This window comes from Phascolarctos cinereus, unplaced genomic scaffold, assembly GCF_003287225.1.
Source record: "Phascolarctos cinereus isolate Bilbo 61053 unplaced genomic scaffold, phaCin_HiC Scaffold_3;HRSCAF=262, whole genome shotgun sequence".
Lineage (NCBI taxonomy): Eukaryota > Metazoa > Chordata > Mammalia > Diprotodontia > Phascolarctidae > Phascolarctos > Phascolarctos cinereus.
Window position 1 is genome coordinate 245,466,906 of NW_027555736.1, and position 72,089 is coordinate 245,538,994.

At 40.3% G+C, this 72,089-nt stretch overlaps 1 long non-coding RNA gene across 1 annotated transcript; it reads left to right on the forward strand.

Moving 5' to 3' along the window:
• Positions 1-7,880: 7,880 nt before the first annotated feature.
• LOC144456361 (uncharacterized) lies at positions 7,881-28,418 on the forward strand. Its single transcript, XR_013485461.1, has 2 exons — positions 7,881-16,513; positions 27,622-28,418. It is a non-coding gene; the product is annotated as an uncharacterized LOC144456361 (long non-coding RNA).
• The last annotated feature ends 43,671 nt before the right edge of the window (positions 28,419-72,089 follow it).

The following is a 72,089-nucleotide window of genomic DNA, read 5'->3' on the forward strand; positions in this document are numbered from 1 at the left end:
CTTGAGCCCCTCTAGACTGGGCAATGGAAGCTGTTTCTTGTCAGATAGCAGGTGACTAAGTGGAATAAGAGTAATGATAATAGTTTATAATTATGTCTCATTTATGTTGCTTAATACAAACCTTAAAGTACTATGTAAATGTAATTTTTTAAAAATTTCAACTAGTGGGGATATCATACGGTGTTGAGAGTACTTAAAGAAAACCCTCATCATGCTGTGTGGATCCCCTCTGGCAGATCTTTGAGAGGATGCGAACATTAGTAGGCATGGATTGGTTGCAATCTACATGGTAAGAAGCACTCTGCATGTTGATAAGATCACAGATCCAATGGAGAATTGAAGGTTTACAAAAAGCTTTCCGTATGATAATGCTTGTACATAGGTTGGGAAGGTTAGGAAACTGAGGCTCATAAAGATAAAATTGAATTGTCTGTATTCAGACAACAAATAAGTGGCACAGCCTATAGATTACCTTGGCCTGAGTTATGAGGGGGGCTCCAGAGGTGTAGATATACAAAGGGAAAGGAAACAAGCATTTATTAAACACCTACCATGTGCCAGGCACTGTGCTAAGTGCTTTTCAAATATCTAGTTTGATTCTCACAACAACCCTGGGAGATACGTGCTATTATTATCCCCACTTTATAAATGAGGAAACTGAGGCAAACAGGGTTGAGTGATTTGCCCAAGGTCACACAGCTAGTAAGTGTCTGAGGCTGGAATTGAACTCAGGACTTCTTGACTCCAGGTCACCTAGCCACCTCAAAACATAAACAGTTTACATGGTCCAGAAACCTGTCCACCCAGAAAGACTCTTGGAGACTTGCTGTGCTGCCAATAAGGCAGCAGATGATTCAGCCTCTTCCTGGGATTAATCGTTTGTTTTCTGAAGGATGTTAAGAGCTTCTTAGAGCATATCCAGCTTTGCAGAGCTTTACTGAAGTTTTGGCACTGGGCCTTCAGACTGGGCCCTGACTAGGTCTCCACCTCCACAGCTGCTGGGGTGGCAGTGAAGGTAGATTTAAGTTGAGTTTCAAGGGATGGATTTCAAAGGAAGAGAGAGGGCACAGGCCTATCCTTCTGAGTTCCTCCAGGGCAGGACTATCTCCTGTTGGCTGTTGTTTTACACTCAAACTCTATTTCTGCCTAATTGGTTTGGAGAATAGTGTTACTGTTTTCTCAAATACTTTTGATGATGCTTAGGAAACTGTCAGATTTCACCTCGAATGCCTGGAAGAAAAGAATGGTATTATATGGGTCTACCAACATAAGGGTTGAGTTGAGTTTGGAGTCCCCTCCCGCCATGTTTGGGCTGGATAGCCACTGAGAACCCTTCCAGCTCTCTTAAATTCTGTGATTCTGTGATCATGCTGTCTCTACTGCAGTAGGACAGTACTATAAACACAATAGATCTCAGTAAATACTTGATGGAAAAATAAATGTGACTTATAAAAAATTAGTCCTTTGTCCCTGGTGAAAGGAAATATATTTTATTTACCACTAACTTACTTCTCCTCCTCTAACTCTACCACATATAGTGGTGTTTCTCAGAACCATAGTTTTCTAAAATTGGACTTTTAGTGGTACTTAGGAATCTGACAGGTTGTACTTTGCAAACTTTGCATGCCTGTAAGAAAATAATAGTATTTTACAGGTGGGTGAGATGGTGGGTGAAGGGAAGAATACATTGCTCTGGTAAACCTGAAGAGGGTTTTTCTACACAGTTGTGGCACAGTTCACATAGGGAAGAGAATATAGCTTGTTAATTGTTATTTTATAAAATTTTAAGATCACAGAAGGCCCTAGAAGAAAACTTAAAGGCTATCCAACTCAACCCCCACATTTTGTAAATGAAGAAACTGAGGCTCAGAAAAGTTAAATGTCTTGCCAAGGTAGATAGAATGATAGAAGATAGATAGATAGAGCATTTATTAAGCTTTTCTATGTGTGGGGCACTGTGCTAAGCACCAGAGCTACCAATAAAAGCATACCAGTCTCTCCCCTCATGGGACATACATACTAGTGGGGATAGATAAAACATAAAGGGGGCCTGAAAGGGAGAGGGTTATGGCTAGAGATGTCCAGGAAATACTGTCGAGGGCTGGAACTGAACATCAGTTTTATTTATATGCATATTTAAAAATATTCAAAGTAAAAATTTATTATGTCATAGATGAAAAAGGAAGGGGGATGACAATAACAAAATTCACCACTGAATATCATGATGGGATTGTAGCAGTCTTATATTTAAAACTCAAAGGGTATGTAATTGGAGTCCAAAACAGCTAATGCACAGATCAAAATAAGAATTTTTTAAACTACCATCTTCACTCTGAAAACAATTCATCTCCTTCAGCATCCCAAAGATTAATAAATACATGTTTTACTCAACGATACAATAAAGTGGTAAGCAATGCTGTACCAGTCAGTCAGTCAACTGGCAAATTATTAAGCACCAGAGATATAAAGAAAGCCAAAAACCAGGCCGTCACTACTCTCAATAAGCTCACAGTCCAATGCAGGGATGAAGAATCTGTGGCCTCAAGGCCACGTGTGGCCCTCTGGGTCCTCAAGGGCAGCCCTTTGACTGAATCCAAACTTCACAGAACACTGGCCTCCAGGCCACAGGCTCCCCACCCCTGATCCAGTAGGAGAGACAGCATGTAAACAACTATGTACAAGCATGATATAAAAAAGATAAGTTGGGGCTAATCTCAGAGGGAAGGCACACACGGATAAGGAAGACTGAGAAAGACTTCTTAGAGAAGGTTGGACTTAGGCCAACACCACTAACATCGTGAGACAGTTGCTGATTAAACAAGCAGTTCTGACATTGGGCTCTAGTTAGGTAATATTTGTAAAGTGCTTAGCACATGGTAGGCACTTCAAAATGCTTGCAAAAAGGAAACTCTCGGGGCAGCTAGGTGGTACAGTGGATAGAGCTCCGGCCTTGGAGTCAGCAGGACCTGAGTTCAAATTTGGTCTCAGACACTTGACACTTACTAGCTGTGTTACCCTGAGCAAGTCACTTAACCCTGATTGCCTCACCAAAAATAAAAAAAAAAAGAAAGAAAACACTTTATGCCACTCAGGTACATTTTTTTAATACTAGAACTTAAATATACAATAAGAAAAGGAAAAGAAACATAAAGTTAAATATTGAAACTTAAATAGAAAAAAAAAGAAAAGGCTGTCATGTGCACAGCAGAATGTAAGAGAGGCTTCAAAAGATACAGCCATGAATTTCCATTTCAAGAAAGCCTATCTAATAAATACTACATGTTGTGTTGGAGCTGTCCATCTTTTCTTTGCTTTGTTGTAAGTTTTCTTTATTCTGCTGTGCCGTTTTTCAAAAAATTATTTATTTATTTATTTTTAGTTTTCAACATTCACTTCCATAAGATCTTGAGTTCCAAATTTTCTCTCCATCCCTCCCCTCCCTGCACCCCAAGACAACGTGCAATTTGATATAGGCTCTACATACACATTCGTATTGAACCTATTTTCACATGAGTCAAGTTGTAAAGAAGAATTAGAACCAATAGGAGGAACCACAAGAAAGAAGAAACAAAACAAAACAGAAGGAAAAAAAAAGAGAGAGAGCAAATAATATGCTTCGATCTGCATTCAGACTCCATAGTTCTTTTTCTGGATGTGGACAGCATTTTCCATCATGAGTCCTTTGAAGTTGTCTTGGATCCTTGCATTGCTAAGAAGAGAGGGGTCTATCAAAATTAGTCATCGCAGATTGTGGCTGTCACTATATACAGTGTTCTGCTGGTTCTGCTCACTTCACTCAGCACCAGTTCGTTCAAGTCTTTCCAGGTTTTTCTGAAGTCTGCCTGCTCATCATTTCTTATAGCACAATAGTATTCCATTATATTCATATAGCACAACTTGTTCAGCTATTCCCCAATTTGTTGGCATCCTCTCAATTTCCAATTCTTTGCCACCACAAAAAGAGCTGCTATAAATACTTTTGTCCACGTGGGTCCTTTTACCATTTGTATGATCTCTTTGGGATACAGACCTAGAAGTGGTATTGCTGGGCCAAAGGGTGTACTTTTTACTTTGTTCCTTTTTCCCCTTCCTCCCCCCACAAAGCTACGATTAAGCACAGATGTGTGTGTACATACATACATACATATACATATATATATATACATATATATATGTACATACACATACATATATAGACATATATACATACTTTCCCTAACAAATTCTACTCCTGATCTTTATTTTATGTTTGTACATATCTCTTATTCCCTATCCCTCCTGACTCCTCTACTTTGCTTCTACCCACTACCTTGCCATCCTGTTACTTAGCCTACTCCGCCTACAAGGAGCCCTCCCTTATCCTCCCATTTCCATTAATATAAATACCCTTCTATACCCCCCTTTAATCTATTTCCTCACTTTCTCCTTTAAAGATCCCTCCCTTGTCTTCAACCCTCTCTGTATCTGCTTAGCATTTTATTTCTTTCTGAATTTAGAAGACTTTTGTACTCTTCTAGATATATATATGTATTGTTCCCTTTTGAACCTATTCCCAAAGAAAGTAGGTTTCCAGAACTACCAGCCATCCTCTCCCATCTAATTCCTCTGTGTTGGTTCTGTCTCTCACGTCTCATTTATATAAGATAATTACTCTTTTTAGCTGTTCCTAAATGGTTGTACTTTTAAAAACCATAGCATACTCAGGTCTACCTCAGTCTTTCTTACAAACTACCCAATTACTCATAACAATCTTAGACATATGTTTTCATTTTATATACATAAAAAGTAAACAGTCTGTCCTTATTGCATCCCTTGTAATTAGTCTTTGGTATATACCTTATATTTCTCTTGGCTCTTATATATCAAATCTTCTATTAAGTTCAAGTTTTTTTTTTTAAACAAAATTCTGAAAGTCTGACAATTCATTAAATGTCCATTTTTTTTTTCATATAAGATTATGCTTAACTTTGCTGGGTATGATATCTTCATCTGGAACTCCAGTTCTTTTGCTCCTCGGTATATAGTGTTCCAAGACCTGTGGTCTTTTAGTGTCACCGCTGCTAGGTCTTGTGTGATTCTAATTGTGGCACCACCATATTTAAATTGTTTTTTTCCCCCCTTGTTGCTTGTAATATTTTACCCTTGAGCTGGGAGTTTCAGAATTTGACTATGATATTCCTGTGGGTTTTCCTCATAGGATCTCTTTCAGGTGGTGATCAGTGAATTTCTTCTGCTTCTACTCTCCCTTATTGTTCTAAAGCTTCAGGACAATTTTCTTTAATAATTTCTTGTATTATTATATCAAGATTATTTTTTTTAATCATAGCTTTCAGGTAGTCTGATTATTCTTATGTTTTTTTATCCTTGATCTGTTCTCCAGATCAATTGTTTTTCTTACAAGATGCTTCATATTCTCTTCTATTTTTTTCATTCTTTATATTTTGTTTTATTGTTTCTTGATCTCTTCATTAGCTTCCCCTTGCCCAATTCTAATTTTCAAGGTGTCATTTTCTTCCTTAAGATTCTAGATCTCCTTTTCTAATTGGTTGACTTTCTTTTCATAATCTTCTTGTTTTTCTTGAATTTTATTTTTTCTTCTTTTCTTTTTTTTTAGTTTTTCCTCAATCTTTGTCATGCGCTTTTTAAAGTCTTTTTAAAGTTCCTCTATGAATTCTTTTTGGGCAGTAACCGAGGTTTTCTTTGCTTCAGTATCTTCCTCTGAAGATGAACCTTGGTCTTCTCTATTCCCGTAGTAACTTTGTATGGTTGGATTCTTTCTCCTTTGCCTGTGCATTTTTTTTTGTAGTAATAGGTTAACTTTTGTAATCACCTCTAGTCTACGGGGGGATGGTGCCTCTGGACCGAGATTTCAGTTCTCTCTAGCCTGGAACCAAAACCAAGACCTCAGCTTCCTGTAAGTGCCCACAGCCAGCTGCATACCACCTCACTGCTTCTGCACTCAGCTGGCATGTGCTGGTTCCTTCTTGCCCCCAGCTGTATCTCCACAGCTCAGCTGGGTCTGGTATACCTTGTCAGCAGAGCTTCCCTTGATCCTCCCCCGGGGCCCAGATGCCCAACTGCCCTCACTGTCCCTGGGGGTAAAAGTTCCTGTGCTGGGGTCTAGGCAGCCTTCCAACCCATCTAACAGCAGAAATTACCCTATTAGTTAAGTGGAACTGGCCTGAAAGTGTTTACTCTTCACTCCTGGGATTTTGCTTCATACCTTCCCAGGAGGACCACTATTCTGCCCCTACTCTTGTTTATTTTTACCACTGTATGTTTACTGGGACACTGTTTTATCTCATTTATGGGGAAAATGTGGAGAGCTTGGAATTTTCTGACCTATTCCGACATCTTCCCAGAATCCTCTCTCTACATTCTTGCAAGTACCTCTCGATGTTACGTCAAACATTATACTGGCACGCTGAGTTTGGGTGTAATAACCATCTCTCAGACCTCCAAATTTTTCCTGGCCAGCTATACCTCATACATTGAATTTGATAGAACCTCTGTTAGTCTAGAACTCAAGGAGATAAACCTCAGTGCCGAAAGTAGCTACACACTCCTCAGATTCACCAGTCAAATGATGTTTTGCAAGTAAGGTTTTTCTTCATCATCAACTGATATTAGTTTGGACTGAACTTGGGGTTCTCCTTGGACAGCCTTCATTATGGTCTTACAAAACGAGACATTTCCAACTCCACTTGACTTAATTGGAACCGAGCATTTAGAAAAAGGTAACGCTGGCCTAACCCAGCCCAGGATGATTCCATGGACAGAGTGCCATTTTCTGTGATGGCCCAAGGGAAGTCAGCATGGCTGAGGATGTCAAGGAGGGACTATGGAGGCCTAGAACTGAGCAAGATTAGGCCAAAGTTAGTCTATCACAGCTCAGGGTGTTTCCGTGGCTAAAGTCCAGTTTTCCAGTCACAATGAGTCAAGTGGCAGTGGAATGGCTGGAGATATCCTGGAAGTTAGTAACTAGAAGAACCATAACTTATACTCAAGTCCTCTGATGCTAAATCTGTTTTCTTCCCAAAATTGTGCCATTGCTATTACAAATTATCCCAGAACCCAAACTCTAAAAATAAAATAAAAAATGAAACCACCCAAATTCACTGACCCTGCTTCCAACTTGTCCTTACCTTCCATGGATATCATAGATGGAGCAATACCTGTGGAGAATGGACCCATTATACTTGCCATCACCTCTACCATCAATGGGCAGGTATGCCCAAGAACCCCAGGAATAGTGATTCCTAGACTACTGGCCCCAATTCCAGGCCGTCCCCCATAGCCATCACCAACTCCTGTAAATAGGGAGCCCATCATCCCCCCCAAGTGCCGCTTACTGGGTGGGCGAGCCAGCCTAGCTGAATCAGCGAGGCATCCTAAGGGAGAAACAGACAAGTCCAGGCACCATTACTGCCTTAACTACCTCCACCTGCCCTAAGATCCCTGTGAAGGTAGCCTAGTATTCCAAGCCCAGGAGCTCTGGGGACTAGCACCCCACCCCACTGCCCACTCTCCCTCACTCGTAGTCCCACTTCAGCCCAGCCTCAGCAGCCGCCATCCAGGAAATCAACGTGACCCACAATTTCAGGGGCTATATCCTCTCCTTCTTTAGCAGCTACAACTACTGAAGACCTAGAAAAGATAAAGTCCCTGGCATCATCAGAAGGTGTAGCGTCAGAAACAGATATAGTTTTATCAGTGGAAATAACATGAAAGAAGAGACGTTACCATCTGCTCTGCTGCTGTGCCCCAAGGACTACTGGGAGTCTTTCCATTTGACTTACAATTGAAACATCCTGTAGAGATCTCTTCTTATTAGAATATGTGAGTTCCCTGACAGCAAGGACCATCTTGCCTCTCAGTTTATATCCCCAGCACTTAGCATTAGTACTTTGCACGTAGTAGGTACTTAATAAGTGCTTTTTGCATACATTCAAAGACAGAAAATCATATTAGCAATGACTAGCACATTTTAAAAAATCAGCTACGAAGTGACTGCTGAAATCGATCTATCTCACCCTAAATGTCATCACGCTGGGGCTGTGTCAGTAGAAGGTAGGCTGGTATTGATTTTTTCTGCAGAGACTCCATACTGTTTTTCAAGGAATGAGGCTGCTCCATGAATCCTCCCTCAAATCTTCTCTTTCTGGGCCTTAGTGATTCAGCTCAGGTCTGGCATCAGTTAATATTTTTTTCTTATTACTAGAGTTTCCAAGAAGAAGTAAGAATATCAGATAGGGACCTGAATGTGAAACATGAGGGAAAAGGACACCTGGTCCAACCAGTCAGTCAACAAATATTTATTAAGTACCTACTAGGTGCCAGTATTGGGCTAAATGTCAGGGCTACAAAAAGAGGCAAAAGACAATCTCTTTTAAGGAGCTCACAATCTAATGGGAGAGAACAGTAAACAAATACGTACAAACAAGCTTTATGCAGCATAAATGGGAAATAATTAACAGAAGGAAGGCACTCGAATTAAGAGGCGTTGAGAAAGGCTTCCTGTAGAAGATGAGATTTTAGTTGGTACTTGGAGGAAGCCAGGGAGTCAGTAACCAACTTCACAGCCAGTGTCTCTTTGCCTATCACTGCCCAGGAGCTTAGGAGAGGTATTCGGCGTGTCCCTTACTCCTTTTATTCTTTTTTTTTCTTTGAGACTTAATCTGTCTATCTTACCCAGGCTGGAAGTGCAGTGGCTGCTTAGAGACCAGACCCCACTGCTGATCTGCTTGGAAGCCTTGACCAGTTCTAATGACGGCAGGATCACCCCTCCTTAGGCAGCCTCCTAGGCGGCCCAGCTGGGCTTAGTGTGGACACTCAACTTGGCTTTGGCTCTGCTGATGCTCAGAACTCCTGCACTCAACTGATGTACCAGCCTCAACCTCTGCACATAGTAAGGATTAAGGGTATGCCCCACCATGCCCAACTCATTCCTTTTATTCTTCAAGAGATTTGGATAAAGGGGTTCTAGCTCAATGTCAGAGTTCTGTCTTCTGTCAGAAGAGGCAAGGTATAAGCCAGAGTGGATATAACAGGATTAGAGGGACAACACAATCCATCTGAGAAAGGGATAAGGAACAATGGGTTAATATAACTATAGTTCAGCAGGAAACTCCCAAATAGCTACTATGAGGATGCTGATTGAATGTTCATATGCTAGGCCTCCCTTAGGCAAGCAGGACATTCTCTGCTGTCTCACTAGTACTGTGGTCTAGACAAAGACTGTCACCCAGCCAATTTCTCAAGGATAGAGAGAAGAAACCCTTCACATCTTTCATTTCAACTCATCCAAGATTTATTAATCATGTCTCTTGCAGTCATCCTTTCCTCCTAGGATGCTTCTATTCAATATCTTTTCCATTGGAGGCCTCAAGTAGCCAAGTTCCTGAATCTCTTGCTTCCTACCTCACCCAGTTGGCAGCCTCCCGCCTTTCCCTGGGCAGTAATGAGGTTTCATTTCTAGTCTCAAACGGTTGTGCTATCTTTCATCCTGCTCAGCGTCCCCTTGGCTGCATTCATTTTTCTTTTCACTCTTGGGTTTATTCAGCTGTGTTCTCCTCTGCTCTGCAGGCTGTCTGTCATAGAAGGCTGTCACAGGCCGATTGGAATTCACTCTCTCTCACTCCACCTTATTCGCTGAGCGAACATGTGGGCACTTGGCATTTTGGTCCTGAAAACTCCTCGGCACTTTCCTCTTTCCCCCAAAACAGAAACCTTCATGGTTTTGCTGAATGCTGAAGTCACCATTTCTCTTTCGAATTCAACCTGTATTTACTGAGGAATTATTATCAGTCGATCAACAAGAATTTGTGAAGACCAGCCACTGTGCTAGATGCTGTGGACACAAAGATAAAATAAATAAAGTCTTTGACCTCCAAGGATCTTACCTTCTGGGAGGGCAGGGATGCTGTGTAACACAGTGACTGGCACATCGTAGGCACTTAATAAATATTTATTGACTGATTGATAAGTTAATGAAAGTTAATCTGAGGTGGGGAAAAGCACTGACAGTTCTGGAAATCAAGAAAGGCTTTTCACAGGAGGTGGTACCCAAGTGGAATTTTGGAGAAAGCTAATGATTCTATGAAGAAGGACTGAATTTCCTGAATTCAAGATAGACTATGTGAAGACATGGAATGAACCTGCTGTTCAAGCAGGTTTGTAATCTAATGTAATGCTTCATTAGAAGGGTAGGGGGTAATATATAAAATGAGAATGGGAAGATGAGCTGAATCAATCTATGAAAGGCTCTAAATGCAAACTCTGAGGAGTATGTATTTTATCCTGGAGGAAGTTAGGAGCCCCTGATGATTCTTGAGTGAGGAGTGACATAATCAAACATGCTCTTTAGGAAGGTTATTTTGGAAGCTATGTGGAGAATGGATTGGAGAAGGGAGAAGTTGGAATCAGGAAAACCATTTAGGAGGCTATTATAGTAGTCCAGGTAAGAGGGGGTGAGGGCCTGAACTAGGGGAGTGGCTATAAGAGTGAACAAGAGGGGACATACAAGACAAATGGGAGGAGAAGAGACAGGACGTGGCAACTGGTTAGGTATCGGGGAGAGGGAGGGAGAGGGAAGAGTTCAGCATGACTCCAAGATTGCAAGCCTGGGTGACTGAAAGGATATTGGTACTTTCATCAGAGATGGGAAGTGTGGAGGAGGAAGGGTTTAGAGGGAAGATGAGTTCTATTTGAAACATGTTGAGTTTGAAATGCCTCAAGGACACACACCTGGACATTCCCATTAGGCAGTTGGCAACGTAGTGATGAAGGAGACACGAGAGAAACCTGTATCTTATACAGGTTCTGTTATTGGAAAAACAGTATGTGTCCATACACATGAACAATTGAAGAATGCTATAATTAAGCATCTGGCTAAGTGCAAAATTGTGTGGCACTAGGCGGCCAGTGCCTGAGGATTGAGGGGGATAGTCAGAGAAGGGAGAGATCTGTGTGTGCCAGCTGAACCTAATTTTCCAGGGTCAGAGTGGGGCAGCTCAGTTATTTCCAAAAAGGCTCAACTTCAGGCACAGGTGAAGTTCAAAAGTGAAACAGGAAGACTAAACTGTGTTATCAACCTTGTTCAGGATTTGTCAGAAAGGATTTCAGTGATCGTGCTCCATCCACGTCCCATCCAACTCTTAACCCAGCCGATTTCACTTGCCTACTGATGCTCTGTTTCTCTCTTACCTGGAATAGCTCTTTAGACAGAATTGCCAGGAAAATGGGGGAATTAATCTATCCAGTTTGGGAATTTCTATCCTGGACTAAGCTACTTTGATTGGTGAGAAAGTGATTGCAAACTTAACCAGCTTGCTGTTATTTAGACAGTCACAGACTGCCAGACCAGACCATGCTTCTCATCTTGTTTAGCCACCTACCTCTTCTCTATTCTGTTCTTCCCCTCCACTGTTTCATGTTTTATTGTGAGCGTAGTAATCAAATTGATCCTACCTCACTACCATTATTCCTATAAAAGGGTATGGTAATTAGAAGGAGCAGTCAGGTAGGTAGGAGGAGAACCAGGAGAGAGCATCGACACGGAAACTTAAAGAAAACGAGAGAGTGTTGAGGAGGAGAAGGTGATCAACGGTGTCAATTGCTACAGAGAGGTCAAGGGAGTGGGGATGGAGAAAAAGCCATTAGATTCAGCAGTCAAGAGACATTTGTAACTTTGGAGAGAACAGAATCTGTAGAATGATGGAGTCAGAAGCAGAATTTAGAAGAGAAGAAGAGCAGAAGTGAGATGCCAAATGTAGATGGCTTTTCTACAAGAAACCTTTCCTGATTACCCTGAATGCCTAAAGACTTCCCTCTATTGATTATCTCCCTTTATCTTATATGTATCTTATTTGTACATAGTTGTTTGCAGATTATCTTCCCCATTAGACTGTGGCCTCATTGAGATCAGGGATTGGTTCTTCTGCCTTTCTTTGCCTTTCTTTGTATTCCCAAGATTTAGCGCTGTACCTGGCACATAGAAGGTGGTTAATAAATGCTTAAAAAATGACTGACTTGCCCAAAGAATTTAGGCATAAAGTGGAGACATGGAGAAGGTACGGGATCAAGGGCACAGGTATAGGGGTTCACCTTGACAAAGAGAAGGGCTGTCTTTTCATCAGAGGCCAAAGTGAAGGAGGACATAGTGATCATATGAATCAGTCTGAGATGGACCTTTGAAGTCATTTAGTCCAACCCACTCATTTTGCAGATGGGGAAACTAAGGTCCAGAGAAGTGAACTGCTCAACATCAGAAAGGAGCGGAGGTGAGATTTAAACCATGGTACTCTAACTCCAGATCTAGTGCTCTTCCCACTATACCCCATTGCTTCCTAAGGAAGTGAATCTGCTCACTTTCTATCTCCTCTCTTACCAGCCTCTTCCCTCTCCCAAATTAATTATCCCAAATGTGATCCTGATGCCTAGGAGGAAAAAAAAGAAAAGAAATTATGTGAGCTTTTCCTAAGTCAGGAACTAGAATTGAGCCAAGCCAAGAAGCCGATTAAGTGCCTCCTAGTGCCAGACACTATGCTAAATGTTGAGTATACAAAGAAAGGCAAAAAATAGTATCTATTCTCAAGGAGTTAACAATCTAATTTTGGGGAGGAGGGAGAGAGAACAAAGCACTTAATCAATGACTGTTATGTGCCAAGCCCTTTGCTATACAGTTTACAAATGTTATCTCACTTGATCCTCACAACAACCCTGGAGGGTAGGTGTGTTATTTCCCCATTTCACAGCAGAGGAAACTGAGGGAAGCAGGGTCAAGTGATTTGCCCAGGGTCACACAGCTCGAACGTTTCTGAGGCCAGATTTAAATTCATGTCTATCCTGACTCCAGATAGAGAGGCCAGTGCTCTATCTACTGTGCTGCGTAGCTGTGGTAGACAACATGCAGATAAACTATGTGCGGACAAGATACATACAGGATAAATTGGAGATAATCTCAGAGGGATCAAGAAAGACTTCTTATAGAAGGCGAGACTTGAAGGAAGCCAAGTATGTCAGGAGGTGGCCAAGGATTTCAGAGAGTCTTCACAAGTTTAGTCGTAAAAGGGAGGAGAGATATAGGACAATAGTGCTTTCTGAGGATGGGGGAAATACGAATGTGTTTGTAGGCAGTGGGGAAGTAGCCACTAGACAAAGAGACTGAAGATAAATGAGAATGAGAAGAGAAAAGCCAGAGGGGGTGGGTAATCTGCTGGGGAACAGGGGACTGCGTATTCCTCATGCATGTAGAGAGACGAGCCTTGGCGACAAGAAGGGCCACTTCTTCATGTGAGGCAGGAGTGAAGGAGGAAGTAGTGGTGGGAGGCTCTGAATGGTGTGAGATGAGGAGGGGATAATAGAGAGCCCTCAGAAAATAGTCTTAACTTTTTCTTCAGTGAACTATGGAGCAAGATGTTCTGCTGAGAGGGTGGGAGAGGGGAGCTGTAGAAGGTTTTGTGACATTTGAAAGCTTTGAGACGTACTTCTGGGTAATTCAATCATTTTACTAATAAGGCTAACATGTTATTAATAAAAGAGGTCAGTGGCACTCTCAAATGCCAAAGACCCCCCATGGTCATGGGCTCACAGTGCTCTTGGAAGAAGAAGTGTTTCTGAGGGTGGCAATCCATTCTGATTGATTAACAATTAACGAGAGAATGAATATTATAATGAGAGGTGGTCTATATTACAATGAGGGTCTTGAGGTACGTGACATTGAGCACCTAAATCTTGGTCAAAGAGATTTATCAATTTCCATATTGAATGGGATGTCCCAGTGAAGACTTCTCAGTGTAATTAAGGTAATGAGTTCAGAAGGTAGTGTGAGAAATGAACTCTCAGAAGGGAAGGCTCCTCAAAGGGTCAAACAATTCTTGATATTATTACTTTAAAAATCCTCCCCACTTAGACCCTGTTTTTTAGGCACTCAACAGGTGGAGGTCTACTTAGAGGAAATGTGATTTATTTGGGGAAAAGCTGAGGGGACAATCTTAGCCTCAATCTAGGATGGAGCCTCCTGGCTCCGTTTCCCCATTGTGTTCCTTTGGAAAGGAATGTTTCCCACCTGACTATTTCTGAGTCTGGCTGTGAGATGGAACAGATACCACATGATTGGAGAACTGTGACTCCATCTGAATTTAAACAAAGCAAAGGATGTTTTATCCTGTCACACGTGATATGTCACATGTCACTGCTCTTTTTCCTTCTATAGTAAGTTTCTATGATCAGATTTAACAAATTTACTAAAATAATTGGTTATGGAACATCTTAAGTTATTATAGAACTGGGACTAGTGTTCCTGTACGAGTTAGGGTCTTTTAATTCTTGGTAATAGTATGGAGATAATCAGGGGCTTATGAGAATGTTATTTTGTTATGTGGATAATATCATACTCATCTAAAGTTTGGTCACCATTGATTAATAATATTAAAAGAAGAATGGCTTGTGGAAATGCCATCAAAGAAACAAGGCATGACTGAAATTTTAAGATTTTATATATGTTGTGTTAAAAATTGATATATATGTACTGGAGCCTGTGATTAATTCTATAGTAAAGTCTCATCCCCCTGGTGAGGAAACTAATAATGGATTAATGTAAAGTATAAGACACTGGGTTCTGATGTGAATTTCTTAAACATGACAATTGGCCATGGTTCCAATTTTGAGTCTGTAAAATGATTAGAAATGGTAATTTAAAATTGTGCCAAGGTCACTTTTATAGGAGAATGGACAGAAAGTTGGTTCCTACAAGAAGACAAGAAGAGGAAGATGCTGAGATGCTGCTGGAGATGGCTGGAGCAAATACCAAGGACAGAGGACTTCTTTGATGGTGTTCCCTGCCAGACAGCTGTATAAGAAAAGACTTTTGGATTCTTAAAGGGACAATTACACTATTGTTTTCTTTTGGGTCTCTGTATCTGCATTTGTGAAGGGACTGCTCCTTTGATATGTCAATGTTTACATTAATGCCTAAATTTACTTAAAGGGTGATGGTTAGAGAGAGAAGAAAAAGAGCGGAGAAGAATTTGAATTATTTAATGTGATTGTGCAAGGTGCCAAGAGTGCCAAGTGTTAAAGATATCGATATGTAAGAATGATGATTTCTGTATGTGATGATATGCTAAATTGTATTGTTTCTAAAATTCTTAGGTTGTAAAATTTGAGAAGAATTATTGTCCTACTCCTGGTATGTCTCCCCACAATGCAACTAATTCGACCTAAATTCTTCTTCCTTCTGGGACAAGGAGGCAAACATCTGGGGGTACAAGTATATGATGATTTAAAAGAGAGCAAGCGAGCTATTGATACCTCTATTGCTAGCATGGGAAATGCAAATGGATGGGGTGATGTTTGGCCTCCTAAAAGAATTATAAAAGATTATGGACCTGGTGCCTGGGCACAAGATGGGGCTGGGGGGTATAGAACCCTGATATATATATGCTTAATAGGATAATTAGACTCCAAGCGGTGGTAGAAATCATTGCCAATCAAACTGCTGAGGCTATTGACATCCTGTCCACCTTCGTGGACCAAAGCCGAGAAGCTATCCTGCAACACAGGTTAGTCTTGGGCTACCTTTTAGGTGAGGAAGGGGGTGTCTGTGGAAAATTAAACCTGTCCACCTGCTGCATGAGAATAGATGGTATGGAGCAAACCATTAGGGATATTACTAAAGAGATGAGGAAGATTGTCCATGTTCCAGTGCAAACCTGGTGCTCCCCATTTAATACTCCCTGGGGGTCCTGGTTCGGGGGATCTTGGTGGAAGCAGGTATTTTGGTTTTTGTTAATAGCAATAAGTGGAGTCATACTACTCCCATTGTGTGTCCCTTGCATGGTGCAATTAATTACTACTACAGTACAAAAGACCCTCTCTAGAATGATTACATTAAAAGAACCTGTCAGTGAGTCTATTAGACTAATGATGTTAAGGAGTCAAGGGTGGATGACAGTCAATCAGGAAGAAGGAGGGCCCAATTTTGATGAAATAGCAAATAGGGATGCTGAAGAAACTTTCAACTACGAAATGAGAGGGGGGAACTGTACGGGACAAGTGAAAGTTTCTCATGTAAGATGTAAGCTGTGCTCCATAAATGTAGTGAGGCTTCAGCATGAGCTGGGCCTAAGTTTCACTTTCGTTTCTGCACCAGCTGCCCACCCCCTCCCTTGTTTTGTAACCACCCCCTCTGTTGTTTTATGCCTTAACTTTACCGAATAAGGCAATCCTCTAGCTCCCCAGCTGTTTTGAGTAAAATGTATCTCTTGGGTTCTGAATATAGACTGTGAGGTCTCTTGCCTCAGCCAATGAGGATAAAGAGATTGAGACAGACAGGTGGGGAGGGGTTTTTTTGGAGTGGTTTGTCTAAGACTATATAACTGCTTGCTGTTGGTTGTGCCTGGCCTCTCTACACCAGTCTGTCCTGGGTAGGAGATGCCCAACTCTCAAGTGAGACTCGGTAGAATAAAACCTTCTGTTTTCTACCTGGAGAAACCTCTGAGTTTTTATTTGGGTAAGTGGTCTCTATTCCACTCAAGGGGAACATAGGATAAGGGACACAAAAGCAATTCTTTTGGTACAAGTTCAAGATAAGGGGAGAAGGACTTTAGGACGCCTTTCAGGTTGGAGAATAAGTTGGGGTTTCACAAAGTACTGGAAAAGCAACATTAATATTCTCTTAACCTTTAGGGCACTGTATGTCTCCGCATCAAAACTGAGAGGAGGGATTAGAGGTTATGGTGAGGATAAAGGGCAGGGTTAGGGGTTGCAAGGCAGAGGAATAGTTGGAATGACAACAGATTATGATCAGATAAGGGAATATCAGAGTTCATGAAGATGAGCATAGAACACTTATGGGTGGTGTCAAGATCAACATGGCAAAACCATCTCTGTGTGTAGGTGAGGTGGGGTAGAGGAGTAGGCCATGGGAAAATGAGTAAATTGAGAACTAGGTTAGGGTGTTGACAGGAGTATCAGTATGTGTTGAAGTCTCCTAGTATGTGGGCAAGAGTATGTGGGAGAAGAGAAAGACTGAGCAGGGCACTGAATTTGTTGAAGAACGAATGAGAGTGTCCTGGGAGTCAGTAGGGAACAATTACTTTGACTGAGCGTTAGGTATGGATTAAATGAACCTAGAGGAGGAGAGTTTACAGATACTAGTAGAGAGAGAGTCTAGAAGTAAAAAAGGCGTGCAAGAAATATTTCACCTCTCCCACCAAGACCACTGAGTTGGGCGTATGAGTGAAAATGCACCTGGTGCTGGAAAAGGTGCCAGGGAAGCTGTGACCTCAGGAAGAGCCATGTCTCAGTCAGTGCCAGATTATGGAAGGAAAAGGACAGGGTTTAAGATGAAAGCAAATTTGTTGCCTATTGAACAGGCATTCCAGAGTGCATGGTGGAAGGGGTGGGTACCTTTAGAGTGGGACATCGGATGTTAGCTTAGGGGTGAGGGGGATAGGAATAAGAGAATGGCTAGTGATGGGTGTAAAATAGACTTGACAAAGGATCCATGATGAAAAACGCTATCTATTACCAGAGAGAGAACTGATGAGTTCTCAGTGCAAATTGAAGCATATTTTTTCACCTTATTTTTCTTTCTTATTTTTTGTAACATGGATAATATTGAAATATGTTTTGCATGACTTCACATGTATAATGGGTATCATATTGCTTGCCTTCTCAATAGGTAGGGACTGGGCTGGAAAGAGGAATTTGGAATTGAAAATAAAAATGGAAAAAAAAACAGGCTTCACAGCTGGGAGTTCAGAAAGACGGGGATGGGGGAGAGTATGATGGGAAGGGCATATTAGTCATTGAGGAATGAATTCAAGTAGATTAATCATCTTCCCTAGGAGTTCCACCTTTGGGTAGTCATCCCAAGGCATCAGGCCGTGGTATGTAGCTGGAAATCAGGGAGAGAAGTAACCAATAGCATGGGTTGGGGGGGGGAATTGTGGCAAAGCAACTGGTGTGGAATTACAAGAGGCAGGAAAACTTGGCAGGAGCAGGATGGAATGGATGACTTGTGGAAGTTAGGATGCTTCTCTCCTTTCTAGGCAAGACAGCTAGAGGGCTAAGATCAGCTGTCAGAGACATCCAGAGAACTAGGGTGAATCGTTCCATTTATTGGTTTATTCAGTTGGGTCCTTTGCTCTGGGACAATCTTTTTTTAGCATGATAGGTAAAGTAGAAAATGAAGGACAGGTGAGCAATCAGCTGTGAAAAGCTTTAATGGGCTAGACTGCCCTTGGGGAATGAGACCTAGGCTCTTGTCAGAACTAATGACCAGTACCTCTTCCAGTTCAGTGGGCTTTGTTTTTGTAATGGGTATTTAACATCCTCTGGTGATCCCGGGGCAGAGAGATAATACGGTGTATTTCCCCAAGCATGGTGCCTTCCACACAATAGGCACTTAGTAAAAACTCTTATTGAATTGAATTGAACTCAACCAGTCTGATGGCTGAAATTTCTTTATATAGAATTGAAGTCTGTTTCCTTATAACTTGGTCCCAGTTCTGCCTTCCGAAGCTATAGGTTGAATCACCATAAATATATATCAGGTTAGTTGCCCTGTGTAACATTTGAATCAAAATCCTGCCGAATATAATAGTTTTTACTAAAAATGCTACTACTGCCACCACCACTACTACCACCACCACCACCACCACCACCACCAGCACCACCACCACCTCCACCTCTACTTCTCCAAGTAGATTCTAGACAATCCATTTTCCCTGGGCCAAATGGTCTTGTTATTCAAGTCCAGAGTTCTCCCTTATTCTAGATCTTGGGGGATATACTGCTTGGTTGCTTCAGTGATCACTTTCCCAAGTCTCCTTAATCAACAGCTTTATCTCCTCAGTGTGGTCTGGATTAATGACACATGACCTAAGGCAGCAGTGTCCTGTTTAGCCAAACTTGATTTGGATTTGATCTGACCAATAAAATTGGCAATAAACTAGCAACAAAATTTCAAATTAGATGGTAACAGTTTAACAGTTTTGGGGAAGCTATTTTTCCTTCCTGGGATACTTCCAAGTCCAATTCTTTTTTTCCCAATAAGGCATCTACTAGAATGAAATGAAAATTAAAAAAAAAAAAGATGTGGTTGTTCATTGGAATTATAACCATTTTAAAAGTGTGTTTGATTATTTATTGGGATTATATCTCTATATAATTTTTCCTCTATCATCTCCAAGGATATTCATTCAACAATGTTTGGGTTGGAGTTTTTTTTTTTTGCCGTAAGCCAGTTTTCTCTGGCTCATGGCAGATACTGGCACTACCTCCCTGAATAAAGGGCTCTAATAAGTTTCTGTTGCCTGGGATGAGTAGTGGGGCATTTAGGCATCTGCACATTTTAAGACATTAGAATCATAGGTAGTAGAGTTTTTTCCATCCCTGCATTCCCTTCATAGAGGACTCAGGGATAGCTATTGTTATTAACAATAAGATTAATTTTAAAAATTGTGCATCTCCTGTCTGTGGGCAGCTGGGTGGCACAGTGAATAGAGTACCAGGCCTGGAGACAGGAAGACTCCTTTTCCTGAGTTCAAATGTGGCCTCAGATACTTACTAGCTGTGTGACCCTGGGCAAGTCAGTTAGCTCTATTTACCTCAGTTTCCTAATCTGTAAAATGAGCTAGAGAATGACATGCAAGCCACTCCAGTGTCTTTTCCAAGAAAACCCCAAATGAAGCTACATGACTGAAATGACTGGACAACAGCACAATAATTTGACAATCCTGTTAAATCTCTTGTCAACCTCAGAGACATTAAATCACTCAGGCTAATCTTAACAAGTGACTTTTTGGTTCTGAGTGAACTACTGGGCCACATTTATATCAGAATGTGTTATTTGATTCCAAGTAAAAGCCATACTTTTTGGAACAGCTTGCTTATGATCAGAACATCATATATTCAAGGGGTATCATCAGTGCTTAGCAGGTAGGAAACTTTCCCATTCAGAAGAGAAATAGCACAATGAGAAAACTGAGTCAAGAGGATCTTGCCATTATGAGGCTTCAGCCTTCCTAGTAGTCTGTGCCCACTCGGCTGAATGTAACCTTTGGAGGTGGTTGGCAGTACTTCGTGTGGGCAGCTGTTGGCAGCTTCCTCTTCCTGATGGACTGCTGACTCAGCTTTTGCCTGGATTCAAATGGAGATCAGACTAAAATTACAGACCTAAGTAATCCCACTTCACACAGCAAGTTCTATTGCTTGCATCTTAAAACAGAGTAGAGTTGTTTCTCAAGTTCACATTAAATACCAAGTTGTTGAAAACATTCATCTTTTGTATCCACTAAAATATATCTTTTCTAAAAACACCCAGTTCTTTTCCTCTCTTACCAGTTTACCTCCTTCTGAGGCAAATGCAATGGAAAAATTAACAATCACAAAAAATAAAATAATCGCATCCTGTGATTTTGATCAGAAAGAGGATATACAGCAACTTACTTAAAACTAGAGAGTCATTTGTTAAGGTTAGCCTAAATGACAATATCTCTTAGGGACATACATATCAACTCCTAGAGGGAAAGGTCTTTTAAATTGTGCTCTTTTAATCCAAGATCAAAAGTTCTGATGGTTAGCAGAAGGACTGGTGGTCTGGGGTCTCTTATGAGATCTATTCTCAATATGCTTCACAACTTTCTCTGTCCTCAATGGCTCGGTGAAAAGATTCTAGATGTGGGAATGAAAAGTTTTTATATATTTTACAACAGTTGAAAAACTTATCTTACATGTAGATATAATCTTGTGCTTAATTATTTTTCCATGTTTCTCAGAATCATATAATTAGCAGATGGGACAAGTAAGAAAATATACTGATAAATTTCCAATGATTATCTAGTAATTCTCCCTAGATTACGTAATGATCAGGAAGAACTTTAATCAGTATTCATTCAATAAACATTTATTAAGCACCTGCTACACTGTGCTAAGCACAAAAAGAGATCAGAAAGGTACAAAAAGAGTCAAAAGACAGTCCTTGCCCTCCAGAAACTTACAATCTGAAAGGGGAGGCCACATTGAAACAAATATATACAAAGCAAGCTATGTACAGAATAAATAGGAAGTAATGAAAAGAAGGAAATTAGTAGAATTAAGAGGGATTAGGGAAGGCTTCCTGTAAAGATGGGATTTTAGTTGGGATTTAAAGGAAGCCAGTGACATCAGTAGTCAGGGCAGAGGAAAGAGAGTGTTCCAAGAATGGGAGATAGCCAGAGAAAATGCGTGGAGCTGAGAGATGGAGTGTCTTTTTTGTGGAACATCCAGAAGGCCAGTGTCACTGGGTTGAAGAGTACATGTTGGGGGAGTAAGTTGTAAGAAGATTGGAAAGGTAGGAGGGGGCCAGGTTCTAAAAAGCTTTAAATGCCAAAAAGAATATTTTGTATGTGTTCCTGGAAGCAATAGGAATCCATTGGAGTTTGAATAGGGAGGTGACATGGTTAGACCTGCACTTTAGGAAAATCACTTTGGTGTGTGATGGAGGATGGATTAGAGTGGGGAGAAACTTGAATCAGGCAGACCTACCATCAGGCTATTACTATAATCAAAATGTGAGGTGATGAAGGCCTGTACTAGAGTGGTGGCAGAGTCAGAGGAGAGAAAGGGGCATATAGGAAAGATGCTTCAAAGGCGAAATCGACAGGTCTTGGCAACAGATTGGCTATATGGGAATGAGAGATAGTGAGATGTCCAGGATGACTCCTAGGTTGGGATTCTGAGGGACTAGGAGAATGTTATTGCCTCTACAGTAATAGGGAAGATAGGAGGGAAGTTTAGGGGGAAAGATAAATGAATTGTTTTGAATGTATTGAATTTCAGATGTCAAATGGACATGCAGTGCGAGATATCTTGAAAAGCAGTTGGAGATTTGAGATTGGAGGTCAGCAAAGAGATTGAGGCAGGAAAAGTAGATTTGAGAATCGTGAGCATGGTGGTAATTTAATTCATGGAACTGTTGATCACCACGTGAAGTAGTGTAGAGCAGGACTTGTTAAACTTTTCCCACTCAAGACCCCTTTTCGCCCAAGAAATTTTTACGCAACGTCAGGTATATACGTATCTAAAATAAGTATACAAATCAAACATTTACTGATAATAAATCATAAATTTATTTTAAAACAATTCTTTGGTATACATATAATTTTACCATTTATTAAAGATGAAAGGTGTTTATATACTAATGAGATGGCTATGCTTGTTTATTTTTACATAAAGAATTAAATCTTGGTGAATATTTGATGCTGCAGAATGTAAAGTATCTTCAGCATTTTTCAGAGTTGATAGATTTTTTGGTAATTTATGTATATATTTTATTATATATTTTGTATGAGTATATGTTATGCTATATAATATATATTTATAATTATATATTTAAATTTTTATTTATATATATTTTATTCATAAATCACTTGTTCAAGTGATTTATGTATATAATATATATTTATAATTATATTCCATCCCACATTTAAAATGATATAATTATTAAAATATAATATAATAAAATATATAATATATTATAAATATATTAAAATATATTAAAATATATATCATAAATATATAAAAATATAATATAATCACATACATATATAATTTTTATAATCATCAATGCTGAGAATGCCACTTTGCATAAATACATAGTACAAAATGGCAGGTGTATGTTTAGGACCATTTCAGAAATTGTTGGAAATTTTGTCCTAATCCCAAGCCACAATTCACTTAACGATTTTGTATGTACAGTAAAAAACACTGTAATTCATAACATATAATAGTCTCTAATCTGAGCCGAGGTGTTTCTGGCAATGTTCGTTGGTATTGTGTGGCATGATGGCATGTGCGGCGCAAAGTGTGCATGTTGTGTGTTCAGAGCGAAGGCTGCAGTGAAGTCCCATGATATAATACAGGCAGCTGCCAGTAACACCTCGGATTCATTACGTGTTTGATTTTGAATTAATTTTTGGTCATTGTGTGTTCAGAAACCTTTTACTCATGACCCACATTCAGTTACATGACTCCATATGGGGTCATGACCCACAGTTTAAGAAGCACTGGTATAGGAGGAAAAGAGAAGAAGGCTAAGCACCCATACAGTCCTGAGGGGATACCTACATTTAGGAGGTATGGTCCAGAGGAAGATCCAGCAAGGGAGACAAAGAAGGAGTGATCAGATAAGTAGGACGAAAACCAGGAGAGAATGGTGCCCTGAAAACCAAGGGAGAAGAGAGTATCAAGGAGGAGAAAGTGATCACCAGTTTCAAAGGCTGCAGAGAGGTCGAGGATGGACAAAAGGCCATTGGATCATTAGTGACTTTGGAGAGAGCAGTTTCGTGGAATGATAAGGTCAGAAGCCAGATTATAAAGGGTTAAGAAGAAGTGAAAGGAGATAAAGTGGAGGCTCCTATTGTAGGTGATCTTTTCTAGGAGACAGTGGAAGAGAAATAGGACTGTAGTAGGGATGGAAAGATTGAGTGAGATTTTTTGTTTTGTTTTTGTTTGTTTATTTTTGGCTAGAGGAGGCATGGCATGTTTTTAAGGAGCAAGGAAGAAACTAGTACACAGGGAGAAACTGAAGATTAGGGAGATAGTCAGAATGGTATAGGGGGCAGTCTGCTGGAGAAGTTGGGAGGGGAGGGAACAAAGGTGCATAGACTGGGGTTGATCTTGGCAAGGAGAATGATTGATTGCCTTTTCATTAGAGACTAGAAAAGAAGATCGTAGAATGTGATGTTAGGCAGATGTGAGATGACGGGGAAAGGAGAAGAGGAAGCTCTTTGTGAATAACCTCATTTAAAATGAGTCAAGGGGCAACTAGGTGGCACGGCAAATAGAGCTCTCTGGCTTTGGAGTCGGAAGGACCTGAGTTCAAATCCAGCCTCAGACACTTAACACTTACTAGCTGCATGACCCTGGGCAAGTCACTTAACCCCAATTGCCTCACCAAAAAGCAAAAAAAAAGAGTCATATTTTTTTCCATGGAGTATGATGAGAAGTCCTCAGCTGAGAGTGTAGGCAGAGGGTGCCATGAGAGCCTTGAGGAAAGAAGAGAAGTTATGGAACAGCCTCTGGGATGAATGGGATATAGAATAAACTAGGAAAGAGTAGAAAGAATTCCTTACTGTTTGTAAGAGTCTAGCTGAAATTAGACAACATATATGTGTAGTGTATCCAATCAGAGTAGTTTTAGGACTTTCTCAGTTCAGCTCAATAACGTGTTAGTAAAGAATGAAGGAGGGTGTGGTGGGAGTAATACAGAGTTAGGATTTGGCAGGGAGGGATCAATGATAGAACAGAGTCAAAGGGACTTGAGAGTAAGGGACGGTATAGAGTTGAACTGGTTTACCAAGGAGTTGAGACTGGGAAAGCTGAATTGTCTTACTACTGGGTCTACTCAGAATTCATATTACATAACCTCAACTGGGCTGTCACTGCTGCTAGGCAACTCTGCTATACCTTCCTTATCAACTCACAATCCCACTCTCTACAGCAGCTTTTCCAAACCTTTTTATCCCTCTTCAAACCTCCCATGGCTTCCCCTCCCCCTATACTCTCTTGCCTCATATTTTACTGAGGCCATTCACTGTGATCTCTCTCTTCTCCTCTCTTTCTCATTTACTGTCACAAAATGCCTTCTTGCGTTTTCTTCTTCACCCCTGTTTCATATGAAGAAGTGGCCCTACTCCTTACCAAGCCTAACCCCCTCCACTTGTTCAAGTGATCCTAATCTATTCCAACTCCTCCAACAGATTGCCCCCTCTGTCATCTCCACTCTATTACTTATTTTCAGTCTTTCTCTCTCTACTGGCTCCTTCCTACTGCATGCAAACATGCCCTCATTTGGTCCAACCATCCGCACTAGCTAGCGTCCTATTTTTCCCCTCCCCTTTTCCTTGAAAAAGGTGTCTATACGCAGTCCCTCCACATCCTCTTCTCATCAATTCTAGTATCTTCTAAACCCTCTGCAATCTCACTTTTTAATTTCAACTTTCAATTGAAAATGCTTTCTCCAAAGTTATCAAGAATCTCTTCATTGCCAAACCTAATGACCTTTTCTTGGTCCTCCATATTTAACACAGTTTGTCACCTTCTCTTTCTCAATACTCTCTCTTCTCTGGGTTTTCATTTCACTGCTCTCTTCTCTTCCTTTCTGTTGCACTGCTCTTTCTTAGTGTCCTTTGTTGGACTTCATCCTTGACATGCTCACTGAGTGCTGCTAGTATGTTTATTGACATACTCACTTTGTCCTGGGTTGTCTTCCTAATTTGCCCACTTAACGATTTTGCTGTCATTCATAGAGTCAACAAACATTTAGTAGATTGTTCTGCTTTGTTCAAGGCATAGGGCATGGCACAAGTAATGTTCCTATTGGGTGCAAGACATTGTGCCAGGACTATTCATTATCTATTAACAATATACCATCTTTTGGAAAATGCTGTCCATATCCAGAAAAAGAATTATGGAGTCTGAATGCAAATCGAGGCATATTATTTGCTCATTCTCTTTTTTTCTTTTCTTTTTTTGTTTGTTTCTTCTGTCTAGTGATTTCTCCCATTGGTTATAATTCTTCTTTACAATATGACTAATGTGAAAATAGGTTTAATATGAATGTGTATGTAGAGCCTGTATCAAATTTCATGCCATCTTGGGGTGAGGAGGAGGAGAGAGATGGGGAGAAAATTTGGAACTCAAAACTTATGGAAGTGAATGTTGAAAACTAAAAATAAATAAAGTAATTAAAAACATTTTAAAAATAAAACAAAAAAACCCAATATACCATCTTCCCCCTAGCAGTGGGTATATTGTTTCCTTATTTGTCTTCTTACTCTTAACAAAGCATAAATATCCTTTTTTGGTTTTCCTGAGCAATTTATACAAACTCCAGCTTATGCTCCTTTAAAAATATTCATTCTTGCTTATATGCCTTAGCTTGCACATTTTGAATATGTCTTTTTAAAGCACTAGGTCATCAGAGAAATCACATTCCCTTGACCTTGTCATACAAAGCCTAGCAGACTAGGCAATAGCCCAAAAGAACATTGTTTATATACTGTTATTGCTAGAGCAAAGAAAGGTTAGGCTATCAGGTGAGAAAAAAGACGAGAAAACTATGCAAGCAAAGACTGTGAGAAAAGAAGAACATCACCCACCACAAAAGAGGCTGATTCTCTTGACATCTCTTCCCTGTAAAAATAAACTAAAGGAAGTAGGTCTTGCACAAAATTCTGAGATTGAGAGTGCTGTCGAAACAAAACAAAACAAAACGAAAGATCCTATCAGTTCAAACATGATAAATGATAATTCAATCAGTATGTTTTCTTCATTTTCTTCTCAGTCTCCAAAGTGACCCCAGCATATTCACCAGAATGAAGTCCTACAAAGCTATTTTCTTCCTTTCTTCAGCTAAGCAGCTGCCACTAAATGGAAAAGAAGAGTCCTTAGTTTAAAACATGCCTTTAGAATAAAATGGAATTGGAAATGCCTCAAATCCATTTTAGAGACATCTTTCCTGTCAAAAATCAATATAGCATTTGCATTATACAATGTGCCAGTTCATAAAGTATAAACTGCTAAGACCCTCAATTTAACATTCTCTGAGATGATATTACATTCCAGATTTTATATCTGCTATTGCCTAGTTAAGACTGAGTTGTAAATCTAACATCTCTCCCCAGCTTACAAATCTGACAATGCTCAATAAAAACTTTTATAATCAAATGCAATAAAGAATCACAAATGTCCATCTTGTGATTTTTACTTTACAACAAACTTCGTAAATAACTTTGCCCTGCCTTGACATTTGCCAGTTTGTGTCCTTTTTTGATAAGAGGAAAGAAAAATACTATGTAAACTCTCCACCTCAGGCAGAAATGATTCTTAGTGAAGGATTCAGAAATGATGTCTCTATAGCATCTTTCTTTATATTGGTTCATGGAAAGAGTCAGAAAAATGAATCTTTTTGTAACATATGTGTGTAACCTGTCATCTGTATAGAATGCTCACCTGGCAAAGGAAGATAGTATTTTCCTAAAATTTTCACAAAGCAATATTTTTCTAAAATTTCTTTTTTATTACTACAAAATTGGCAAAAATCATGAACAATGACATTTATTTTGCGATGAAGAACAGAAAAAAGAGGCTTATGTATGTTACCTTGAGACTTTAATACAATTCAGCTTGTTTATTTTAAAGTCTGAAACGCTTCCTTTGTCCTCACTCTTCTAACTCCCACTTGAACTGGCCAGTAGGGTTCCCAGAGGGTGGCTGATTACTGCTGTCTTCTGGATTCTAGAGGTAGCCTTGACAGCTCGTAGCTTCTAATACTATCACTCATGAGACCCCATCTGGTGTGCTCCCCCAATATTGATCAACCAGTTGACAGTTAGCTTTTACAAAAAAGGTATTTACTGAGATGGTATTTAATAAACAGTAGTCACAAAACATTCCCCTCACCCCCAAACCATGGTGTACACTCTTCTCTGACACCTGCAGTGTTCTTGGGGAGAATGTGCTCAGATTCAAAGTGCAGAGTTAGTGAGATTTACATGTAGTGAATACATGGGACTGCTGTGTACCTTACAATTTCTGATACTGGATAGTCTTTTCTCTTTTTTTTTGCAGAGTCATCACGGAATTTGCTGTGGGGCAATATGTGGGTAATGGTAGACTTGGTCCTTTGCTTAGCTGAACTGACTCCTTCCATGAAGTCTTACCTGATAGGTCAGTCTTCAGTTGGGCTGGGTCAAGCAGGTTGCTTCTGTGATATGCTGACTCTTCACTAGACTCAACTGTTGCTGCCATTCTCTCCAAGGCTCTAGTTGTTTGTGGAACACTGGGTGGCTTTGATGGATCTCCTGGTGACTTAGGCACTCACATTTCAGGATATTCATTCACCTGAGTTAAAGAAATAATAAACAAAAGACATGATGTGTTCATGGATACATAGCCACCAGATAGGGAGATAAGGCTACTGACTCCCTCCAACCCCCATTCTGCCCCAAGCACCTCACCACAATCCTTGAAAGCTTTCGGGGAAGAGGTAGCAGCAATCTCTTCTAATCTTTTGTATTCACACTCAATTCTGATTCAGGCTTCTACATCATCAGCGCTTCTGACTCCTTAGCAAATCAGAAGATTCTTTGTCACTCCACACTGCCAGACCCTCAGTCAGTCATAGCTGGAAGAAGGCTTACCAAGCTTCCACATAGTGGGTTTCCTAGACAGGAAATATTGTTCATGCTTTGAAGTAGAGGAAAGCTCCCTTCATCACACATGTTCAGAAGCAGGCCCACCCCAAGCTCCCTTATATTTGTCTGGAATACTTGCTCAGCATGTCCCGAGAGTGTGCTACATAAGTATATATCTGTTCGACAGGGTGTGATTTAAAAATTTTTTAATAAATCTTCGTTATTAATGTTGCTCTGTAGTCTTTCTTCTTTATTTTTTGCTAGTCTAAGTGATGTGGATACAAATGGTGGCCTAAGGGCTAAAAGAATATTAAGAGTTGTTTTTTCTGTATCTTGTGAGGTCCCTCCTGAGCTTGAGGGCATCCTAAAGTCTCTTCTCCTCATCTTGAGATATCATAAAACTTCCCTTTATCCTGGACCATAAAATTCCTTGTCTCCCTCATCCTGAGTCATAAATTTTCCCATCTTCCTTATCCTGGGTCTACTATCCTGTCATCCATCTTCCTCATCTTATGTCTTGATAATTCCTCCTTATCTTGTAAGCAACTATCTTCCTCATCCTGTCCTTACAAAAACAAGCCCCTGTCCCTCTGTAAATTGCTAGTCCTTCTTCCAGGGCTAGCCCACCGCTTTTGTGTCAATAAAGCTCCCCTTGGTTAAGAGAAAGTAGTCTAAGTGAATTCTTTCACACCTGAACCACTCTCCCAAATCTGACCTCAATGTAAGTATTAGGACTTCATTTGTTTCATAAAAGAGTTTGGTAGAAAACTTTGTTTTATGAATCCATTGAATAGGAATTTATTTTCTTCAGTAATTCCTTTACAACTAGTCAGTTTCCTTTTCTGAGATTAAATTATTTAAGATCTTTATATTTTGTCTTCTGTTAGTTTGAATATCTTATATTTTTGAAGTTAGTCCTCTATTTTGTGTTCTCAGTTTTGTTAGCATATCACTGTGTATAGTAAGCTCTGATAATTTTTTAAAATTTCTTTTGATATTGTAGTGATTTCACCTTGTTCAATTATTATTTTGTTGATTTGATTTTCTGTTCCCTTCTTTTTAATGAGGTTAGCTAAAGGCTTAATCAATTTTTGCTAGTCTTTTCTACCACCTTTTAGATTTGGCTGTCTTTTCTACAGTCTTTTTGATTTCCAATTTATCTCTAATTTTCAGTATCTCATCTTTTGTGCTTATTTTGGATTTATTTGTTGGCTTTCTAATTAAAAAAAAATATTCAATTAATCCTCCCTTTTTCAATTTTTTTTTTCTTTTGGAACTAAACTGCAGCCACAGAATACTTTGAACCTAGTGTAGTATTTCTGAGGGTCCCACATGCATTCAGGAGAAAGGGACCACCCTAGATATTACAAATAAAATCTTACATAAAATCCTTAGCATTTAACAAAATAGAACTAATGAATGGGGCAAGTGGCTTAAAAATATATTTTTAAATGTCTTTGGTCTGTGTGCCCTTCTAGATCTGCCTGAAGTTCTACTATGTCTGGCTTTGGTTTTGCTTTTATTTTTGTTTTTGTAACCCACTTGTGGCTGAGGAACTTGCTTACTTTCTCTTACCCTAAATTATAATTTCCAGTGACTTTGTAAGTGGCAAGTGTATATATATATCTGGTTCTGCTGACTTTGCCTTGTATCACATTTCAAAGTATTTCAAAGATCATTCAAGCCCACACTGAAACAGAATCAGTCACATCAAAGTATAAAGAACAAGAGGGTCACCCACAACTCTACCCTCCATCCCCCAATATTGCCAAGAACTGACAAGTTATTGCTGAGAAACAGCCTGTTTGAGCCTCAGAAAACAACGAGAAACCTGACAACTAGAAGGGTTATTGTTGATTCCTCTACAAGCCAATAAGCTTCTTGAAATTGGAAGAACAGTAAGAAGACCAGTAAAAACAAACAACTAACTGTTGTTATGAAGAAAAAATGCATGTCGTGGACAAGATGATTCGGATTTAAATTGAGGGAAAAGGCCATTTTTACTGAAGAAACTCCACTTTCCATTAAAAAATATACCAGAATTGTTTTCAGAAGTTCAGGTGAGTCTGTCATGTGTAGACATTTTCATCAGATGGTAAAATTCCTACCCCCAAAAGATGCTTTGGGGATTTTTTTAAACTTCCAGTGGGTCTGGAAGTCTTGTTCCTGTTGAGGATCTGATGAACTCTGATAAATATATTAATATACTGAGAAGCAAAATGTTTTTGGAATTAGAGAAATTTCCAAGTGGAGATGAAATACTGTATTGCAACCTTGCCCAATTCCACATGTTGTGAAAGGTTAAGGAATTTATCCAAGAGATGGAGATAAACATAGTTTAATGGCCTTGGAACTCGCTTGATTTCAACCCCATTAAAAACTCATAGGCTGTAATCAAGACTAGACTTGGAAAAATGGATGTTTGCCAAAAGTACACTTAATATCTAACATAAAAAAGAGTGGTTTCATGGTAAAGAATGAAAGAATATGTGTCAGAATCCTGTGAATGCAATCCAAATCATGTAAAACAAGTGATTACAGCAAATGGAGGACATATTGCACACTGGAAGTATTTTTAAGCTATAAAAATTCAATGGTTTATTGCATATCAGTGATTTTGATTATTTACTTTGTTCCAGTTAATTTACATGCCTCTATATTTTTCTACTTTGAGTACCAGACAGTTTTAATAATTATAATTTATGGTATATTTTGAGATAGAGTAGTGTTAGTCCCACTCTGCTAATATAGTTCTTCACATTCTTTCCTATCTTTTTTCCCCCATATAAATCTATAATGCTTTTATCTTATTCAGTGAAATAATCAACTGTTATTTTGTTAATTATGAAAAATAATTTGGGAAGTACTAACATTTTTGTTATATTTGTTTGACATAACCATTAGCAAGGGATAGCTCTCCATTTGTTCTACTTGTTCTTGACTTCTGTTGAATTAATTTTTGGTTGTCATTGTATAGGTCATTTATGTGTCTTGGTATTCATCAAAGTGCATGTTGGATGCATTTTATCCTTATTATAAAAGGTAATCCTCTTTCTGTCAGTTTCCTTTTAGTTTTGTTGGCAATGTTTTAGAATTTAGATGATTTTTGCAGACTTATCTTTTATCCCATTACTTTACCACAGTCATTTATTACCTCCATTAATATTTTGTTGCTGTCAATAGTCTTGAATTTTCTACTTACGCAAAAGAGATTTTTAAAATGCATTTGTTCCTAATGTTTATTACTTTAATTTAATGACTTTTTGCTATGAATTCTAAAACTGTTAAATAGGGATGACAAAAATAGATATCCTGTTCAACACCTATTTTGATGAAAATGCTTCTAATATTGTTTCATTGAATATAATATTTGTGCGTAGTTTCCAATATCTACTTTCTGCCATAGTTTTCTCTTCTCATATTAGATTTCTGAATATAAGTGAATGCTATATTTTTTAAAGGCTTTATTCTTTATCTGATGACATAATCATCAGGTCTTTATTTTTTCTTTTGTTGATATTATTTATTACATTGTTATGGATGGAATGTAAGTTCCTTGAGGATAAGGCCTATTTCATTTTTGTTTTCCTATTGACACCTAGCACAGTGCCTGGCACATAATAGGACCTTAATAAGTGCTTATTGCTTGATTATATTTTAGTATTCAACTATTCTTGCATTCCATTTGATTATGCTTGGTCATGATGGATAATTTTCTTTCATGTACTGCTGCCATCATACGCGTATTGATTTTATTTATTTTGTGTCTGTATTTGTTAATAATAAAGGAATACAGTTTTCTTTTTCACCTTTGTCCTTGTTTGATGTAGGGATCAATACCATGTCTCATAAAATGAGTTGGTCAGGCTACCATTAAAACATCTTTATATTTTGAAATCATCTATGTAGTAGTATTTGTTCTTGAAAAGCTGGGTAGAATAGTTTAGGGAATGGCTAAATAAATTATGGTAAATAAATGTAATATAATATTACTGTGTTATAAGAAATGATGATTATGAAGAATACAGAGAAGCTTGAGAAGACTTATATGAACTGATGTAAAGTGAAGCATGCAGAACTAGGAAAATAATTATGTACAGTGACAATGGAAATGGAAAACAAAACAAATCCCAAATGTAAATGCTGTAATTTCAATGTCCAGGCTTGATGCTAAAGAAAAGATGAGAAAATGTATCTTCCTCCATCCTTTGCATAGGTCAGAGCTATTGCTGTGGAAAAATCAATAAGCTATCAGACTCTGTTGATAATATTAGTTCTGCTAAATTGCTCTCCCCCCCCTTTTGTTCTTTGTTGTGGAGGATTGTTCTTTGGATTGAGGAAAGGGGAGGAGCATATTTGGAAGTGAAACTATATCAGTACAACATTTTAAAAAGTTTAGTAGATTTCACTCGTGAATCCATCTGAGGACAGTCTTTTTTCAAGGGCACTTTTTTTTAATGGCCTGTCTTATTTCTCCTTCTGAGATTGGTCTATTTAAATTATTTACTTCTTGTCTCATTCAGTTTTGGTATTTTATATTTATGTTGATATTCATCCGTTTATTTTAGATTTTGCAATTTATTATCCATTGAGTGTAGAGAAACAGGCCTCCTTGGTCAGCTCTGCTTAGACTGTACCCCATGGAGTACTGAGCCCACACCCTGGCCACTTCCAGGGAAATAGGTGGCGAAACTCTTAAGGGCTCATCACTTTGGAATGTTGTAGCAAAGCCTGGGCATCACTTGATCCTCTTACTCCCATGACAGGACAGCTAAAGACTGTGTCAAGGCTGCATCGGAAACAATAGACCAATAGACCACTAAGTCAGCAGGAGTCAGTATTCAGTAGATTGTAAAGGGGGTGGCTTAACCCTCTAGATCACACTCCCATCTGACAATCAAGTTGGGCCTCTTCAGTCCTCTCTCTGGTGCTTTCCTCCTCCTAGTAGCATGGTGGTGATAACACATGGCAGCTAAATCACATGTGCTGGCTTAGGCAAGCCTGAGTCTGAGTCTTGGGATCTTAACTCCCTCCTATGTTCTGTTTTCTTTCTCTGAGTATAAGTGATCGAATATCAATCCTGAGATGAACTTTGAAGCCTTGGAGGTCACCTTGTGAATTCAAGAAGTTGGAAGCTTCCAGGACCCACCCAGTGCTGTCTTTTCATTGGAAGTAGTCCCCAGCCCTCCAGGGCTTCTTAGAGAAGATGATGACCACTGGCAGGAAGATGAGCCCAATCCCTGGCCTGGATTTCCAGAAGACATGGACCTGGAAGGATTGGTTTGGACTGTGCAGAGTTGAGAGGAACATGAAATGTCAGTTCAGTAGTCTCACAAAATACTTGTATATATCAAAATCTTGTGAATTCAATGCCAAATCTCAACTTCTCTAGTATGTCATTACTGATGCTTAAGTCTTTGTCAATACGTGGTTGTATTTCTTGTGTAAAAATATCTTTTGTGTAAAGAATCCAAATTGTTTTCCTATTTTACCTGCTTTATGGCTTAGAATGAGTGTAAATTGGAATTGTTTTTTGTTCCTGTCAAAATCTTTGAGGGTCTTTTCCTCCCAGGTTGATATTTTTGTGATGGTAAATTAGGCCATCTTTTGTCTCAATTCTTACCTAGCCCTTAGTTCTTGAAGAGGTGTTGCCTCAGACAACCTAAGGCCTGAGAAAGACCTTAATTCAGAAAGGCCAAGGTCATCCACTGCATCCTGGACCATCTCCAGTCTTCTTCACTTTTGTCTTCTTTTATGACTCTGGAGAAGAGAGTGAGTCTGACAACTTTGAGTAGCTTTTGCCTCACTTAAATCCAATTCATGCACAAGTCAAGACATCACCCTGTGATGTCATTGGTCCTCTTCCAGAAGGATGAACAACAACTATACGTTGAGTACCTTTATACTTCCCCATTTTGGAAAGACCCTAGACATATGCCAAAGTGATTCTCCCTAGAGCTCCAGGGTGGGTGGGGGTGGGGGTGGGGTATAAAGATCAGAGAGTCGTATAAGAAAAGGAGTCTGCCACATATACTAAAATATCTATAGCAGCTCTTTTTTGGTGGCAAAGAATTGGAAATCGAGGGGATGCCCATCAATTGGGGAATGGCTGAACAAGTTGTGGTATATAAATGTAATGGAATACTATGGTTCTATAAGAAATGATGAGCAGGCAAACTTCAGAAAAACCTGGAAAGACTCATATGGACTGATGCTGAGTAAAGTGAGCAGAACCAGGAGAACACTGCACATAGTAACAGCCATGTTATGCAGTGACCAACTTTGATAGACTTAGCTCTTCTCAGCAATGCAGTGATCTAAGACAATTCCAAGGGACTCATGATGAAGAATGCTGTCCATACCCAGAGAAAGAACTATGGAGTCTGAATGCAAATTGAAGCATGCTATTTTCTGTCTCCTTTTGTTTTCTTTCTCGTGATTTTTTCCTTTCTTCTGATTCTTCTTTCACAGCATGACTAATGTGGAAATATATTTAATATGATTGTATATGTATAGACTATATTAGATTGCATGCTGTCTTGGGGAGGGGAGGGGGGAGAAAAAAATTTGGAACTCAAAATCTTGTAAAAATGAATGTTAAAAACTAAAAAAGAAAGAAAGAAAAGGAGTCCAGACCCTCTTGTTAAGGGCCAGAACCCCCTAGGACTGACCCTGGTCCATATGTATGGGTCCAGAATTGAGAAGGGCCCCTTAGGGGATAGGTAGAGGGTGAGCATCCCAATATCCCTGGTCCCAGCAGCAATTAGTCGACATTGTCACAATCAGCATAGGAGCTACGCACATTCCACTCATTTCTCAAAATATAGAAATCATGAGGTTATTCATAGGCTATGGAAACTTTTCTCTTTTTCCCTTTGGGATATTCCCTGGCCTATGGTTGCTATAAATGCTTTTCTTCTTGTGATGTCAGCAATGGATGCTTTCTTTTACCCTAACCCATTCTCAGGAAACTTTCAACTTCGCTTTATGTTTAGATGAGCTGGCAGAGGAGCAGCACACTTGCTGACAGAAGCTCTCTCCTCACTCTGGGCCATATGGGCATGTGGAGATTACCCAGATGGCCGAGCTTCCAGCCTCATTGAATGAACACTCTTTGGGATACTTTGATTCCGCTAGTGATTCCTATGGCTGTCAGAGCTAAGCATAGAGATTTCATGGAAAATTCCACGAGAAGGTAGTGAATTCCTGCTGGTAGGAAAGCTGGTGAATATCCCCTGGAATGAAGCACAGTCCTCTGAGCCCCATCCAGAGGCCTCCCTGAGGTGTCTAAAGACAGTATCAGTTCCAAAAAGCAGCAGACACAAACTCATTTGTGGGGCTCTTATTTCATGAAAAACTCTTACCTCACTTCTCCAATTGTTTTCTGCCTACTCCCTCTCCCCATCTCCCACTCAACCACATAGGGACCATATTTTCCACACCAAAAATTAGGACACATGGTTTGACAAGGAGCATTCATTTGCAAAGCCTCATTAAAACTTGCTTTATTTTCCTGAAATCAGTCCTGTCCCAGAAAACCCAGGGTGCAGGTTACGTTACCCTATCCAATCCCCTTCACAGTGATTCTCCATGTGACCCTGTCCATGATGTGGTCTGGTCTCCAAAAATACTCTCTCTCTCATGCAACATACCCATAGTCACAAAACCATCCAGCAGGGGCTGGCTGGCATGGACAAATGAGGTACTGAGAGAGTATTCGAAAGGGAAACAATGAGGCAAATCTGAAGGGTCTTTTCCTACACGGACCCAGCAGAAAACAATAGGCTAGTAACTCTTCAGGACACTAAGCAAGAAGGGACCTTTTCAGGTACCACTATCAGTTGTCTTCATCTCACTTCACCACTTCCCTACCCCCACCCAAAAGAAAGGCATGGTCATTCTTCCTACCTTTTCTAGGAAGAAAAAGAGGCAGGTGGGGGCTTAAGGATGATGCTGGCAGTATTGTAAGGAGAATATGGTACTAGGATTTCAAGCTTCCCCCCAAACTGCTACTTGGAGCTGAAGTGACAGCTGGTTGTACTTATGCCAGAATATTTAAGGAAGACTGATAGTGGAAGGGAATTGGTACATTTGGGACTAAATCCGCCTATATGCAAGTATTTATGTTACACTTTAATTTTTGCACAACCTTTACATAGGTTTTCTCGTTTTTCAGTGAGTGGAGCTTGTGTTAAGAGTGTATAATGAGTGCCCGGATAGAAACTAGAAAGAGTACTGTGTCTGAGTGCCCGTGGTTTGGGGCCTGGGTCCTTTTCCTTGTATTGGCATTGTGATGGGTGGGACATGGTTGCTTCCGTCATTCTGGGCTTGTGACTTGTGCTGTTTCAAAGCCCGCAGAAAGCACGCTCCAGTATCACATTAGTAAGTGATGAGGAGAGCAATGGTTAGATACACCCCAGAACAATGTCTCTGAGTTGTGTCAGCTGAGGTGTGCCCCAGTGTCTCAAGGATATGTAGCACTTTTAAAGAGCAGTGCTTCTTCCTCACAGTATCTTTCACCATCCCTTATTTTAACACATCAAGGAACAAGTAATTTGGCTCAGATATTACAGCCTGACTTACAATTCAGATTGGGTGTCTTTAGACTGGATAGCAACTTTTTTGAGTAATATAGGCTCATCTCATTAGTTGTTGGTTCTAAGTCTGTGTCACATTTTGGAATGCTATAAGATTAGGCCACCCTGGACAACCAACATGTTTTCCATTCTTCAACTCATCCCTTGATATTCTAGGAAATAGGGCTTTCGTGATTACTGAAAACTAATTGGTTTCCTATGTGAAACCCCAAAGACAATGATGTTTTAAGTGAATCACATGTAGAAACTGGAATATCCTTATCTCAAATACAACTCTCACTTATGAGTTGGGTCCCTAGGCAAGGTTACATCTCTCCTTCAGGGTCCTAAGAGCACCTCTGAGTGGAGCAGAGCCAAGTTAGTGGAGTAAGAGCAGGGACTCTCATGAGCTCTCTCCCAAAGCCTTCCAAATACCTGTAAAAATCACTCTAAACAAATTCTAGAGCAGCAGAACCCACAAAAAGACAGAGTGAAACAAATGTCCAGCCCAAGACAGCTTGGATGGTTAAAGGGAAAGCTTTACACCAAGCTGAGAGAGGAGTGCAGTCTAGGTTGGGCTGTGCCAGCACAGACCGAGGCCCAGCAAACCTGGAGCAGGCCTCAGGGGACTGAATCACTGGCAGTTATGGCAGTTTCCATACTTCTCAACCCACAAACACCAAAGACAACATAGAAGGTCAGCTCTGTGAGACCTGAATGAGAGAGGACGGCAGGCCAGCCCAGCCCCAGCATAACCCTGGGACAGCAGCAGCAGCTGCTTCCAGAGATCTCAGCCCACAGACAGCAAGGGGATCAAACAGCTGATCAGGAGGAGATTACAGAGATCTCTTTGCGAGCACTGAGGCAAGATTCTGTTGGTTTGCCCATGCTTGGATCTGGGTCGCAGTCCTGGGTTGCAGTCCTGGGGTGAAGGAGGAGTATGGGCATGGTAGAGCTTGTGGCAGCAGTGGAGAGGGAACCCTCCTCACAGTTCCAGGGCAGAAAAGAGCACTTGTGGTGACTGACAAGAGCACAGGGCAGGAGAGGAGTAAACACCTCTCCTTTGATCATACCATCTTAGAAGAACTGAAAACTTACAGGTCCCCGGAAGTATTTCTGAAAACAGCTGCACAAAACCCGTGAAGCTTGGGACAGTACGCCCTCCACCCTGGAAGCAGAGCCCTACCTTAACAAAGAGTTTAAAAGTCAAGTAATTGGCTGGGAAAATGAGCAAACAGCAGGAAAAAACTCAGACTACAGAATCTTTCTTTGGTGAGAAGGAAAATCAAAACATACAATCAGAAGAAGACAACAAAGTCAAAGCTCCTATATCCAAAGCCTCCAAGAAAAATATGAATTGGTCTCAGACCTTGGAAGAGCTCAAAAAGGATTTGAAAATCAAGTAAGAGCAGTAGAGGAAAAATGGGGAAGAGAAATGAGAGGGATGCAAGAAAATCATGAAAAACAAGTCAACAGCTTGGTGAAAGAGACACTAAAAATACTGACAAAATAACACCTTAAAACAGACTAGGTTAAATAGTAAAAGAGGTCCAAAAAGTCAATGGGGAGAAAAATGCCTTAAAAAGCAGAACTGGCCAAATGGAAAAGGAGGTCCAAAAGCTCACTGAAGAAAACAATTCCTTAAAAATTAGAATGGAGCAAATGGAAGCTAGTGACTCTATGAGAAATCAAGATATTATAAAACAAAACCAAAAGAATGAAAAAATAGAAGACAGTGTGAAGTATGTCATTGGAAAAACAACTGACCTGAAAAGTGGATGCAGGAGAGAGAATTTAAAAATTATTGGACTACCTGAAAGCCATGATCAAAAAAAGAGCCTAGACATCATCTTTCAAGAAAGTATCAAAAAAAGAAAAAAGAAAAAGAAGGAAAAGTATCAAGGAAAACTGCCCTGATATTCTAGAACCCGAGGGTAAAATAGAAATTGAAAGAATCCACTGATCATTTCCTGATCTCACAGGATCCCACAGAGATCCCACAAGAAAAACTCCCAGGAATATTATAGTCAAATTCCAGAGTTCCCAGGTGAGGGAGAAACTGTTGCAAGCAGCCAGAAAGAAACAATTCCAGTATTGTAGAAACACAATCAGGATAACACCAGATTTAGCACTTCTACATTAAAGGATCAGAAGACTTGGAATATGATATTCCAGAGGTCAAAGGAGCTAGGATTAAAACCAAGAATCACCTACCCAGAAAAACTGAGTGGAATCAATGAAAGGGAAAAAATGATATTCAATGATGTAGAGGAATTTAATGGCTTCTTGAGAAGCCAGAGCTAAATAGAAAAATTGGCTTTCAAATATGACCCAAGAGAATCATGGAAAAGTAAATAGGAAAGAGAAATTATAAAGGACTTATTAAAGTAGAACTGTTTACATTCCTACGTGGAAAGATGATATTTGTAACTCATGAGACCTTTCTCATTATGTAGTTGGAGGGAATATGTATATATGGACAGAGGGCACAGGGTGAGTTGAATATGAAAGGATGATATCTAAAAAATAAAATTAAAGGCAGAGAGAGGATTGTACTGGGAGGAGAAAGGAAGAAGTAAAATGCGGTAAATCATCTCACATAAAAGAGGCAAGAAAAAGCTTTTAGAGTGGAGGGGAAGAGGGGAGAGGTGAGAGAATAAATGAACTTTTTCTCATTGGATTTGGCTTAAGGAGGGAATAACATACACACTCAATTGAGTGAGGAACTCTATTTTACTTTACAGGAAAATAGGGGGGAAGGGGATATAAAAGGGGGTATGATAGAAGGGAGGGCAGATTGGAGGAGGAGGGGTTAATCAGAAGCAAACACTTTTGAGGAGCGACAGGGTCAAAGGAGAGAATAGAATAAACGGGGGGCAGGATAGGATAGAGGTAAATATAGTTAGTCTTTCACAACATGACTATTATGGAAGTGTTTTGCAGAACTAGACATATATAACCTGTATTGAGTTGCTTGCCTTCTCAATGAGAGTGGGTGGGGAGGAAGGAAGGGAGAGAATTTGGAGCTCAAAATTTTAAAAATGAATGTTAAAAATTGTTCTTACATGCATCTGGGAAATAAGATACATAGGCAATGGGGTATAGAAATCTATCTTACCCTACGGGAAAATAGAAAGGGAAGGAGATAAGAGAAGGGAGGGCAGATTGGGGAAAGGGGTAATCAAAATGCATGCCATCATGAGGTGAGGGAAGAGGAGAGATGTGGAGAAAATTTGAAACTCAAAATCCTGTAGAAGTGAATGTTGAAAAATAAAAATAAATAGATAATTTTTAAAAATTGCCTCTAGTACCTCTGAGAGGTTGGGAAGTGATACTTTAGTGCTATCAGTTTGCTAGCCTGTTCTGAGATTGTCTCCCCAATATCAATCACAAGATAGAATTCATATCTCTCATATCATTGATACCCTTCAAATCATTTAATCAATTGACATCCATTAGTTTTTACAAAAGATATTTACTGAGAAGATATAGCAAGAATAGAAGTTGTGGGGGCAGCTAAATGGCACAGTGGATAGAGCATCAGCCCTGAGTTCAAATCCAGCCTCAGACATTTACTAACTGTGTGACCCTGGGCAGCTCACTTAATCCCAATTGCCTCAAAAAACCCCCCAAACCTAAAAAAAAGAATAGAAATTGTAAATATTTCCCCCTAATAGCTGGGGACACAGTTTGCCCTATATCACCTCATCCCCTGGGGGCATCAAGTTCAAGCTTAATGCAGTTTCTAGAAGGCATTTGCCCCACCAAGTTCACTTCCAAATTCATCATAGGCACTAAATGAGTCACCATCTCTCAGCATCTCAGCTACAGTTGGGCGAGTCACGTTCCTCTGCTGCTGCCCTGCCTGTGTTCAGTCTCCAGCAAATCGTAGCATGGGTTCCAGCTCTGGTGTTCCCTTTCCCAACCTTTCAAAGCCCACAAGATTGAACCCATCACCAATATCCCTTCACCTACAGCAGGAAAAAACAGGCACAGCAGAAACAGAAGCAGTATCAGGGCCGTGCAGTCACAGGCCACAGGGCAGGAACATAGGTGGGGGAGATAAAGGCCTGAGGAGTCTCTTCCCACTAGAGAGGATTACAGTACTCACTCCTCCCTCCAGCACAGCCAGGCAAGAAAGACTGAGGTGCCTTCCTGAGAGTCTCTTCTCTAACTCAGTTCCAGTTCAGCAGTCAACCCCAAAGGCCCCTCTTTACCACAAAGAGAACATCTGCCCTTGTTTCAAAGTCTGCCTGGGGGATTGCTGTGCAAGCTCATATAGACTGTGCTCTCATGGGCCAATCTGCGTCCCTCCCATTTCATAATGGTTTTAGACATCCTGAAAAAGAGACAGAGCTGACAGGAAGAGGGGAAAAAATTCCCAGAGTTTTTCATGAGCTTTGCAAAGAAGGGAGCAGCAGAAAATGTATTTGTGCCTCAGTTTCTCTTGAGCTGCACTGGAAATGAACATGCAGCTGAAGCACCACCTGCTGAGAGGTTTTATGTGCAGGAGAACAGGTACATTTTCAGTTGCTGCTTAATTGTTTAGCATAAAGAAAGAGAAATCAATGTGAAAGGAAGCAACAGAAAGGAGCAGGAATTGGAGGGTCACAGGTCAAACAGCAGTTTATAGAGAGGATGCCCAGGGTAAGAAAGTATCAGGGGCCTGAATAAACATCCCTTAACCATCCCTACTCCCAAACCCAGATGATGAACTGGGAAGCGTTTGGAAAACTCATGGAATGTGCAGTCTATCTTGGCCCTGGTGGAGACCCTTGTCCGAGACTCAGAGAGTTCCTGAGCCAAGGAATGGAAAGCTTTTTTGACATAGTGATGTCACTAGTGAGCATATACCTCAAAGACAACAAAGACAGAGGGGAGAAAAAAATTTATATGTGTGTATATATATATATATAAACAACATATACATATATATATATATATAAACATATACATATATATATATAAACATATACATATATACACATTTATGTGTGTGTATATATTCTTAGTAGTACTCTTTTTTTTGCAGCAAATAACTCAAAATACAGTGGGTACCCACCAATTAGAGAATTGAGGTATGTAAATTTAATAGGAGGTGATGCCTATAATGGACTCAGAGAAACTTGGGAAGACTTATGTGAACTGATGCAGAATGAAGACAGCAGAATTAGAAGGGCAATTTACACAATGACCACAATAATTAAAAAGAAAACTCTGAAAGAGTTCAGAACTTTGAAGAATGTAGTGACCAATTGTGATTTGAGGTGATAAACTAGCAGTGTAGAATGAAACATACATTTTCTTCTTCTTCTTCTTCTCCTCCTCCTCCTCCTCCTCCCCCTCCTCCTCCCCCTCTTCCTCCTCTTTATCCTCCTCCTCCTCCTCTTTATCCTCCTCCTCTTCCTCCTCCTTCTTCACAATTTTATACATAATAGTTTGTATATTAAAATGTTGATGGTCATTGGTATTAAAGTTCATAATTTAATGAATCTCCTGTCCTAGTAGAGCTAGCATGCCTTTAAATACTTAACATTCAGCACAGTGCCTGGCACATTTGTCATTGTGGTTCAGTTGTTTTCAGTCATGTCTGACTCTTCATGACCCGATTTGGGTTTTTCTTGGCAAAGATACTGGAGTGGTTTGCCATTTCCTTCTTCAGCTCATTTGACAGATGAGCAAACTGAGGCAAACAGGGTTAAGTGACTTGCCCAGGGTCACATAGCTAGTGTCTGAAGCCAGAGTTGAACTCAGAAAGATGAGTCTTTGTAACTCCAGACCTGGCACTCTATTCACTGCACCACCTAGCTGGCCCACCTGGTACCTAGTAGGTACTTAATAAATGTTGATTGATTGATTTATTAATAAAATTAAGATAGCCCTCCAACCCCCCAGAAGAGGTAGCCAGAAAGTTCTGATCCAACCCTTTTAAAAATGGCACCCAAAGTCTTGGTACCTAGGAGTCCTACAGGGTCTCAGTCTGTCATTGTAGATGAGATCCTAACCATTCCCCCTCCCTCACACAACCCCCTTGGCTTTCTTAGTCTCAAGTGGGCATAACAATCATACATCTGTCTACTTCACTATATGCTCAGGTCTAGTTCCTGCTTACCCAGTCACAGATTAAGGTTCTCTGGAGCCTGTAGACCCTGACTTCGGAGGTCTTCCTTCTGTCAGAATGAAACACAGCAGTGGGATGGAGAGCAAGTGGGATTGTGTACAGGGAGGACTGACAACACTCCTTGGACACTCCCACCCTGCTGACACATAGAACAGATTTGCCAAATGCCTGTCTCACTGGTTGCAAGCTTCCCACAACAATTCCGAATGCAGTTCTATGCCAATTAAAATGTAATTGGGAAATATTTACCAAAATAAATGAGCATACAATAAAACACAGGTAATGTTAACATATGTTTTTTAAGGCAATATGCAGCTACAGGGATCCTTATGGATAGTTCATTGGTCCATTTCTAGCTGAGTTTGACATCACTGCTGTAGATGTAGAAGATGGCCGGGGTAAGGAGAGGGTTGATCGTGTCAGGATTTATGCCCGAGCCTAAAGTTACCTAAAATGTTGTAGAGACAGAGCAGAGCTGGTATGCTTTTCATCAAACAACCAGAGACTGTGGGTGTAGCAGCCAGATGAGGCTGGAAGGAGCAATTAGTGTAGCTGTGTGCCCCATGGCTTTGGGATTTCTTCCCGTTGTGTCTTCTTGTGGCAAATGTGGGTCATTTCCTGGTGTCTGAGTGGGTTATGTGCTTATGGTAATCTAACACAATGCAAAATTCACCAGAATAAGGGAAGCTGAGTAATAATGAAACTATGTTGTGTATTCAGCATAAAACAGGCCAGGAGGGCTTGCTACTCTGCCGACATCCTGGGTAAGAGGTGTTGGGTAGCAATCATTGGGATCTGACAGTTACACCAGCTTACCATGCAGTCAACTCCCCCATTTCCTGTCACATTAGAGACTTTTATGGAATGATACCTCCGGCAAAGCCAGCCTTCATAGCAAAGTAGAACAGCTCCAGTGGTCTGGTGTTCTTGTATGAATTCCTAAGGAAGTTTTATGTGGTGGGCTATCTTGAGGACTGCCTGAGGTCTTGAGCACAGAGATGGTCTGAGTAATGATCATTTTGTGTAACAAAGTTAATGATAACTATGTCCTTGAGAATAAGACCCTATAGGACCCCTAGGTACCAAGACTTGAGGTGCCATATTTTAAAGGGTTGTATCAGAGCTTTCTGGCCACCTCTTCTGAGGGTTGGAGGGCTATCTTAATTTTATCAATCAATCAATCAATAAACATTTATTAAGCACCTACTGTGTGCAGTGCTAAGCATTTAAAGGAATGCTAGATTCTCTTGGGTGCAGCTCTAAGCAGAGGTCAAAGGACACCAGCAACAGTTGTTTGATGGTGCTCTTGATAGAAAAAAAGGAAAATACTTTCTGACTTTTTCAGATGCCTTCATAAAAAATGATGTTTTGGTTTCTATGACAGATATAAAGCTGGAAACAAGACCATTCCTTGCATACATTAATAAGTTCTGACAGCTAAGAGCCATTTGGGGTGGGGAGGAAGCAATGATGTAGCAGAGATTTTCAAGAAGAACCAGAATGAGGAGCTCTGGCCTGATTAGCAGAGTACACCCTCTAGATAACCTGGTAGGTCTGATGAACTTTCCCATCCAGCTGAATGACTGCCTCGATGACTGTGTGCTGAGGGACAGACGAGACAGTGAGGAGCCCGTACAGCCAGGGTCAGCTGGTGTTGATAGGGTTCCTGGGGTCACCGCAACTAGGGATTCTGTTGCAGTGCCCGATCGTCTGTCCAGCAGCGTTGGTCCTCATGCTTTCTTCAGAGCCTTTGTTCATATCTTCCTGAGATATATCCTCTACTTGCTTATTAATTTTTAAAAGCCCAAGTCAAAAATTGTTTTTAATCAGACCTGTGATTTCAGCTAGTGTAAGGGTGAGAAATTCCTTCTGTTCATCTATTAATGCCAGTTGGCATCTACTCTGCAACCTTTTCTCAGAGAGTGGCCCACAGATGTTAAGAACACTTGCCCAGGGTTACACGGAACACAGCTAGAATGTGAACCATAGGATCACAGAATTCTAAGATGATAGATTTACGGTTCGAAGGGACCTTGGAGATCATTGAGTCCGACTTCTTTACAGATGAGGAAACATGCTCAGAAAACTTAAGTGAACAGCTCATGGTCACCCAGATCATTCTGACTCTGAGACAAGTTCTCTCTGCCTTTCAACTCATATAACAGTAATTACTGTTACAATATGGGACAGCTAGATGGTACAGTGGATAGAATGCCAGGCCTGGAGTTAGGAAGACCCAAGTTCAAATTGGACCTTAGACACTTCCTAGCTGTGTGACCCTGGGCAAGTCACTTAACCCAGTTTGCCTCAATTTCCTCATGTGTAAAATGAACTGGAGAGGGAAATGGCAAACCACTTTAGTTGCTTCACCAAGAAAACTCCAAATGAGGTTACGAAGAGTCAGACATGACTGAAAAACAACTAGACAACAACAAAAATTATTACAATATAGAACAGTGCTGCCCACCTATGACAAACAAGACATTTATCCCCTGGTATAATGTTCTACCAGGGAATGTGCATCCCTGTCTAGCAGGTTAGTTTGTTTCCTGTTTTTGTAGATTTTTAGGGGCACTTACGTAGTGTAGAGGATAGGGCTCTGGGCCTAGATTTGGAAAGACTTGAGTTCAGATACAATCTCAGACACTTACTAGCTGTGTAACCCTGGCCAAGTCACTTAACCGTTACTTGCCTCAGTTTCCCCATTTGTAAAATATGGACAATAAGAGAATCTACCTCCCAAAAGACTCTTGTGAGGATCAAAGTACATAATATTTGTGAAGCACTTAGCACAGTGCCCGGCACATTGTAATTGCTAATATAAGTGTTAGCTACCATCTTTTGTATTAGTATTGTGTCCCTTGTAATATTTAGGAAAGATGAGTACTTTTTTAAAGAGATAGCACAGGGAATGTCCCCCTGCTACCACAGATCCCCCATGGCTTACTTTCGCCCTAATAACTTATCTCTACTAGTTCTAGTAGTCAATTTATAATCTCTCTTAGCTTATAGGCTTTCATCTTTATGGGAATTTGCATTGGCTTAAGGAAAGTATCTTAACAGACAGCCAGCAAAATACCTACAACTCTCCTATTTGTCTCTTGCTATCTAAGAGGCAGTCCTCAAAGACGGCAGTGATGTTCTGAGACTTCCTTAAAGCATTTGTCACTTTTGGATAGCATCATGACTGTCTTGTCCAGCCCCATTCCACGCCGCCAGCCTCAGCCACACTGACGTGGGAATGATGTTCTCCTCGGCACAGATCCAAACCTTTTCCCAAACAGCTACCTGTGCCACAATTAATCACACGGACGAGTGGGGAAGTAAAGCCAATAGCAGTGAAAGAAGAGTGAGCCGTGGGGGCCGCAGTTCGTTCAGACAGGAACAAGCAGCCTGTCGCAGAGGCTGAATCAGCTTCTTCCCCTTTTCACTACTTACCTTTCTGGGAAAGAAGAAGAAGAGACAAAACTCGGAGGATCTGGGGAGTTACTAGGAGCTTCTCCTGGAAGTACCTGCATTATCTCACCCACCATTGCCCTCATCTCCCAGCAGTGTCTTTGGCACCTCACCGCCGTCCAGCCACGGCAACAGCAATTCATCTAAGACCCAGAGCAAAGAGGAGGGGAACAGACACCCAGAGAGAAACCAGGCATAACCCTGGCCACTCAGCCATAGCTCAGCCCTGTCCACCCACATGACTCCAAGGTGGAGAACAGACTTCCTCTGCTGGCTCCTGTCTCCTAGAATTCTCCCAAAGCAAGGGTTCTTAACCTGGAGTCTATGAATTTGCATTGTAATTGATTTGGGTACCAATTTCGGTTTCTTTTGTAATACTATGTATTTTATTTTATGCATTTGAAAACATTATTCTGAGAAGAAGAAGTCTGTAGACCTAACCCAGACTGACACAGGGGTCCGTGACATACAAAAGGTTGAGAATCCCTGTCCGAAAGCAAAATCCTATAAATCCAGATTCAAAGCTGGTCACCAATTGGCGAACTCTGACATAGTCTCTACTCACCTCCATAGCAGTGCTTGGGGTACAAGTGCTACATCATGACAATGATGGTGCTGGCTGACATTATAGATTTTTTTACATATTTACAGCTTTTCTGGCTTCTTTACAGATGTTATCTGGTGCAGCAAATAATGTTGAACCTGGAGTTAGCAAGACCTGAATTCAAATCGAGCCTCAGATACTTGCCAGCTGAGTGATCCTGGACAAGTCACTTAATCTCTGCCTGCCTTAACTTCGTTTTCTTTAAAATTAAGATAATGATAGCACCTATCTACCAGGATTATGGTAAGGATAGAATGAGATAATATTTGTAAAGTGCTTTGCAAATCTTAAATATATATACTAGTTATTATTATTTCACTGGATCCTCACAATAATTTCGTGAAGTATAGGCACAGCAAATGTTATTTATCTCCATTTTACTGATTAGGAAATGGAGGCACAGACATTCTGCCAGACAGATACTGTAGAGGAGATACTTTGGAGGTGTTTTGGTAAGAGATCAAATAACTGTTGCAGTAAAAGATGAAATGACTGAGGAAAACGAAGGAGCAAACTTCTGAGGGTATTGATTTATTAAAAGAATGCATACCAATTGCCTAACAAATCGGGACAAGATATCTTCAGCTTAGCCCTACACTTCAAATACAGGGGGAGACAGACTTTCATGCATTAAAAACAATTAATCAAATTAGGCCAATTAATTAAAAAGAAGCAATATGGCAATTAGATAATCTGATTTCTAATTGGATGAAAGATCAGGAACTTTCCAATTGGGAGAGGAAGAGTGAACAGATACATTTCCTTGAATTTAGAAAAAGAAGTGTCCCACTCCCCCTAAATGTCTGTGAATAATCAAAGGGACATAGAAACAATATCTGATTGATCAGTGGAAGACCAGTTTTCAGATAAGACATATAGGTTACTTGAGGTGTACAATTGTGAGAAAATTCCTTACGTCAGTCTTTGGACCTGAGTTTCTGGTTGTATGATGTCCTTGGTTAAGGGTCTCCAGTTTCCTAGACAGACAGGGCTAGGTTCAAACAATGCAAATAAGGGTTTTCTGCCAGTTCCCACAATTGAATAAAGTTTAATCACAAGACAGAAAGTGGATTAGACCCATAATTGAATAGAAACTAAGCTAGCTCCAGAATTGAGTCACAAGATAGAGTTAATGTGGTTCAACCAACTTGCTGTCTTAATCCCTTCAGTTCCCTCAGAGGGCAGGCCCAGACTCATCACTGCAGAGCGCATGGGACACCTAGAAAAAAATGGGTTGCCTGCACAGCAATAGCTGTACCCTTCTTCCCCATGAACTGAAGGCTTACTGGGGTCTGTTCTGCAACTTAGTTATTCCACAAAGCCACTTCTGCTGAATGGCAACAGGTTTGTGTCTTCCATCTGCTGGCAGTAGTGATTATCCTACTTTCTGAAATATCCGGGCAACATGGTACTTCCATAAGTAAAAATGGCAAAACAGTCCTTCACATAGTATTTCCCCTCATACTCTCATAGCTGAGGCCATGTGGAATTCTCCTAGTTACCATGAGAACAGGATTTGTATGGGTTTGGGCACACATGCTTGTGTTTCTCCAGTATTCAATCTGTGTTCAATATAATGAAAGAGGGTTGAGTAAATACTGTGATCCAGGTTCAGCCTAAACCTATCTGCCTTATGACAGTGGCTAAACTCATTTGCCCTAATCCATCACAGTGAGGGTCTGCCTAACAGCAGGCCACAGAATCTGACTTTTTAAAAAAAATTTATATATATATATATATATATATATGTGTGTGTGTGTGTGTGTGTGTGTGTGTGTGTGTGTGTGTGTGTGTGTGTGTGTATACACGTGCAAGTATTATGGCATTATATTAAAATATTTTTGTTTTAAAATATAACACTTTGTTATTTTATTTCTAAATCATGGATATAATTTGACAAATGCACAGGAATAGGAGTGAGGAAAAAAAAGCAATAGGGACTGAGAGGAAGTGAGAATGATGGAGCTGAGTAAATGAGTGGGGAAATATTAGGAAAAGGAAGGGTCATTGGAAGGAACAAATGGACTACCTTATAGGATACGAATAGGGTACTGTTGGATTTACTTTGGGGCATGATTATTTTCCATTCGCATAGCAGCACCCTTCTTTGAAATTGGCAGGTTGCTGGCCTGGTAAGCTTTCACCCCCAGGGATCTAAAGTTCCTAGGCTTCTTCCATATCCTATAGCTTCTGCCTCCCTTGATCCTCAGTCTCTCTCCTTCCAGCTGGAAAAAGCTACTCTTCCCATCAGCCTCCTTACCAATAAAGACTATGTTGCCTTTGCCCTAAACACAGAACATACTATAGGAAGTAGACATACTGTAACCAAAGGAGGGAAGGAGGAGTAGGTATTCTAGCCAGCCTTGCTGGATGGTTTTAGGTGCTTCTTGACTGACATGACTGGCTTTACCTCTACTCTGCTGTGTGTATAAGAGGTACCTTGATATTGAGGGGGGAAAATAAGCAAGATAAATAGCAAAGCAGCCAAGTAGAGCTCATCTGAGATTAACTGTATCAGCTATGGCCCTAAGACCTGTCTTAGATCTCTTCCTCCTGGTGTGTTGCTATGGGAAAGCTGCAGAGAAAGGAAGCTGCAATTTCAGATGTGGCCAATGCATTGCTTGCTTATACTTATCTTTTCAGAACTTGTATGGGGGTGAGGGAAGCTTTAGTAGGGAAGGATAGAAATGCAGAAAGGAAAGAAAGAAAAAAAAGGAAGGAAGGAAGGAAGGAAGGAAGGAAGGAAGGAAGGAAGGAAGGAAGAAAAGAGAATAGAAGAAAGGGAGAAAGAAAGGAAAGAGAAAGGAAGGAAGAAAAGGAAAGAAAAGAAAAGCAAAGAGAGAAGGGAAGGGAAGAAGGAAGGAGGAGGAAGGAAAGAGAAAGAAAAAAGAAAAAGCCTCAAAAATATTTTCAAAACATACAGAGGAAAACAAAGAGAATTTAGGGGAAAGCATATTTAAAGCACTTAAATATACTTAAAACCACACTGTGACTAACAGTTCACAATTTCATTCATAATCCTCTTTTTTTGTTGTTCTTTGCATACTAAAATGTTCACGTTATTGTTAAGTTCATAATAAAAAGAAAATTTAAATTAAACTGTGAACACAGTGAATATCAATAAAAATTAAATTTTAAAAAGAAAAAAAATTAAGTGACTTCAAAAACGAGAATATGACATGGGAGGTTTTGGGGGTTTGTGTGTGTGTGTTACATATTAGTTTACCACAGCTCCTTCCCTCCTCTCCTATTCCTATATTTTCTCATTTTTCTTTTTCCTTTCTAAGCCTTAATCACTGAAGGGGCATTGCCTCGGTCTAACTGAGACCCGTTAAAGACCTTGACTTAAAAGGGCCAGGGTCTTCCATTTCATCCTGGGCCATCTCCAGTCTTCTTGATCTGTATCTGGCCACTGGACCCAGATGGCTCTGGGGGAGAAAGTGAGGCTGGTGACTTTGCACAGCCCTCCCTCACTTAAATCCAAATCACATGCATATCATGGCATCATCTTCCTGATGTCATGGTTTTCTTTAAGAATGAAGGACAAACAGCTAGCAGCAGCAACAACAGTTACCCTTCTGTGACATAAATACTACTGTCTACTTGGTCACTGTCTTTATGGGGGTAGACAGAGTCCAAGGGAAGTAGTAACTCCTTAAAGAAAGCCTCCCTTGTCTTATCACCAAAAGAGCATGTCCCAAGGCTACCTCCCCTAGCATTGGCCTAGCTAGTGAGGGACAGAAAACTCCTTAGGACACTAATTGTTTTTCCACTTGCCCGTGCAATTAATTGCAATTTCACTACTTTGCAGTACACTCCAAGAGTGCTGGGAAGATCCCTCCCTATTTCCAAGATTGTGTGATAAGATCAATTCAAAGCAAGTTAAGTTTTTGCTTCATCCCCAATCCTATAGATAATAGATTTTTGTGCTCTGGGTAGGGATAGGGATGAGCCTTTCTATCTTAAGCTGATTGTCCCATTGAGCCAATCACTGCCCTAGACTCTCTGGGAACTAGAAAGTGGAAACACTCCCAATATGCCTCAAAGTCTGGGCCTTTTTATATAAAAAGAGAAAGCTCATGAGCCATCTTTGGATGAGATTAACACGGGTGCTGGCTCCTTTCCCTGCCCCTAAACCCCACTCCCACTAGCTGATCTTCCCTGTGCCCTACTGTCATCCAGGTAGCTGGTGGAAAATAATCTCCAGTGCTGCATCCCTTCTAAGACCCCTGGGGATTGCTACCTAGTTTAGCTCCTCCGCCCTCCCCCTTATCACCCGGGCAGATGCTACCTTCAACCCACCCACCCATCCATGCCCTTCTTCATTAGCTGGCCTCTATTCTGCCAGAATAGCTAATAGAGGCCCAGCTCAAGACATAGACCTGAATAACATTCCATCTCATCTCCAGCACTCCCCAAAGCCTCTACTGACTTTAAGGAATATCCTTCAATAAACCTCATTATGATTCACAAATTCATTGCGGGTGGCCTATTTCTCTCTTCCTTGGATACAGTGGTTATTTTAGAACAAAATCACTTATTTAAAGGACATTGATCTAAATTAAGTTAGCAATATAATAAAGGAATATGTTTAAGTCCCCTTTTCAATTACTTTCTATGAACGCCAAAGTAAACTTGATTTATTTGGAAAAAGGAGTAAATGACTGACTCAGTGCTATCCATACCTTCATCCCAATCACTGATAAAAATGGTAAACATCACAAGACTGAGCACAGATTCCCTGAAACTCCCTAAAGGAGATTTCCCATATTGGAATTGAAGGAAGGAAGGAAACAGTACTTACTAGGTACCACTTTACAATCTTTCCTTTGATCCTCACCACAAACAACGGCTGTGGGAGGTAGGTGCTATTATAGTATCCATTTTACACTTGAGGCAGGCAAGGGTTAAATGATTTGCACAAGGTCATGCAGTTAGTAAGTGTCTGAGGCTGGATTTGAACTCAGGACTTCTTGACTCCAGACCCGGTGCTTTCTATCCTTTATGCCTAGCACAATGAGCCTTTTTTCCTTTCCATTCAATCAGCTATTTGTATTTCACATTAGCGCACATCTTTCTATCCTCTCTACGATGATAGTATGAGATATTTTATCAGATGTGACCCTGGGCAAGTCACTTAACTCTGTTCACTTCAGTTTTCTCATTTGTAAAATGAGCTGGAGAAGGAAATGGCAAACCACTCATTAGCTTTGCCAAGAAAATCCCACACGGGGTCATAGAGTCAGACGCAACTTAAATGACTGAACACACATGTTATCAAAAGCTTGGCAAAAATCTAGGTAAACTACATTCCTCTCATCTACTACTGAAGTTTGGTAGTCTTGTCAAAAAGGGAGATGAGGCTAGGCCCGGCATGTGGGCTCCCTCTAATCGCTGCCTTTTTAAAAATGTTCACTGGTCCTTTCACTAGAGAGCTGTTCTAAAATTTTCTCTGGAATTGAAAGTCACATTCACTGATCTGTGGTTTTCAGATTTTATTCTTGTCTGGATTTTGAAATTGGGATCTTTTCTCCTCTTCCTCCTAAGTCACATTCACTAGTTCCGTCAGTACCCCATACCATAGGGCCAAGTGACTTGAATTAATCAAGGGAAATGACAAGCTTTCTAATCAATGTCTTTGCTTATCTTGGGTGTCAAATGGCTCTCTTAGCCATCTTTGTTCTGACATTGTCAGTGCAAAGAAGCTAAATTAGAATCAAGGAGCCCTGCCTTTCTTCTGTTGTCATTTATCATAGGACTGTAGATTCAGAGAGGGGAGGGGGATGTTAAAGACCATTTAGTCCAACTCCCTCGTTTCACAAATTAGGAGGAGACCCAGAGAAATTAAATGACTTGCCCAGCCTCGCACAGGTAGTAAGCAAACAGGGCTGGGATTAAAAGTCAGGGTTTTTTGAGGCAGCTAGGTGGCACAGTGGGTAGAGCACCCGCCGTGAAGTCAGAAGGACCTGAGTTCAAATGCAGCCTCAGACCAAACACTTGACACTTACCAACTGTGTGACCCTGGGCAAGTCACTTAACCCCAATTGCCTAAAAAAACCAACAACCACAAACAAACGAAACATTCAGTCCAGAGTTCTAGGTTTTAGGGTGGCGGAGCCTAGATGATGGAGTGAAAACAGTAACTTGCTTGAGCTCTCCCCCAAACCTCTCCAAATACTCATAAAAAATGGCTCTAAACAAATTCTGAAGCAAAATTTGGGGCTTTTTGGACCCCAATTCAGTTTGTTTGGGTTTTTTCCCCTACTGTACCTGTCTGCCTCTTTCTACCATCCATCCCAAGCAATAGCCGTATCTTGCTTTTGAACCCTCTCTAGCCCTTGCTGTCTTCAGATGAGCTCTGTGCCCTTATGTCCAACTTCCATTACTTGCCTTTGCTTCGATCTTCTGTGCATACCTTTTTGAAATCTATGCTTATTAGTGAGTTCCTTGTGCATCAGAATCATTCCCTTAAGATATCTCCTATTTTTCCTCCTCATTGGAATTGTTTCCCTTTGTGCTTTCCAAATTTCATTCTTGAATGTTTTCTATCCCTTCTGGTTGACTTCCCCTTTTAGTCCATGAGACCCTGCTTAACCCTCACTGGCTTTCCTCTCCTCTATCAAAAACTCTCGGAGGGAGTTGTCACTTTTCCTACCTCCCCTCCCACCCTCACCCAAGGCTCCCATCATTTCCACCCCAGCAACCTCCTTTGTTTGTGAGAAGTGGATGCAGGATAGAATTTCTCCTTTTTTGGTCTTGCCTCTGCCTTTTAAGGGATGAACGTATCATTAAAGCAAGCCAAGAAGTTAATAGCTTCTCTTCTTTTGGCAGAGAGAGATATCTCCAGCAGATGTCTAGAAAATCTAATTCTCTCATCGATGCTAAATCGTGCCCTCTGTGCCAGGCTTGTGATATTTTTCCCAGATTCAGACATTTGTTCTTTCTGACCAGTGATTTCTGACTCTAGTGAAAAAAATTGTATTTATTTCTTCCTCTATTGATCTTCACCCCAAAGTTCACCATACTACCCCACTTTGGTTCCTGGATTTCTTCACGTAAGTATGGCTTCTTAACGTACAATGCCATCTGCAGCCCAGAGCAGCTGGCAAGAAGGGCTGTGTATGCTCTTGTCTACTTCCCAACAAAAAGAGATAGAAAAAGAAATTCCTTTCAAAATGAACCATAGATTATATATGTGGGAGTCCACCTACCAAGATACATGGGAATTATGTGAATACAACTACGAAATACTCATTGCAGAAATAAAGGCAGATTTAAAACTTGGAAGGATATTAATTGTCCATATCAGGCCATAGCAAGGTAATAAAAAAAATAATACTATGTAAATTAATTTATAGATCCAATGCTATACCAAACATAGAAGTAGAAAAAAATGCAATTCCTCTCAGGTACAGAAAGTCAAGAATATAACGAGAAATAGTGAAAAAAAGAAAGGGGAAGAAAGGAGTCCTAGCAGTACCATATGTCAAACTGTATAACAAAGTACTATTCATGCAAATTATCTAGGACTAGTTTTTTAAAAAATAGAAAAGTTGATCAGTGGAACGAATTAAGTATACAAGACCCAGAAACAAGCAAACATACTAATATAGTGTTTTATATACCCAAAGGCTCCAACTACTGGGGTAAGGACTCATTATTTGACAAAAACAGCTGGGAAAACTGGAAATATCTGGCAGAAAGTAGTTTTAGAGCAATACTTTATATGGTGTATCACAGTAAACTTTAAATGGATATGCAACCTAGTAACAAAATGCCATATTATTTTAAAAAATTAGAGGAAAAGAGAAAGAGAAAACTTTCCACTATAGATAACGAAAGATTTCCTGACCAAACAAGGGGCAGGAAGATTACAGGATACAAAATGGACTATTTTGGTTAAATGAAATTGAAAAGCGTTTGCGCAAAATCAATGCAGTTAACATTTGAAGGGAAGCAGTTAACTGGGGAAAATATCTTTGCATCAAATTTTGCTGATAAAGGTCTGATATACAAGATACATATGGAATTGATTAAAATATATAACAACAAAAACCATTGCCATATAGATAAATGGTCAAAGGATGTGAATGAGCAGTTCTCAAAGGAAGAAGGGCAATTAATTTGCAACTATATGAAAAATATTCTAAATTATTGATAATGAGAGAAATTAAAATTAAAATAACTGAGGTTTGGCCTCACACTTGTCAGATTGGTACAGATGACAGAAAAGGAAAATGACAATTGTTGGAGGGGCTATGGGAAAATAGGTACACTAATAAAGTGCTGGTGAAACTATGAATTAATCCATCATTTCTGGAAAACAATTAGGACTGTACCCAAAAAGTCACTAATCTGTGCATACCCTTTGACATAGTAATATCACTACTATGCATATACTCCAAAGAGATCAAAGAAAGAGGAAAAGGTATATGTGAGTATGCATATATAAACATATATGCACACACATCTGTATGTATTCTGCATATTTGTATATATAAGTATATGTATATACACTCTGTTTGTATGCGTGCATGTGTTGAAAATACAGTGGGTGCCCACCAATTGGAAATGGCTTCTAATATATGAATGTAAGGTAATATAAGAGGAATATGACATGAAAAATAAGAAAAGGAATGGATTGAAAGAAACCTTGGGAGATTTTTACAAACTGATGCAGAGTGAAGTAAATGGTGTTAGAGGAATAATTTATAAAAATGACTACAGCCTTGTAAAGAAAAACAGCTTTATACATCTCAAGAACTATGATCAATCTCCTGACCAGTCACAACTCCAAAGGAATGATTATAAATCATGTTTTCTATCAAAAGTTAGAGAGGTGAATGACTAGAGGTACAGAGCATATGTTTTCCAGCTACAGCCAATGTGTGGTTTGTTTTGCTTAACTACATTTATTTGTCCCAAGGGGAAGCTTGTACATGCTTGGTTTTTTTGGAAGGTGAGAAGTTACAGGGTACCTACAGGTAGCAATAGTGATAGCAAAAAAAAAAAAAAAAAGAAGAAGAAGAAAAGATTGTCAATGAAACATTTTTCAAACATGGAAAAAACAAAGGGAAGTTCAGAAGGGAACACAGACCATCAGGGCAGGGTTGGAACTACTATCATAAAATTAATATGTATTTTTAAAAATGTTTAAAAGCTGGAAAACAGAGATTCAACGTGAATGCACAATCTTTTCCTGTTTTTTTTTATATAAAGAAATGTCATGATTGTTGATATTTACTAAGTTCATAATAACAAAAAATTTATATATATATATATATATATATATATATATATATATATATGTATATAATACTTTTAGCAGAGATGGAGCTCCAGTAGATGTCTGAATCATTGACATCCCCCATCACTATTATATTACACTTCTGTATCAGACTTGAGATCTGTATTTCAAAACTTCTCGTGTATTTTCTTTTTCTGTAGTCTATAGTATATTCCAATGGAAAAAAAAATTTACTTTCCCCTCCACTGACCTCCACCCAGATATTCTCTGTCATGCTTTCCCTCTCATTCCTGTAGTCGTGTATATATGTATGTGTGTGTGTGTATATATATATATATATATATGTGTGTGTGTATATATATGTATATATATATATATTATAGGTATGTATAATGTGTATATGTCTGCATTTTGTATACCTTTTTAATATACAATGTTATACCACACCCACAAAGTATACCCATCCAGAGCCATAGGACAGTCATGAATTTCATTCCACCAAGGCTCAGTGATACCTATGAGCTCAAATTTGCCCACTTGCATTATGATCTCCAATTTCTCTACTTTGTTACCTAAGTTCTGGACCTTTGTGTATAGAGACACTTTGCTGTTGGCTCCTTTCTTGGATTTTGTCTTCTATAAATTGTGGGGTATCTGCTGTTCTTCCTAATCTGTGGCAATTCTCTACAGCAGCAGTTTTCCAGCTTTTTCCTTTAGACTCTTAAAAATTATTAAGCACTCCCTCAAGATCTTTTGTTTATGAGGGTTATATCTATTGATATTTACCATATTAAATTAAAACATCTTAGTATGAGAACATCTTAATGTAGTGAAAATAGTTTTGACCTCAGTGACCTCCTGGAAAGATCTCTTGAATTCTCAAGACAACACTTTGAGAACCATTACATATATACGTATATTACATTATGTGTTTATAAATATATAGACACATATGTATCTTATATATAAGCACTGTAATACAACGTGTGAAGAAGAATGATTATATATGATATATGTCATATATATGATATGGAAGATATATAAGCATTATGTATGATATAGTATTTTATACACAAGCATCCTGTATTTTAGATGCAAGCATTATATGTATATATGTATGTATACATGTGTATTCACATATGCACATTATATATATGTAGACACATATCTGTATGTAAAAGTATTCTTCTCCTTTAACCATCCATATTGGTTAAAGCCCTTTTGATTAGATTTGCAAGACACCTGGCAAATACTCCATCCCTGGCCAGGAATCTGTCAGCCACGATCCAGAAATACAAATCCCATTCTCAGACACCACCTTCTTAACCAGCTGTTCATTTCCTAAACACGTTTTTCTATTCTCATCCTTTGCCATCGTTGACCAACAGTGAGGTAAGACAATGTCCCTATGAATTTGAATATCTTGCCCAGGACTTCATAATCATTGATCATGCTTTTTAGGCTCCTCCTGCCAGTGTCCTCTGTGACTGCATGAATTACCAAAAATAGCCAGTCGTCATCCATTTTAATAAGTCTTGGGAAGTTCTCTATTATGTCTAGATATGTGCTTCAGGAAGACACTAGACCTCTCCTGTTGGTAAAGAAGGAAGGGGAAGAAGGAAGAAAACAAGACTTTCTGTAGTACCTACTATGTGGAAGGTACTGTGCTAAGTGCTTTATAATTTGATCTTCACAACAACTCTGGAAGGTAGGTTCTATTATTATCTCCATTTTACAGATGAGGAAATTGAAATGAGCAGAGATTAAGTGACTTGGGTCACACAGCCAGTAAGTGTCGGAGGCTGGATCTGAACTCTGATCTCCCTGACTCTAGACCAAGAGCTCTATCCACTGTGCCACCTTGCTCCCTGTGGTGAATGAATAGCTGACCTGGCACCACTGAGCAGGGAATCGTCAACTGCTTCTTCTTCTGTCCTTTCTGCGTGGTCCTTAACTGATTGTTTCTGTGGCTCTCTTCTATCATTCTTGGGGGGAGAAGCAGCTTCTTCTTCCTTAGAATAATGGTTCCCAAAGTGTGGTCCAGCGATCCCTGGGTGGGGGTTAGAGGGATTCTTTTGGGAGGCCTGTCAGGTCAAAACCATTTTCATAATAATAATACTAAGATGTTCTCATTGCTACTATGATAAATATAGATACATATGACCCATGTAAACATAAGCTCTTTGGGGAATCCTCAATAATTTTTAATAGTGTAAAGGGCTCCTGAGACCAAAAAAAAGTTGGCTGACACCGGCCTTCTAAGGATCCAGAGCAGCAGCTCTTTTCAGGCAGAATCTTAAATCTGTTTTTAGGTTCTAATGGCACAGATGTCCTTTCTCCTTCCCTTTCTCCTCTGTGTAACACTCTTCCAGTCTTCACTTCCCTGACAAGGATCAAGTCTCCTCTCCTCTACTTCAGGCCTCCTCCCCTTGTTTATTTATTTCTTTTTTTGGCCATTGGAACCTTGCTTCTATTTTCTTCTTCATTCTCCCTAACGGCCTGGAGTGGGGCAAAGCATTCTTCAAGTCACTTCACTGTCTCTTCCAGGAAGGAGATAAGCCTAGACTTGGAACACAGGTGTAATAGTCACATAGAAATACTCCATGCGAGTCACTGCATAATTTCTCTTACTCTCCATAATGATTGATATTTTTATCTTATTTTTTTAAGCTACTTGCTGTTGTTTATACCTCAACCCTGGGTATCTGATTCAAACTTTTATAGCCACACAACCTGTGATTTCATTGGTAAAGGGAACTTTCTCAGGGGCAGCTAGGTGGGGCAGTGGATAAAGCACTGGCCCTGAAGTCAGGAGGACCTTAGTTCAAATCTGGCCTCAGACCAAACAGTTGACTCTTACTAGCTGCGTGACCCTGGGCAAATCACTTAACCCCAATTGCCTAAAATTTTTTTTAAAAATTAAAAAAGGGGGAACTTTCTCAATCAACTTGGATTCAGAGTAGTTTCCCTGCCTTTGTAATTTACAGTCAGAGAGTTTCCCATGTGAGGTACTCAGAGGTTGTGATTTGTCCAAGTCAAATGGCCATACATGCCAGCCACTGGGCTTGAGCCTAGGTCTTCCAGAGTCTAAGACCAGCAGCTTTCAAGGCCCCTATGCTACCCTGCCTAGGCATAAGACTAGTGTCACAATCTGAGCTGAAAGTGATTGTAGCACCTAACAAGAATCCTTTCTACAATATCCCAGGCCAGGTCATTCAGCCTCTACTTGAAGACTTCCCAGAAATGGTACTTCCCTTACCTCTTTAGGCAGCCCATCGTACCATGAGTTAGGAGATTTCTGGTTAATTAGGGATAGATCTGGTGTTCAGAGAGGATTAGTACCTCTGGTATGAGCACTTGCGGAACCCTTTTCAGGGCTACTTCTCCACCTTTGGTGTCCAGCTGTCCTCCAGCTCTCGCCTGTGGCTCCAAGAAGCTGTCACACCCTGGTAAAAACCATCTTGGCAGAGGCAGATGGGCTAAAATGGGTGGAAGGTAACTGACAGACGTCAAATCTATTGGTGAGTTAGGGGGATGTCTGCCTCAAGACTTCCCCCAGTTGAGAATAATTTATTCTAACAGCCATGAAGGTGGCTGAAGAAGGCATTGTGGAGCTCTTAGAACTTGGTCAGACATTGAAGACACCAAGGTCGTCCACTGCATCCTGGGCCACCCCCAGTCATCTTGACTTTTGTCTTGGACTTCGATGACTCTGGAAGAGACAGTGAGACTTTGCACAACTCTGCCTCACTTGAACCAAATTCACAACCCATGGTGTCAGTGATGCTCTTCAAAAACGAAGGATGAACAACAACAATGATAGGAAACTTCTATTTTAGTCCAGCCCCTCACTTACTTTATTACCTTCAATAAGTCTTTTAACCTTTCCAGGTCTCAGGTGCCTCATTCTTAGACCTTGTCTATAAGATTTTTATTGTTGTTTTGTGGAGTTGTTTCAGTCTTGTCTGACTTGTTGTGACCCAACTTTAGGGATTTTCTCAGCAAAGATGCTGAAGAGGTTTGCCATTTCCTTCTCCACCTCATTTTACAGATGAGGAAACTGAGGCAAACAAGGGTCACACAACTAATGAGTGTCTCAGGAAGATGAATCTTCTTGACTCCAGCCCCTGTACTCTATCCACTGAGTCACCTAGCTGCCCCTGCCGATAAGATAGACAAAGACAATTTCTATTTTCCCCAGAGTACAAAGGTGTTAGGAGAACCAAAGGAGATAATTGATGTGAAGGGATAGGGACTAGACCTATGATTATATTGATGAAAGGAAATCCTGGATAAGGTAACCCCTTCTACCAATTCAGGTCAGCACCTTCCCTGCAATTTATAATCTAAAATTTTGCTTCAAGTACTGACAGTGACTGACTTAAGGTCGTACAAACAATATGTGTCAAAAATGGGACTTGAACTCAGATCTTCCTGGTGTCAAGACCAATTTTCTATCCACTACCAGTGGTGTCAGACTCAAATAGAAAGGGATCCCTGTGGGCTGCATATTGACTTAGAAAACCACAAATTAATATTATTTGTGTTTTATCATAGTTTTACTCATTTTGGTAAACATTTCCTGATCATTTTAATCTAGTTCTGTCACTCAGGAGTTCTTCAGAAGTATCAGGCCATGGAAGGTGGATATCTTTACACCAAACTGCTTTTCTTTATATGAAAGCACTTGGAAAAGCACAAAAGAAGCATATAAAAGGGTAGATAGTGGAATATAGTGGGGGGATTTTTGTTGTTTTTTGTGAGGCATGTGGGGTTAAGTGACTTGCCCAGGTTACACAGCTAGTAAGTATCAAGCGTCTGAATGCAGATTTGAACTCAGGTCTTCCTGACTCTTCGACCAGTGCCCTATCCACTGTGCCACTTAGGTGCCCCTGGAATATAGTTGTGTTGTTGTTTTCAAAGAGCCCGATGGGTATGGAATCAGAGGATTTGGATTTGAATCCTGGTTTGACTATCTTCTACCTACATGAGGTTGGACAAGTCTCTTCATTCCTTAGCTCCTCAGTATCCATATCTATAGAGGATTTAATTAGATGATCTCAAAAATACTTCCCCACTCTAAATCTAGCATCCTATTAAATTTGCACGATTTAAATCTGTATGATACAAATTAAAATTTGTACAGTAACACCTCAGTTATCCAGAGGTCTGCAGCCTTCCAGAGGTCCACCTTCTTACAACATCGAGTCTCTGGAACAGAAACAAAACCATTAATGTAATGTTTAAAAATAAGTGTCTTTGGCAATGAAGAGAGAATCTTGAGGAAGTGACAAAAATAGCCTAAAAGAACTGAAGCTCCGAGATCAAATCTAATGCAGTCTGGTGACCATGTCTCTGACTGGAAGCAAAGGAGAGCTCTCATTAGCTATTCTAGGCTGTTCGGATGGAAGAGAAAAAGACACAGGAGAAGCAGCAGGGGGAAAAAAACAGAAAAGATGAGAAAATAAACACGACAAATAGAGGAAGAAACCTCAAAGATCAGAATTGGTGGAGGCAGCAAATTCAGACATGAAGAGAGCTAGCAATCCCCGCCCCAACTTAACTAGGCTCTTTTTTAAAAAAAAATATTTTCCCAATTGCAAACAATTTTTGACATTTGTTATAAATTTTTTTCTGAGGTCTAAATTCTCTCCCTTCTCTCCCTTTCCCCCTCCCTGTGATGTAAGCTAGGTTATACCTATGAAATCATGGAAAAGATATTTCTGTATTAGTCGTGTTGTGAAAGAAAACACACACACACACAAAACACCATGAAAAAAATAAAGTGAAAAAGTATGCTTCACTCTACATTCAGACTACATCAGTTCTTTCTCTTGCGGTGGACAGCATTTTTCATCACATGTCCTTTGTATTTGTCTTGGATCATCATATTGCTGAGAATGGCTAAGTTATTCACAGTTGAACATTGTGCAATAATGCTGTTACCATGTACAGTGTTCTCCTGGTTCTGTTCACTTCACTTTGCATCAGTTCATGTAAGTTTTTTCAGGTTTTTCTGAGAGCATCCTGCTCATCATTTCTGATAGCACGATAGTATTCCATCACAATCATATACCACAACTTGTTCAGCTGTTCCCCAGCTGATGGACATCCCCTCAATTTCCAATTCTTTGCCACCACAAAAAGATATTTTTGTACCAATAGGTCCTTTCCACCCCCCCCCCTTTTTTTAATCTTTGGGATACAGACTTAATAGTGGTATTGCTGAGTCAAAGGGTATGCAGTTTTATAGCCTTCTGGGTGTAGTTCCAAATTGGTAAGCTAGTAATTGTAATTGTTATTCAATTGTTTCAGTTGTGTCTGATGTTTTGTGACTCCTTGGGGTTTTCTTGGAAAAGATACTGGAGCACTTTGCCTTTTCCTTCTTTAGCTCATTGTACAGTGAGTAAGTGACTTGCCCAGGATCACGCAGTTAGTAAGTATCTGAGGCTGGATTTGAACTCAGATCTTCCTGACTGCAGGCCCTGTCCTCTAGCAATATGAAGACAGAAAAGATTTAGGAGAATTTTGCATCTTCCCTCACATCCCAGGGGTTCCTTATGTAGAGAAGGCACAACTCCACACAGCTCTGCCATGTGAGGTCACATACCCACAGGGGTAGGCTGATAAATGTTTAACAACAAGTGGGGGGAGGAGGAATGTATGCAGGACACACTTTTAAATTTAATCTACATCATTAACATTTTCCTCATGACTTTATTAAGTTTAGACAATCAAAAAATAACAAATCAAGCCTTGATTTATAGCACTTGCCAGTGATTTCCAAGGTATAAATGTTCACACTGAAGATTTAACCATCAGCTCTCCTGAGCAGATAGGAGCTGCCTGTAGCACACCCTTGCCTATGGTCCTGACCAACCTCTGGGAGCCTCTGTGTTACAGCATTGTTGTTCATCCTTCCTTTTCGAAGAGGAGCAATGACATCATGGAGCGATGTCTTGACTTGCTCGTGAATTGGATTTAAGTGAGGCGCAGTTGCATCAAGTCAACAGCCTCACTTTCATTTCCAGAGTCACAGAAGTCCAGTAGTAAGATGAAAGTCAAGATGACTGGTGATGACTCAGGATGCAGGGGATGACCTTGAAGTCTTCCAAGTCCGACCAAGCTCTAAGCACTCCATAGTGCTTGCTTTAGCCCCCTGTGTGGCCTTTGGAACAACTTGTTCTCATCACCCATTTCTCTGGGTGAAGTTTTCACATGCTTAGGCTGGACGTTCCCCTAATGCGCCAATGGCTTTGAGGTCTGTTGGCCCTCGTCCTGGTTTAGCCCTTCTGCTCAGATGGCTGGCTGCTGTCCATGCCATAGCTTCTTGCAGTCACAGGTGAGAGTCGGGTGAATCAGGTAGACACCGAAGGTCGATGAACAGCATGAGGAAGGGCCCAGCAAGCTCTTACACTAGAGCTTCTAGTCGTCCCTGAACAGCCCACATAGCCCATAATTAATGCTTGGAATGAGGATGGAGTCACTGAAAAATTATATTCTGTAGACCTTTTAAGAAAGCAATGACATGCTTTTTAGAAAGGTTTCCATTAAAAAAATATGTTTTTTTAACCTGTTAGCACTTCAAAAGTGAAACTTTAGCAATATGGAATAGATTATTATCTAGAAATTCTAGATAACTAAAGTGCATTATATCAAATTAACAAATATTTACTAATCAGGAGTACAGGAAACCAGAAAATTCAGAGTTTTCACTTTAGTCACAGAAACAGAATCTAACAAACGTTATTCATTTATTACCTACTATGTGCCGTGTGCTAGGCCCTGGGGATACTTGGATCTTTTCATGGGTTCTGTGATCTCATTGATGTGATGCTCGTTCCATCTGTAATGATCACAACTGAACCTTATCTTGTGGGACTAGATCAGAGGTTGACGAACTATAACCTCTGGGGTCAGATTTAGCTATCTACTGGCTGTATTTGTCCCTCAGGCGGTAGCTTGCTGATCCCTGCTCTGGATTATGTCTTTCCTAAATTCTCTACAGAGAATGCCCCCCCATGTTCTGTTGGGTTAGTCTAGTTCTCTTGTGATTAAGGGGAAATCAGTGGAGTTTACGAGTTGTCCATTGACTACATATTCCCTCTTTGTAACCAACCCGCTTCCTTTTTCTGTACAAAAGAGGCTGCACAATATATCGTAGTTTACTTACAATGACCATGTACCTCGCTGTCTCCCCTTGGGTGACCCACAGCTTTAATTCTTTAGACACTGGTTTTTAAAGATTCACAACTGTACATCATCACCAGAAAAATATTGACATGAACAAAATAGGCCTTTGTCCCAGAAAGAAACTTGGTATCATTAAATCATTACACAATTTCCTAGTAGCAACCCTACTCACTTTCTTCTTCCTTTTCAATTCTGTACCCAACTAATTGTCTGTAATGTCTGTCCACAACATACATTCTGATGGGGCGATCCCACGGACTATCCATCCAACTACATACCATATCTGGACGATAGCCGTGCTTATCCAGTTAGTTTTTCCTGTGTGTGGATAGGTAGGCAGAACTCTTTTGAATAATTTTAGATCCCATTTAGGAGGCTCTGTAATGTTCCAGAATTTGAGGAAATTAGCACAAGATCATCCACAAATAGGAGCATGTAGAAGCCCTCATACTTTAGAGGAAAACCCTCTCTGCTCTAGACATCCTCCATGATAGCAAAGAACATCTTTTTGGTGAATATCTACTTGTTTTATATCTTGCTTGATATGACTAATCAGAATGTTTTTTTAAAAGGCATTTTGGCCGTTACATCTTTTAAGATGAGAGAAATGTTGTTAAAGGAGAATCTTTATTTTAATTTAATTTAATTTTTTGACTAGGCAATGGGGTTAAGTGACTTGACCAGGGTCACACAGCTAGCAAGTGTAATGAGTCTGAGGCCAGATTTGAATTCAGGTCGTCCTGAATCCAGGGCTGGTGCTCTATCCACTGTGCCACCTAGCTGCCCCATTAAAGGAGAATCTTTAAGGCAGTGTTTTATTCTTCATCAATTTTTTTATAGCCATCAAATAATAAGGCCGGTAGTGGCCTATATCCGCTATACCTTTTTGTCAACTGTGGGACCATAAAGATGTTGTCTTCTGTAAAATATCTTTGGCAGAAGCCAACCTGGTCCTTTCTTAGTCCTCCAAGGATGATGCCTTCAGTGTGTGCATTGGTTATTCTCATAAAGATTTGGTAAGATAGGAAGACAGGCATGTGGATCGGCAGTCATTGAGATTTTCTTGGTCACCTTTTAAAAAAAATACGTCCTGTGATTTTTTTTTTCTAAGCTCTTTATGTCTTCCAAATGGATGATGGATGCTTGGAATGAAGACTTGGTACAGACCTTGGATGGACCATACCTTTTCCACAGGGCAGACTTTCTGGGTAAAATGAATTCATGATTAAACCCCTTCAGTTGCTCAATACTGAAGACTCACTGTTCTGTAGTAATGGAGAAGTTGTTATCTCTATGTTTCTAGTTTCCAATTTCTCTAAATTGGACTGTGGGCTGGGGCTGAGGTGAGGGAGGACAGGACTCTGAACATTCCATCCCTGAGGTGATGAAAAGAAAATGAGGTGTCTTAGTTGGAACAGAGCTGATAGAAGTACACCCAGCACATCTGTTTCTTTGAGCTCATAATGCTTGTCATATTAAGCCAATCACCTTTTTTTTCCCTAACCGGTATGAAATATGAGTGATTTGGTAGCACAACTAATATAAAATGAAGTGATGAATTACCAGCTCCCTTTTTATATTTGTATGGATTGATCACCATCACAAAGTCAAGTCTTATTTTCCTCTCCATGGAAACCCATGAGCCATCTATCCATTCAGCTATAGCTTCCTTTTTTGTATATAAAGTTCAGTTCCTGCCTTCAACGAGCTTACAGTCTAGTAAGAATACGATGTGCATAAAAATTAATGCAATTCATAAATAACTCTCATGAAAGACAGAATAGGCTGATAGGAGATGGAAAAACATTTATTTTCAGTCATTTCCGACTCTTTGTGACCCCATTTGGGATTTTGTTGGTAAAGATACTGAAGTGGTTTGCCATTTCCTTCTCCAGCTTTTACAGATGAGGAAATTGAGGCAAACTGGGTTAAATGACTTGCCCAGGGTCACACAGTTAGTAAGTATCTGAGGTCATATTTGAACTCAGGTTTTCTTGATTCTGGGCCCAGCACCCCAGCCACTGAGCCACCTAGCTATGCTCCCCCCAAAGCATTTATTAAACACCCACAGTGGGTTAAGTGCTAGAGATGCAGATAAAAAAAAAAAGGAGACAGTCACTGCTCTCCAAGAACTCACATTCTATTTAGGGGATGTAATACATGTAGAAGGCTTTAAGGTAGACAGAAAGGCCATGTGGTCCTTAGCCTCCAGAAGCAGCAAGGCAGATCATGGCCCAGTGATTGGTGGGGAACAAAGGTAGGATAAATAGTCCCTGACTGATGACTGTTGGGAAAGAGGTAGTGGGCTTGAGACTCTACTCTAGTAGGGCTCTGGGTTACCTCAGGAGTGGGGAAAGGAGTCAGTGTCCAACCTGGACTTAAGCTGCATTGGAATTTTTTTTTTCAGTTCCAATGACTCCCCTCCTTTTCTTTTCATCAAACAAAAGACAGCCTCCAAGAGAGGAAACCAGCAGCTAGGATTACCTTTCTGACCTGACCGAGGGCCTTTAATCACCTACTTAGTGGAGATCATCTCTGAGAAAGAAAAAAGCTTTCTGTTAAAGGAGTGAAAACTAAGTTGGAGGTGCTCTAACAGGATTCCAAGGAGAGGAGTGGTGTGGGTCATGTTTCCACTTGAAAATAAAAGTGCTCTTCTGGCTGAGGTTGCTTAACCATATCAGTGATTTAGAAGCATAAAATGAGTCACTGATACCCTGTGAATGGACTTGAGGGTGGGGTGAGAGAGGTTTCGTTGGCCTTCAACACCTGCTAACCTGCATTAAGGTTTAAAAAAAATTGTCAGTTCTGTCTCACTGTTATGCAACATAGGTCCTTTTGTACCCCCAACACCTTAGCACACTGTCTGGTACATAGCAGGCACCTAGTAAATGTCTATTGATTGGGAGGGCTACTTGCTGCCACCTGAAGAACATCTCTTGGGGAAAGATAGTGAGGGTGAGAGGCTGAATCCATCTCTTCCACAAAAGAGCCATCAAATCAGAGCCAGCCCTTGCTAAAAGCTTCCCTCCCCTCCTTTCAAAATCTCTCCCTTATAGTCCTGGCATACCATAGTGCCTGAAATTTTCACCACTAAAATGTCTTCTTTGGGTTAAAACATCATGGGGCAGCTAGGTGGTACAGTGGATAGAGCACTGACCCTGAAGTCAGGAGGACCTGAGTTCAGATGTGGCCTCAGACCAAACACTTGACACGTACTAGCTGTGTGACCCTGGACGAGTCACTTAACCCCAATTGCCTTAAAAAAAAAAAAAGAATGGGTTAAAACATCCTGTCTACAGGATATTCCTCCATTCATATACAAATGCTTCACTTTTACACACTGAAATAACTCAATGGGAGACAGCATAACATTGTAGAAAGAGAGCCAACTTTGTAATCAGGAAGACCAGGGTTCCAGTCTCACCTTGGACTTATACTGGCTATGTGACCCTGGACAAGTCACGGAACCTTTTAACGCTTCAGCCAACTTACTAAAATTATAAATGGCTGAGCAGCTGTGGATCTGCACTGAACCTGGAGTTTCCCACCCAGTGCAGATGGACAAAGAGTAAAAGTTAACAACTGTATCAACATGTGGGGAGCTGATTAGAGGAGTCCCCTGATCAGCTTGATAAGGTTACAGAAAAGTGAACCTTAGTCTGGGACTCTCCCCCTGCTTATGGAAGGTGTGGAACATGACCACTGATAGCTTCATTGGCAGGATCAAGGGTCTATTGTTCAGTTGTATCCTACTCTTGGTGACCCCATTTGGGATTTTCTTGGCAAAGATGCTGGAGTGCTTTGCCATTTCTTTCTCCAGCTCATTTTACAGATGAGGAAACTGAGGCAAACTGGGTTAAGTGACTTGCCCAGGGTCACACAGCTCATACATGTCTGAGACTGGATCTGAAGTCAGGTCTTGCTGATTCCAGGCCCAGCGCTCTATCTACTGCATCACCTAGCTCCCCAGGATTAAGGATTATCTCCAGGGAATTGGGGATGATTTGCTTCCACAGAGCCCACAGAATGTTTGTCATTGGTCAGACTCACTTTGCGCACTACTATGAAAAGGGGGTTAGTCAAGCCATCTCTTTCTTTGGTGAGATCCTGAGAGAGCCAAGCACAGACCAGAGAGCTGCAGAGCTAAGAGCACAATCTGTTCCTAGTGAGGAGGGGTTAGTGCAGCTTTACACTGCCCCTTCCTAACCCCCAGTCCCACCCCAAGCTGCTACTAATGGATGCCATGGGGCGAAGGCACCTTCCACTTGTTCATATGGTCACCTGTGCAGCCAGGAATGTGAAGAAACCACCTCCAACCAGACTGAGATTGTTACACTTTCAGTGTGAACATTTACACCTTGGAAATCAGCCAACAAAATCAGGGTGTGATGTATTGTTTTATTGGTTGTTTGGCTTAAGAAAGTAATGAAGAAAATGTTATTAATGCAAATTAAACTGAAAAGTATGTGCTGTGAACGCTTTTTTTTCCTTTGAGGGCCAGTCGTTAAACATGTACCAGAGTACCTCTGTATGGCAGATAGCGAGTAGAGTTCCTGGACCTCAGGTTCTTTGAGGGCCAGTCGTTAAACATTTACCAGAGTACCTCTGTATGGCAGATAGCGAGTAGAGTTCCTGGACCCCAGGTTCTTTGAGGGCCAGTCGTTAAACATTTACCAGAGTACCTCTGTATGGCAGATAGCGAATAGAGTTCCTGGACCCCAGGTTCCTAGCCCCACCCATGCAAACACTTGGATGTGAATCACATGAACTTGGAAGCTCATAAACTCCAGCTTCTTGGATGGGGGAGGGGAGTGTTGCTTCAACAATGCCAAGTTTCTGGATAATTCGAGGACCCCAAAGTAGAAAATGGCTCTCTCAGTAGTGAATTTCCCATTACTGGTGATCTTCAAACAGAGGATGAATTAGGGATATTATAGAGGGAATTCCTATTCAGCTACTTACTGAACTAGGTCATTAATCTCTGAGCTCTCTTTTAACTTGAGATTCTATGATTCTATAAATGAAGGTGAGGGGAGAAGAGATAGAGGGGAAGGTGGGCATAGTTTTGGTGACACGGGCAGCCTGAGGCACCGTGCCAGCAGCTGGGCACTGTGCTGTAGTCACCAATCTTCCCTTATTTGGCCATTTTGTCTGAGGTTTGAGGTGAGAGCGGGGATGGTCCTTGTGCAGGGGGCTCCAGCGTTTATGGGACAGAGAAAATAGGTGCTGTTGCTAAGATATTCAGAAGGTAGTAGATTTTATGTCAGGCTGTTAAGTGTATTGATTTAAGTCATGACAGGCTCAGGGCACTAGGAAATTTCCTCAAAAGGAAATCAAACCTTTTCTCCAGATAAGCATTGCTTTTTCTATAGGCAGAGTCCTGTAACCATTGAAGAGAAAGCTCCTAGGCCTTACCTCTGGAATAATCTAGGGAGACCTACAAAGTTTATCGATTTAACTTAGCACAGACTGGCTAACAATAAAACAATTCAATCAGTCTTCGAACCCCAAGAGAAGGATTGCAGAGTAGATTGATTCTTCCCTAGACATGACAATTTATAAGAAAAACTTTGACCAAAGCAGGATGATAGATGAAAGCCTTCCTACCGGGCTTCTGACCCGTTCTAGGGACACAGACCAGGAAATGCTTGCTTATGTACCTACTTAGGCAGAGGGCTGGGTACTTGTTGCAAGCAAGGAGTCTGTGACCTCTGTGGACAGTGAAGGACCAAACAGACCCATATATTATTTATATATTTTATCTGATCTCCGAGATTTATTTGTTTACCGAGGGCCAGTGCTGGGAATGGTTGAAGAAGAGCTGTTTGAGGCAAGTGGGTGGCGGGGTGGCAGAAGCAGGGAGGTGGAATCAGTCTGCAAGCCTGAGGCTAAAGGATGCCAGCAGAAATTTCCTGAGGCCCAGAGGGAAGCCCTAGAGAAGAAATTCATGGCTGTTTTCCAACAGACTGAGACGGAGCTGGAGGGACAATTAATTTTTTTTAAGTTTTCAACATTTCATCGTTCATTTTTTATAAAGTTTTGAGTTACAAATTTCCCCCCTCCCTCACCTCCTCTGCCTAAGACAGCAAGCAGTCTGATATAGGTAATACTTGTGCAATCATGTTAACATATAGATATAGCTAGCATTTTCCATCCTGAGTCTTTTGCAGTTGTCTTAGGTCCTTGCATTGCTGAGAAGAGCTAAGTCTATCAAAGTTAGTCATCACACAATGTTGCTGTTACTGTGTACAATGTTATCCTGTTCTGCTCACTTCACTCAGCAACAGACCATACGAGTCTTCCCAGGTTTTTCTGAAGTCTGCCTGCTCATCACTTCTTATAGCACAATAGTATTCCATTACATTCATATACTACAACTTGTTCAGCCATTCCCCAATTGATGGGCATTCCTTCAATTTCCAATTCTTTGCCACCACAAAAAAGCTGCTATAAATATTTTTGTACATGTAGGTCCTTTTCCCCCTTTTTTTGTGATCACTTTGGAATACAAACTTAGGAGTGGAGTTGCTGGATCAAAGGGTATGCATAGTTTGACTGTTCTCCACAATGGTTGGATCAGTTCACAACTCCACCAACAATGCATTAGTGAGGGACAATTAAATTCAACAAGTATTTCTTGGGCGCTTGTAACACTGTTTTGTGGGAAATACCAAAGAAATAACAAAGTGCTTCCTCTTTTGATTTGAAATAGCATCTTATTATGTGCTAAATGAGTGGTAAGCATAAGTGCTGTAGGAGTTGGGGAAAGGGATATTTCACTATGGGAAGGGTTGATTTAGGGAAAATTTCATAGAAAAGGCCCTGAGAGGTATACACCCTAAAGAATAGTTAGAATTTAGTTCTATAAATTTATCTTTTAGAAATGTATCTTCCCAGTGGGGCATTATGTAGTAAGAGCTAAAAAGCAGTCCATGTATATGGACTATATCCTAATGGTGTTATTGGAAAGAGAAGAAAAATGCCTTTCTGTATAAATGTATTTGCACCAATATTATTTTCAACACTAAAAAAAACCAAAACAAAACTGGAAATAATCTATGTGTGCCAATGCCTGGGGAATGGCTGAACAAGTATGAACATAACAAAATATTGTTCTGCCATAGGAAATGGAAAATATTAAGAACACAAAGAAATATGAGAAGACAGATGAAGTAATTCATAATAAACAAAAATTAGATCAACTTATGTACTGACTACAACTTGGTAAGTCATAATAACAGCAACAAAATCTGAAGGGAAAAAAACCCAAAAGAAATAGAAAGAAGGAGTCACGGAAACAAACATAGTGTTTTTATTATCTAGTTAAAATTAATGTATGCATTCTTGAACAAATCAAAAATAATGGAATTTAGGATTTTGTGTTGATTATTTCTTATCTTTGTGTATTCAAATGTTTGATGGTAACTAGGTTCAGAATACTTACGTAAAGACCTCCGATGTCTTCAGGCAGAAACTGGAAGAATACACTTGGCAGATGCTGGAGAAGGGACTCTTGCCCAGGTTACAGGTGGGGACTCCATGGCCACTGAGGTCCTTTCCAGTTCTAAGCGTTGGTGAATCTGTGAATCCTTCGAGGCTCTGTGGTTTTGAAGGTATGTGTATTTCCTCAACCAAGGCAGATCACAGACCCTCTTGGACTCAGTATATGACTTTTGAGGTTTGAATGGCATATATTTCATCACCT